Genomic DNA, 72,089 nt, shown 5'->3' on the forward strand with positions numbered 1-72,089 from the left:
CGGATGGACACTTGAGCCCAAACCCATGATGATTACTTTTTTTTTTTTTTATCATACCAAGATACCAACTGGCTTTTACTATAAGTGAGATTTGAATTCAAATTTTTTATTCGACCATAAAATTTTTTTTACCAATTGAGCTAACTACTCCTTTTAAATATCAATGTGAAAGAAGATGTCCTAATACCATGTGATGTCTCCCTGGGGGGCTTCGTTCTCCATTCACAACGTGTGGAGTATTAACTGTATTTGTACAAAAGACCCACAACTAAGTTCCACAACTTTGAGAGGAATACTCTTCAAATGGATTTACATTAGAATAAGTCTTGTGCCACATAAAGTGGTACAACAAATACCACAACTTGCATATATGGCGAGTTGTAATTGGTGGAGGGGTGGTGGTGGGTCTATGTGAGAACACCCCTCCACCAACTATAACTCGCCACATGGACAAGTTGTGGCATTTGTTGTGCCACTTTATGTGGCACTAGAGGAACTCTTTACATTAGAGTCAAATTTGAAGATGAAAATTTTCTTTTCGTTTCTCACAAAGTAACGTTTATTGTGTCTTCAAATTCTATGAACCAAAACTAGAGCAAAACAAGGCTCTCCAATGAAAAATGCCGCAAGCTTCACTACTATGACGTTTCGATGGTGAAACCGATCTGCTAGTTTTGGTATTGAATTGGTAGTAAGGATTTCAGGGGATAGATGAGTTTTGGGTTCTTTGTCGAGAAGCTGAGACAACATCCATGCCCATTTGATCTCAACAGTGACTACAACGCTTAGCAGAAGGTAATAGTGCAAAATTTTTCTTTTTTATTATCAAGTTTTTGTTTTTGTTTTTTTTTGTTTTTTTCACTAGTTTTTTTTGTAAAGATTATTTAACAACTGGCTTTGATTTGAATCAATTTCAAATTACCAGAAGTTGAAGAAGCAATCTCACCAAAAACTTTTTGAGGTATGAAATTGGACTCGTTGGTAGAGCTGAAGTTCAAATAGCTTTGTCTTTCTGTGAAGATGGAAAACATGAATTCAATGTGAATCAAGTATCATGGATATCACCGAAATGGAACCCACACGTTGTAATTTGTTCAAATTGAATGTTGCTATTCTCAACCTTAATGAAGGAAATGGTGTTGGTGTAGTAATTTAAGAGAGCGTAGGAGAGGTGTTTGCTGCTTTTTCTGAGAGAGTGTATTATTTGGCTGCAACAAAGTGCTTGCATATTTTTGGGCTGCTCTGCGCTGTTTGATGGAGTAGAGACATTGGTTTCAAACATTTAGATGTGGAATGTGAAGATGCTGGATTAGTGAATGCGTTGCCTAATGGGGAAATCTACTTCACTAAGGCGGGATTAGTTTAGGATGATATTACTTAGTCCATGTTAAACTTGTTATTAATTTCCTTTCAAGTATTGTAAAAAACTTGTGACTATGCAACTCTTGAGCTTGTAAAATTTGCTCATCTATAGTCAGAGCCTGAGTAGGAAATTGTATGAATGTCCTTTCTTTTAGTTACCCATTGTATAAAAAGATGTTTCTTCTCAAGAAAACAAATCTATTGTTTTCAACAAAAAAGAAAAAAGAAAAAAGAAAATCCGTACTCCAAATCTCTCTGGAAGTCTACAATTAGGGTCCGTTTGGATAGAACTTATTGTTGAAAACTGAAAACTAAAAACTGAAAACACTGTAGCAAAATAATTTTTTAATGGATAAAAAAACACTGTTCACTCTTTTTTTACTGTTTATATGCCTTGGTGCACTGTTCATGTCCCATGAACAGTGCACCAAGAGCTGGTCTTAAAAAAAAAAAAAAAACGCAAACGCAACAGGTAAACGGGGATCCAAACGGGCACTTAGTTCTAACTTGTATATGTGATAGATTAACAAGAAAAAACCAGGTTTCACAAATAATCCAAATCTGAAAATTTTTGCACAAAACAAGGGAAAAGCATGAACAAAACAACAGGTTTTTCTTCTTCGTTCAAGCACTACAAGCAAGGTTTATACATGGGAGTATATTCAATAGGAATTAGAGATTAAACTGTCATGATTCATGAAGTTCAATTCACATGGCTAAGCTCGAAACTCCAAATTATGACATTGTCATTAAATCATAAGGGTGCTTTCATACAAGTTTTCTTTATAGATATATTTTTTATGCCTTGAATCTAACATTGAGTTCGACAAGATTTTGAAGTAAAATTGAATTAGTAATATGCAAACAAGTGATGGTGAGACAACGACCAATAAGAGCCCATTTTTGTGATGGATTCCATCAGATGTAAGGAAATATATTATTTTGGATGCTCAGGTAGGGCATGCTATGGGAGTGTTTTACAATCTTGAGCTTCATGATCTTTCATGCATAGTATAGCACTTATGTCATAAGCCATAGATTCCATGGTAATTAAGCCAATTGTCCATACCACAAGTTGACAAAAAAAAAAAAACTTATAAACAATGAAGTCAAAATACTATTTGTTAGTATTGGTTATATTCAATTGGATAAATAAAAATATTAAAGGAGTCAATATTTATCTAAAGGATGGGAAACCATTAAAAAAGATAATATAGAAAGAGGAATGTAAGCCAACATTTCCTATAAGTAGGCCTATCTTTATTGCCTTCAAAACACAAAAACATTCCATATTACTTTTAAGCTTATCTTCAATGTTTTCAAAAAAAAAAAACAGTCCCTTTAACTTTCACTCATCCAATTATTAGTCCAAAATTGATAAATTCTCCTAGATTCTCGTTGTACATCTTCCAAGTCAAACTCATTTTTGTCAAAGATAAGTTGTCCAAAACCATTTGAGAAAGAATTACACACAATTAGAGATGAACATTTTCAATTATTATTAACAGAGTGGTAATTTTCCTAAAGTCCTAAGTAGGGAAAAGGCTTATCATACCTCGGATGTGACGAAGGCAATGATCTTTTTTAGGAATTGCCTTTTAGGTGGGGGGTGTTTGGTCGTCTTCCAACCAAAATTTTGGTTGGATTGGGTGTTCGAAGACAACGAGGATTTTGATTTTCCCCCACAACTACCAAATTTAATGCCACAATAAAGCTAGCCTTCTTTGACTTGCTCTACAAATTCACAATGTGACATATCTCTTTTCTTCCCCTTTTGTGTTTTCTTAAAACTCATCATAACAATGCAACAATTAATCCACAATAGAACTGAAGGAAACTTACTAGTTGTCTCTTATAATTTGTTTGTGGAAAATCTAGTTGGTTTTCACTTTTCACTAATGCAACTCACTGATACACTACATGACCCAAATATGGACCCTTTTTATTTGGATTGGGGAAGTCAGACTCATCCCATAGGTGGCTTGAACTCGAGCTCACTCCTTTCGGGAGAGATCCACTAAGCCAAAGACCTTAGGCCCCAAAGGGTTTTTTAATTTTTTTCCTAGTCCCAACGAAGTAAAGACAATAGAATCAAACTCCTCCCCGGACCGCACCTCCCCAATTCATTCTATTGCATAATTATTATAATCAGAACTCCAACTCCTTCCCCAAATTTTATCTCACATTCTTAATCATAAAGCTACTAGAACTAGTAAATTAATTGGCTTGTTTTAATATCTTACAAATTACAATTAGCCATCACACTGGCCATAGAAATCATTCATATTCGACAAACTTCAGTCTTAGAAATGCATCAATTTCTGAATTCAATAATGCGAGCCCAGTTAGAAAAGAGAGAGAAGAGGAGGGGGGGGGGGGGGGGGGAGAGAGAGAAAAGCCTGCCAATGATTAAAAAAAAAAACTAACAATACTTTCTCTACAGTGGTACTTGCGAAAAGATGGTTTCTGTTATGAACTGGAAAATTAAAAAGATAACTTAATCGATTTGCTATACCAAATGTTATGAACTGGAAAATTAAAAAGATAACTTAGTCAATTTAAGGTGACTAGCCTCCTGAACTTGAGAGGGATAATAAAGTTTTTGGTTTAATTTCTGCTTACTTCATTTATAATTCTTACGTACATAAATACTAGTGAGGAGATGAGCTTCATCACAACTAAGTCCTAAAACATAGGATCCAACACCTATTTAAATTTAAATACAAATTGAAATTAAATCCTAATCCTCATCCTAATTTACTGCAAAATTTTATTAGAATTCTATTCAAATTCAAACTTTTTCAACTACTTCAAGATTATTTACCATTTGGCCTTGAGACACAACAGTTTCTAGAAGCTGTGTTAAGAAAACTTCATTCTAATCACAAACTTTAACACATATATAAGCTTTAGAAAGGTGACTAATCACCTGCTTTAAGTTTCTTCTTTGTCAATTCTATCTGATTGACCGTTCACTGAAGATTTCCTCTCAAATATCCTCTCTCTTGCCTTGGCTGCCTGCAATGTTCACATAAGAATTCAAATTTAAAACTTGTTAGGTCTAACAGCAATAAAGATGGCACACTATATATTCAAAAAAAAATAATACTGAATTTTTTTTTTAAAATGGACGTTATAATTGACACCTTATTTTATGTTTCTAGAGCAATTTAAGTATATGAAGCAGAGAAATAATATGTCCATAACATTTACACAAAAAATCCTAAGTGGCAAGTTGTTACTGGTTGTTATTATTGGGGCAAAAAAATAATCTTAGTGTTAGGTTCAAATTTAAACCAATAACAACTAATCATCTGTGATTTGTTGCAAAAATGTTGTGGACGTAGCATCTCTCATATGAAGCATCCAATAGATTTATGATAATTCTAGAACCAACATACAGTTATCCAACAATATCATTTCCCATGAGAATGGGGTATTCTTCTTATAGATGGTAGTGATAAGGTTTCAACTGTATTAATGCCATACAACTTCTTGGCAATCAAACATATTAACATTTCCTGTAAACAAAATAAGCATTTGTCAAGAAATATGTACTAGGGCTACAAACCTGTTTTTTCCAATTTGTGAAACCTGTTATAAGAGAAAGAAGAGTTGATTGCACAATAGACCCAGAAATGATCCCAATCCAAAGGCCTTTCCCTCTTAAATGTAGAACAAAGCCAAGTACAGCTCCCACTGGGAGTCCAACCAGATAAAATGCCCCAAGGTTGACATAGGCACCGATGTGCTGCCATCCACTTCCTCGAGCAACGCCTGATGCAAGGAAATAGCTTCTAAGGATGTGCAATGTGCATAGGTAAAGCAGGTTCTGTAAAGAATTCAAGTGATACAACTTATATATACAGCCTCTGCAAAAAAATCACTAGTGAATGATTTATGTATCTACATAATCAAATTTTCAATAAATGATGTGATTTGTGACCACCTAATTTTACTATTTTCTTGGTTCCAATTCTTCCATAGACTTAAAATATGGCATTTGCAATCTCATCCTTACGGGGTCTTATCTCTAATACAATCTTTATTCTATCAAACACTATAATACTTGAAAGAAAGGTCAGGAACTAACCAGAAAGAACTGCTTGTAAGCTGTCCATTAATATTGAGAGACAAATCAAAGGAGCCATAACTGCGATATAATTCACAACCTGCTTCTCATTGCTGTATGCATATCCCAGAACATAGCGGCAAAAGAAGAGAGTCACAATCACAATAATTCCCTCTGTGATGGAAAGGAACATTGTAGCCCAAACAGTCACTCTAGCTGCTTGTGGGTTTCCAGCTCCCAGTTCATTTGAAATCCGAGTACTACAAAATAGTTGATGCTTTATTTTTAGTTATAGACACATACATAAATCTGTTCAAACTGTATGCATATGTGAAAGCACATATACCTTGCAGCAGCCCCAAATCCATAGGCTACAGTGAAGTGCAATGTAGAAATTGTAAGGCTGATAAACCACAAATAAGAAAAAATAAGCACATCTTATAAGTCCCAAACTTATCCAATGCATAGATACAGATATAAAAAAAATGTACCATATAGAGAGCACTGAAGTCTCCAGCTTTGCATTTGGCAGAAGGCCAGACAGCAAAGTAAGCAGCTCACATGACCACCATTTAAGACTGATAATTAGCATGAAATCAATTAACTTATGGAAGAAGAAATTAATTTATTGACAGAAATGGCTGAGAGAATTACCAAACCATTACAGCAGAAGGGATAGCAAGGCGATAGAATTCTGAGATACCAAGCAAAACATCTTTTGAAAAAGGGACACGTGTTTTCCCACATGCCGAAGAATAAATCGTAAAAAAGCTTAGTAATATCACGTTCAGCCAAGTTGATGAACCGAAGGCTATTGCTGCACCATGACTTCCTAATTTTAACTTATACACAAGAATCCAACATGCAGGTATGTGAAAAGATAGAATAACAATGGAGCTAAAGAGCATTGGAAGAGTCAAACTTTGTGACTGCAGGTAACGAGTAAGTGGCTTAAGTACTGCACCGCCAAATAGTGCAGGAATGAGCCACATTGAGTATTTGCAAGCTTCAAGGGATATTGTAGGGTCTTGGCCTAAGAGAATTAATATTTTGTCCATGAAGATCCATAGAACACAAACTGGGGGACAAACCAGAACGAGAGAAATGATTGCAGTGTAAGTATAGGTTCCAAGTTTTTGAAACTGCTCTGCTCCATAAGCTTGTCCACATAGAGTTTCCAACCCACCAGCCATTCCGGACTGCTTGAAACAAAAACAAAAACAAAAACAAAAACAAAAATCCAAATAGTAATATGTGATTAATAGTGTAATCTGTTCAATTTCCATTTTTGTCATCTGAAACTTGAAGTCATGCACATTTGTATGAGTCTAAAGCTATAAATTCAGTTCCACAAATTATTAGTTTCTCTATTCAAATGTTTTTCTTTCTTTTATTTTTGATTTAACCTTACTTAGTAAATAAGTAATTTCTTTTCCTAATGATTTTCAATCAAATATATCCACTTTCTGGTCAACTTCCGTGTAATTGGTATGCTAGAAAATTCATTTCTACTGAATAATGCTCCCAATAAACTCGATACAATAGTTCCAATTATTCCTCTGATTGGATCTATTTTAGTATTCATGTAGCAAGCAACTTACCTAAACACCTACCATAAGGGTCATCTTGTCTAGCGTCAGCAATTGTTTAATCAGTTGATTTTTAGAATTACAAAAACTGTGGCAGTATAACCATTAATTTAATAATGTTATTGACTACAAGCTCCATCTAATAGTATCAACGTCTTTTGAACAATTGTAAATAATATCGTCAAGCTACATATAAGGCGGGTGCAGAACTTGTATGCATATTATTTATGAAACTCTCTTTCTTTGAGGGGAAAAAAAAAAACTTGTGACTTCCACGTTCTTCTGAAATTTCATTTCTAATTTATCTTTTCAAATATTTCATTTAATTTTTTTCAAACAATTTGTAATAAATGAGTTTTTGATACAAAAAATTATACTTGTATCCCATGACGTTTTATCCACGATAAATGTGAATTAATACGCTAAAATTAATTATTGTTGCTTGATTAGTATATAAAATCAAGCAACAAAATCTTTTAGTAAGCAAAAAAAAAAAAAAAAGAAAAAAAAGAAAAAAAGGTAGATAAAAGGATAGTATTGCTAACCCAAAAATAATTCATTATGAAAATAAGAAAAAGTTTACCACAAAACAATGTTTATAATGTTTATACAGAAGCACAAAGCAATAAGTTGAAAACGTTTAAGTAAAGGCACTTGAAAATCCAAAAAGTAACACTTTAATCCATTATTTCAGTCCCTTAATTAAAACAGTCAAATACCAAAACTCAAATCTTTAAAAAGTGAAGCAATTAAGTTGACAAGTACAGCCAAATATTGAACTCTATCTAATCAAAGTGATGCATGTGTTAATGCTAAGGTTGATTTACCCCTCTCTCTATTCTCTTGAGTCGACGTGAAGATGGGTGAAAGACTTACAAGAAGACTAAAGCCGGTTACGTTGGTGAGAGAGGTGGCAATGGCAACGCCAGAGAGTGAAAGTTCACCAAGGTGTCCAACCATTATAATAGATACTACTTGCAAAAGATACTGCAGAATTGACACCACCACCATTGGTGCAGCTATAGAGGAAGCCTTCTTGAGCTCTTGCACAAATGCAAGCGGTATTATTACCCATCTTTTTTCTTCACTCTCTAGCATTTCTTTTTCACCCCTTCTAATGTTTGTCTCACAAGCTAGTCATTAACAAGTCAGCTTTTATAAAGAAAGAACGAGGACGTACGAGTACGACACTCACCGGTTGTAGGTTATTTTAATTGTTATTTTCTTTAAAAGCTATAATCATCATAAATGCTTAATACTAGAAGTCTAGAATATATAATTTCATATATATAAAAACACAATTTTAATAAATGTTTATTAATGACCATTATATTTATTGAATCTCATATTTTATAATAAAAAAAAAAGTCATATTATGTTAAATTTTCTAGTGCATTGCACAAGGTACCAACAAATAATAATATATAAAAAATTGATGAGTTTTGAATTTTCAAAGTTTAACATCAAACCTAATGTTAAATTTTCAGATGTGTCATTTTAGCCCTTAACCTTTTGGTATTGTGTCAAAATAGTCCATGTGGTTAAGTAGTGGAAGAAAAATGTTGATGTGGCAAATGGAGAGATTTCAAACTTATCTATATGTTGATTGGATGTCAACTATGATGACACATGGCATTTACATAGAAAAAAAAAGTTATCAAATCATTAATTCTAAAAAGATGTGAATGAAACACGAAGACCCAAGAGAAAAGGAGAGAGAAATCTTCCCCTAATTGATTTTTATCTCTGTTAGTATCTGAGCAACCACACTATCAAACTTTGCTTTCTCCAATTTCAATCTCCGGATCCCCTCACCCCCACCCCCCTTTATTTTGTCGAGTACAATGGATTAGGGATTTGATAAGTTTTTTTTATTTATTTATCTGTTGGTATCCAAGCAGCCTCACTATCGATCTTTTCCCTCTCCAGCTTCAATCTCCTCTTACCCCTCTTTATTTTTTCTGGTATAATGGATTAGGGATTTTATATGTCGGCATCCGAGCAACCACCCGGTCGATCTTTGCCCTCTCCAACTTCAGTCCCCCCCCCTCCCTCCCTCCCTCCCTCCCTCCCTCCCAAACCCCCACCCTTCTTTATTTTGTCAGGTATAATGGATTAGGGATTTGATAAGTTTTTTATTTTTATTTTATCTATACTACTATTTAAGAGGCTTCCCCTATTTGAATTCCTCATTTTTTAGTTCAAAAATGCCCCTACAGTCCTATGTTTAAGTAGAGGAAAAATTAAAGGACAATCCGGTAAAAATGCAATTTTAACTCCCACTAAAACATTGCCTAAAAAATAGGACCATTCTTCTATTAATTTTAAATTTATTTATTCACTTATAAATTAGATTTTTAAAATAAAAATTATATATAAAAAATAATTAAATACAGTTTTTTTTTTTTACAAAATAGGACTACTAAAAAAAAAGCCTCATCGCACGCACGAAGCGCGTGTGATGAGGCTAGTATTTTTTAAAGATTAAATGGCATGTGTCATTTGAGTTGGCATCCAATCACCATATAAATACTTTTTTATTCTCCATATTTACCATGTCAGTTTTTTCCATCCAAAATTTAATGAGAAGAACTACTTTGATACTATACTAAAAGGTTAGAGATTAAACTAACACATTTAAAACATTACTAACCATTTTGACATAATGGACAAATGTTAAGGACTAAAATGGTAACAATTTTTTTTTTTTTTGAGGGGAAAAATGGTAACAATCTGAAAATAAATTTTAACAACTTTTAATACATAGCTACATATTTTTTATTTTTTTTTTTATGACCTTACTTGAACAGGATCTATTCTATAAGATCGTATCTCTGTATCCTTGATCACAGAAGCTACATAATTTTTTTTTTTGGTTCTCCTATAATTTCTAAGTTAATTAAAAATCCTGATTTAGTTATAATTTAAATTCTTTCTCCTAATGGAATTCTTTTTACAATTGACTTATTAATTTTTTATTAGCAATTTATGAAGAGAATTACCACAAGTCACAACGAGCTCTTATCTTAGATTTTTTTTAAAGTATCTAAATATATGGAAGACAATTAACATTACCCTTAAATAAGAGAAATTAATCAATTAACATATGCAAACTCATCCTGATTACACTTTGTCAAAAAAAATAGATGAACTTATATAATCTTACCATCAATTCATAAATACTTTTATATAAGAACTCACTTCATATATATATATATATATATATATATATATATATATATATATATATATATATATATATATATAAGACGTCACAAAAAAATCATTATTGATAAACTATCAATTAAACCGATAAAAAAAATTTCTATATAAAAAAAAATATATTATGTCCACAACATTTTTACAACAATTTTACAACAAATCATAGGTGGTTAGTTGTTATTGGTTTAAATTTGAACCTAACACTAAGATTACTTTTTTGCCCCAACAATAATAACCAGTAACATCCTGCCACTTAAAATCTGTTATGAAAATGTTGTGAACATATCATTTCTAATTAAAAAAAAAAAAAAAAAGGTTTGAACCGATAAAAGAGTGGTCACAGTTAGTCTATGAAACACGCTGCTAGATGCTACTTGAGATAAAGACTTATCGAATACGGATCAAAAAAAAAAAAAAAAAGGACTTATCGAATATGTTCACAAAGATGTGTGAAACATGCTAGATGCCACTTGGGATAAAGACTAATCCTCAGATCGAATATGTTCACAATTTCAATACGGGCTATCGTACCAACTAGGAGATCATGCGTTTCATTGTTTTTATTATGTATTGGGATCAAAAGTCTTTCGAGTTTCAAGTCTTGGTGTCATGTGTTTCATGGCTTTTATTATGTACTGGTTGCCAATTTTACTTTTTGTCAACCGTTTTTTCTTTTTTAAACAATTTTTTAATACAAGTAGAACTGTGCTCATCCATAACCTGAATCTCAATAAGTCCAAGTAATGATAAACATTAAGAATATGTTTGGTAAACTGTAATAAACATTGTGTAATAATTATTCATATAATTTATTGATTCTTTAGTTTTGTTATGTTTATATTAAAGGGAATAATCATTTTGTATAAATAGCTATTATTCAAAATAAGAAATAAATATTTCTCTCTAAAAGAGCTATAATAACTATTCATTGGTAAATATAATAATTTTTTTTTTAAAAATATAATTGTACGAGTAAGATATTTCTTAAAATAAATTTTTATTTGTTATTGTAATGTTACAGCTTACAACTCACAACCATAATTATAAATAGGTTTAGTTAATCCATTTCAACACATTTTATCCTTAGTAATAAAGATTATAATTCATGTCGTAATATCTATTTAGTGTACCAAACGTGCCCTAAGGGCATATTTGGTAAACTATAACAAGTACTGCAATGTAATTTATTCTTATGGTTTAGTTATTTTGTAGTTTTGTTATGTTTTTTTTTTACAAAGAATAGTCATTCCTTATGAATAACTATTCTTTAAAATGAGGAATAACTATTTTTTAAAATGAGGAATAACTATTCATCTCTAAAATTGTTGTAATAGATATTTTTTAGTAAATGTAATAATTTCTAAAATAAATATATTTCCAAATAAAAAAAACTTTCCATATGCACATAATAATTATGAAAATAAAAAATAATTGTATAAGCAAGATAATTCCTAAAATAAATCTTAATTTTTATGTTGTATTTTTCTCTCCACGGGTCTCTCTAGAAAGTCTTGGACGATGAAAACCTTGACCCTTGTCTTTGACTAGGTCTTCTTTTTCCCCATTTAGATAGAAACCCAATTTTCTTTTTCTCTTCACACCTACTCTCCCATCTTTTCCATTTCCTTGTGCCTTATGTTAGGATGTGTGCCCTTAAATCATATTGTATAATGTTATGTATGACATTATGTATTACTTAATGTTGTATTTAATAAAGTTGTTTTATTATAATCTAAAATAATGGTAACATGAATATTGGACATTATCATATAGTCCATGAGATGCATAGTATGTGATTTATGTGAAAAGTCATAGAATTATGTAAACTCAGAATTATAGTTCGTAGTCGGTGATGAAATTGGGCATTTCATCTGCGAAGACTATAACGTATCAACTAAGATGATTTATCTTGATCATAGAAGTGGAGACTTCTAGTTGGTATGTTGATATATTTTAAGAGTTAAGACATATTGAACTGGACCATTGTGAGATTTATTATTCTCCTAACGACTGTCAAATGAATAATAAATTTCACGACTTCTATTTACATGAACTCTTAATCTTGAGAGGATAATGGACCTGATTATGAAATGTAGGTTGCTTTGATATATCTAGAGTGAGATCTAAAGACACGATTAAAACCTCAGTTTGTTGCGCAGCCCCATTTAATGTTGATGGAACATATATTCTCAAGATGAAATTCATAGTCTCTTAACGGAGATACAAAATATTCCCTTGAGATAAGTTTAATGGGTTTGGTTATTCAGAGTGTTAGGCCTAACCACTTTGGTAAGGAGTTACTAAAGTATATATTTATGAAATTGGATTTCATAAATATATAATGAATAACATAGAGGATTAAACCGGGTACTCAAGGATTAAGATGTAGTAATTTATAAAGTGACAGTCTACATTCATGACTTTGTATTACTACAAATATTTTATTAAGGGGTTGCATGTATAATAAAGTCTTGGGATATAATTTATAAATAAGGCCTAAAGTGCAACTATATTTATATAGTAGTATTAAATATAATTAATAGTAACTTTGAACTTGTCAAGAGTTGACAGAAAAGCTCAAGGCCCATTGGAGCTAGTGTCTTATTGGTCTCTTTTGGTCTCACTTCAAGCCACACACTAAAGCCTAATTGGAAAGTCCCAAAAGACTAGCCCAATTAGATAATCAGTTAGACAAGGGAAAAACATACAGAATTTTGTGTGTCTGTGTGTGTGTGTGTGTGTGTGTGTGTGTGACATCATTGAAAGATGGTGTGTATATGAGTGTGAGACACTCTCTAATTCTCCCTTTGAAAACTAATTGAGAGACCACACTTCTTGAGCGTAAAGTGGAATTGGAGTAAAGATTAAAAGTGTTCCCGAGTACTTCTGATATTTTGTTTTGAATTTCACCGCACCAATGTACGCTCTCTTGTTCTTGAATTCTAAAATTTGCATAGTACATGTTAACAATTGCGAATGAAGTACATCTGTTAATTTTTCGCTGCGTATGTTTTGTTTGCGATACAAACATGTATTTAACCAACACCTTACACATGGATGACCTCGCTGGGCAATGTGAACGCCTCTCCCTCAACACAAGGGAGAGCAATATAGTCACCCTCAGCCCCACTGTGGAAGACAACAGCAAAGTTCTTGTAGCCCATCTCTTTACAAAACGCATAGTAAACATGGAAGCGTTGTCACGTATGCTCCGGAGTATGTGGCGTTCAACCTCGAATTTTGAAATCCAAGACTTAGGCTCCAATATTGCTCTACTACTTTTTGAAAATGAAGCCGACTCCCTGAAGATTCTAGCACAAGGACCATGGTCCTTTGATAAATATTTGATAGGTTTATATAAACCTAAGGAGGATGAATCGGCGGATGATTCAACTTTCGACGATGCTTCTTTCTGGGTTTAGATACATATCATGCCTATTAGAAGGATGATCAAAGCCAATGCTGAAGCCATAGGGCAAACACTGGGCAGAGTGGAACATGTTGATACATCACCCAACGGGAATGTCAAGGACGCTATCTCGGGGTCAAAGTCTATATAGATATCAACCAACCACTTTGCAGGGGACGAATGGTCAACATTGGCGATTCACAACCTCAATGAGTGTCTTTTCAGTACGAACACCTACCTATCTTCTGCTACTGGTGTGGCCTACTCAATCATGATGGGAAAGATTGTACACTATGGACAGGTAGTGGTGGTACCCTGAACAGAGACAACCAACAACACGAACCTTGGCTACGTGCCGCACTGACCAACATCCAACAACCACACATCATAAACAGTAAAACCATGCCAACCACCATCCCTACTCATGGCCCACCTTGTGGCCCCCGCCCAAAACCTTCCCCTCCCACAGCCCCAACCACCACACCCCCACCATCGGCATCGTCGGCCAATCCTGCACCACCACACAGCCCACTATGGGCATAGTCATAAATTCCCCCACAATCTTAGCAACGGACCCTCAATCAATGCCAACGGTTACGGATATATTGGTTGACACAAATCTCTTCAATGCGCATTTAACGGACATTAACAAAAGTTTAAATTTACTTCCCTCTATATCTCAGCCAACTACCTCACACAAAGATAACCTCGATTTAGGGGTCCCACCTCTTAATGAGATCCCTGACTTCCCTCCTCCTACTAATACCCAATCTTTTCCCTCCCTAAAAACCAATGCCAACTACCATACTGTCACCTCAACAAATCCCTTGATCACAACACGTGGTACATGGAAAAGACTTGAGCATGCCAAGCATGTGATGGACACTAGTGACACTACATCCAAGCTTGTTGCCAAATTTTGTCTAAAGTTTAATTATGTTGGACCTAAAAAAATTTAGTGTGGTCACAAAGTTTTATTAAGAACATAATAATCATATTTTTTTAAAAATTTATACTTAATAATTATTATTTTTTCTTGTGGGTTCCAGCTAGCTCAACTGGTAAAGTCTCTAATAGTTGAATAAGAGATCTGGGGTTCAATCCCCGCCCTACTCCAAAAACTGATTGGTGTCTTGGTCTGATGATAAAGAGCTATCATCGGGAGCAGACGCAATAGGTTGAAACTTTCTCTCAAAAAAGAAATTATTATTTTTTTCAAGTCAGTGTGGTCCTATGACCACCTTGGACTCTATGTAGAGCCACCCCTGCTATACCACTAGAATTTATAAACACATGCTTCGAACGAGCTTGTTGGCTACATACTTGGTTGACACGTGGGAAAAATGGGTAAGAAAATAATTAAACTTTTTTTTTCTTCCCCAAAAATTTATGAGCACCTTTCTCTTAAAAGATTTAAAAAAAAAAAGTTATTTTAGTGTTTTTAGTATAAAAATTAAAGTGTTTAAAATTCTTAACTTTTGTATGAAAATTTCCTTTTGGGCATTATAAAATCTTTTATGAAAGAATGATATCTAATTATAATTTATAATGTTAAGAAGCTATTTATAAAAAATTTAATATAATTAAGAATTTAAAAAAATTAAATCAATAATTTTTATATGGTTTTGATTTACTCCTTTTATAGAAATAATGAAATGTATAACTCCAAAGTCAGCTAGTCCTATAAGCCAAATCAAGTAGAAGTAGGATTCCTTTAAGTCGGCTAAAGACAAAGTGGGGCACTTCAAGTTGAAGGTTGAAAGTTGAAACCATGTACTTATTCAGCTACATAACCACTATCAGGATTATTTTTACAAAAACACCGGAATATGTTGGGTGACAGTATCACCACTGTTATGACTTATCCAAGAAATCTTTGAGAATAGAACAATTCCAAAGGAATGGGCTGCTACGAAAATTGTCCTGATTCCAAAAATTGGCCACTTGGAAACTTTAACCCAATTTCATCCTATTAGTTTATGTAAAACTTTTTAAAAATTGGGTGTAGAGACCTTATATTGCTGAATTGATAAATCCCTATCTAGTAGGGTTTGTTCCAGGTAGTAGAACGATTGATAATATTATTAGAGCAAAACTTAAGTACAGTACTTTATATACTATTTCTTATGTTCTTTTTTTTAGATTTTAACCATGCAAGTAATGAAATAAATAATGGTAAAGTAGCATAACTAACCTCGAGTGGGTAAATTGAGGGTAACGTTAAAATGCTACAAAGAGAATTTTTTTTGGAGAGAAAATTGAAATACCTTCAAGGACTACATTAGAGATAAGAACAAATTTAATTCTGTCTTTTTGTTTCATTTGGTTCAATATTTCAAAACTTTTCTAATTAAAAAATAAATGTTCTTTGTTTCCTTTGGTTCAATGTTTTCAAGACTTTCCCTTCCTCACACATACACATAAAACTCTTTGCAACTCAACTCACCATTTTCATAGTTTACACTTCTACTCTGTTATATATACCTACCCATAGCTCTTCATTCCATCCCATGTCAAATACACATACAAAAAAGGATCTCATTTACCTTCAATCTTTCAACGAAACCTACCTAGCTAACTCTAACATTTTTGTCCCACCTAATCCTAAGCCGTATGAGTTGGCTACAACTAGGGAAGGAGGCTTGCATTTTATATTTAGTGACAGCGGCAATTACAATTTTGATGTTAAGGTCAGAAGTTGTGAATTTGTGGGTTTTATAAAGGTTTTGATTGATTGGGATTGTTTAGGATGTTGGTGTAGAAAAGCCATAAGTGTATTTTGTTTTAAATTTAAGGAGAAAGAAAAAAAAAAACACATTATATATCAACTTTTATTCTATAATATTTCTCTCAGGGGTTTTTTTCTCTCTCATTACTTGAACTGAATAATTATAATGGATATGTGAGTACAATTTATAATTGTTGCATCTTATGATGAACTCATTACTAACAAAACTCTATAACAATTGTGTTATAATATATGTACAACATTCTCTAAAACCATCTTACATAACTTTCTTAAGGAAAAAAAAATCTTACATAAAATATTACAACGTTATCTGTTAATCGCATAGGCAACTTACTAATATATATATATATATATAAACTGAAGCGTAGCATTTATTGTAACATTTATTTCTATAGCATTTTCCTATAATTTTTCATAACATTTACTCATTTTTTAAAGATAAATGATATGTCCACAACATTTTCACAACATTTAAATATTTACACTTTCTCTTACCTCTCTCTATCTCTTACCTTTTCATCTCCCCACTACCCTCTATCATAACATCACTTTTCATCTCCCCACTACCCTTTACCTTGATATCACTTTTCATCTTTCCCTTCATCTTCTTTTTTTTGTCCATTCTTATTCACACCCTCTTACTATAAATTTGTCACTCTCTTCCATTCTTTACATACTTTTCCCTCACAAAAAAAAAGGCTCTCTCTCTCTCAAATTTTTGGTGAATTTTTTATTTTTCTTGCATCTCTGCTTTAGGTTGATAAATTGTTGTGTTCTCAACTTTATATTGAGCTGATGTGATTTAGTTTTGTGATTTTTAAGTTTTTTTCTCTTTTTAATTGTTAATTTTATTACATATGTTTTTTCTTTAAATTCTTAGTTTGGGTTGCTTTGGATTCACCTATTTAGTTATTCTATATATGTTATTTTTGTACAACATGACATTTGTTCTATGAAGTTCCTTTTAGACTTGATACGTCATCTTTTCATTTTATTATTAGTTTTCTCTCCTCATGTGCAGTGATCAACTTCTAACAAAAACTATTCTATTTATATATTTAGAAATTTATTTCTTCTCAATTCCAACAGCTTAAATTTTGTATGGGCCATAAGGAACAAAGGGGTCCATTGCATTCATGCGCTCCTCATATCGTGATAAATCTGAGTAGTTGAATAGTATTGTTGCTTAATTTACTACTACTACATATTTTTCCCTGAAAGCTACATACTATTGATCGTAACACCAAATGAATATTTCAAAGTTCATTTGCATGATTACTTTGTTGTGTGGTGAGTTAAAATATTGTTGAGTAATGACGTACATTAGATTGTATGTGTAGCCTCTTGACTTGTAAAGGGTAAGTATTGATTTATGCTATGTTTTTGTTATTGGTATTCTTTAGAGCTATAATGGTTGATAGATCTAATGAGGCTCCATTAATTTATGCGAGGCTTCAATCTCACCCAAATGACAAGCAATAAAACAAGATAATTTATGTTCAGCTTTCAAGTTTATTCTTTTTATAATAAAAAAAATGCTTAGCTTTCCGGTAACCACAAATTCATTTTGTCAACTGAACATCATAAAGTAATTTTAATTTAGTTATATAATTAGGGTTTATCATTTTTCATGTAGCAAAATATATATATATATTCAAGTTAACATCAATAGCACCGCTACAATTAACCATTTAAATTCAGCCATATCCTCCATATCATTAAATTATTAATATTTTCTCTCATTTTTTTTAATTTTTAAAAATTAGACATATAATCTTTTAATTAAATACAAATAATAAAAATTTCCTTATAAAATCATACTCATTTTTATTAACATTTACACTTTCTCCAATATTTCTCATTTCTTTCACATTCCATCTCCCCACTTACCTCTACCTTAATATCACTCTTTATCTTTTCCTTTATCTTTATTTATTTTGTTTCTTCTTCTTCGTATCCTCCTATTATAAATTTTTCATTATCTTTTTTATTCTATATTTCTATGCATAATTTTCCCTCATAAAAAAGGTTATTTCTTTCTCTCAATTTTTTGGTGGATTTTTTAATTTTTCTTGCATCTTTACTTTAGGTTATTAATTTTTTTTTTTTTTTAAGAACTCTATTTTGAATTGATGCAATTTAGTTTTGTGTTTTAAGTTTTTTTCTTTTTTCTTTTTGTTCTCTTTGATTGTTAAATGTTATCATATTGCATTATAAAGAATATAATATTATTCTATTACATAGCATGATTTGGATAATTTTATCATAGAAAAATTTTATATGATAAAAAAAAAATTAAAAAAATTTACATAAGTTACACAGACAATAGTAAAACAATCATATATATTTATGAGATAACTCTAAAAAAAATTATCACGCACAATACGGGGGTCTACGACTAGTATATCTAAAAGTTAAAGCATAACATTTATTGTTGTTAAACTCCTATTGAGCCATATCAACGGCCACGTCATCCACTTATTTTCTATCTTTTTTTTTTCTCTTTCTAAACTTTTATTCTCCCTATTCTAAAAATAAAAAATAAAACTCTTCTTCTCCCTATTTGTTTACATTTACTGTTACATTTCCTTTAACATTTCCCCTTCCTCTTTCCCTCTTTATAGGGCTGTCTAGAGACTCAGCCAACCCAACCCACCCACCGCCGCCGACCGAACCAACTTCTCCGACAGTCGACGATGGGTTTGTTCCTCCAAAACCCGAGTTTGGCAGGTCGGATGTCGATTTTCCTTCTCCTAAATCCGATCAACCCGATCCGACCAACCCACAAAATTTTCAGCGATATTTGGTAGATCTAGCAAGATCTAGACCATTTTCGTTAAGATCTCGGTGAGATTTTGCCGGATCTAGCCGAGATCTTGCCAAAAATGGCCTAGATTAGGCTGGATCTAGTGTGACCTCAAAGATTTTGCCCATTTTTTCTCTATTTTCATGTTGAGTTCTCACCATTTTCCAAATCTTCGACCCCGACCAACCCGTCCACCGCCTGTTTAAGTTCCAACCCACCCGATCCGATCATCCTCTCGATCGGTGGCGGGTTGAGATTTTGTCCACCTAATCTAGTTGGGTCAAATGCGGATTGAGCACAAACCCGATCCGACCTGACTCGTGGACAAGCCTACCTCTTTATTTCCCCACTGCTCTCTACTTTACTATTACACTTCCTTCATCATTTTTTCTTTCTTATATTTTGACTCTTTTACTCTCCGTTTTATTTTGTATAAATTTATATAAATTTCTCCCACTCAATCTATATTTTCCCCTACAAAAAATTGTGAGTACTCTCTCTCTCTCTCTCTCTCTTGAATTTTTGTTCTTTCTTATAATTTTGATTAAGGTTGATGGTTTTTTTTTTTAAATATGTGCTTTGGTAATGTGTGTTTTTTAATTTCCCATTACAAAGTCTTCTCTCTCTCTTTTATATAGCATGAATTGAATTTTTATATGAGCTAATACTTGTCTTTTTGGAAATAGGAATTTGAGTTTATGTCAAAACACAATCTACATGGCTATGAATTTGAATATGCCTACCAATTTTTTGAGTAATAAGTTATTATAAAGCCTATCTTTTATTCCTTTTGTTTTATTTTAATTTTAGTTAAGATAACATTGTAATTTTGTGATGAATTTTTATAATTATGATAATCTCATTATTCCTAAAGAGATAAGAAATTTGAATAATAAACTTAAAACTTATAAAATTTAGTTGTATATCAAATATAACATACTACAATAGAAGTGAGAAAAATATAGTTCACCTTAAAAAAATATTAATCGAACATACAAAATATATTTGTACTTTGTACATATGAAAAGATTAATATATATATATATATATATGTTAGGAATGCTATAAGCATATGGATAATAATTGTTGTATTGAGATTTAGTTGTTAGTTACAATTCCAAGCATGTTAATCACATTTAACACATGTTGGAATTATTAATGCACATGAGGAATAATAGAATCAATAGGATAAGGTCAAGTGGGCCAATAAGATTAGTGCTAGTCTCCTATAAATACATGATTGTAATTCAACATTAGATATCAATGAAGAATAAACCAATTTCTAAGTGCATTAGTGCATCTCCCTCTCTCTTTCTCTCTCTCTCTCTCTCTCTCTCTTTTAATCTCTCTATTTCTCTATGGAGGGTGACTACCTCGAATTAAGTCAATTTCCCTACAATTCCCATCAATTCCCCTATAATTACCATCCATCTCCATTAGGAACCACCGGGTTCCTAACAATTGGTATCAAAGCCATTGATCCAAAGACGAGCAATTGTGAGCAAAGGAAACTTTTGAAAGAAATACAACAATTGTTGAACAAAGCCTTAGAAGAAGTCAAGGATATTTCAAAGAAGATAAAGGCCTTGGATGAATCTAATATGGCAATGAAGGAAGAACTTTCAAGAGTGCAAGAGGATCTTGAGAATATGTTCGAAGAAGAGATACAACTTCTTGAATGTACAAGCGACAAGTTAAAGCTTCATGAATCAACTGAACTTACCCATAATTTTGAAGATCCATGTGATAATCTTTATTGTTCTTTAAGCAAAAGTCCTGAGAAGCTCAAAGAACAAACAATGGTTCTTGAGAATAGTAAACTGACTCCATTTAGTGAACAAAGAAAATTGAATAATAGTTCCTTCGTGGGTTTTAATTTTGGTATAACTCCAACATTCTTTGTCAATGTGGATCACTTAGAGATCAAAATCACACCAGGTGCTTGTGGTCCATTGCATGGGAAGGAGATTTGTCCAAAGGTGAGAAATTCTGAACTTTGTAACATAGTTGGTACTATAGAAATGTTTTGGATTGATATGTACTTCCCATTCACCAACCATTCATTTGAAAACCCCTTGGCATTGAGAATGATGTGTGGGTATGAAGTTTCTGAGAAGTTGGCTTTTGTAATTACAAAATTGAGTGGTGAATTTGTTTCAAAGGACAAGGAAATATTGGCTATGTGGAAAGGTATAATATGTTTCAAGTTCCTTGGTGCTTTGACTATGGTCTATCAAAAAAAGAAGATGATGTATACTATGGACAACAAAGAATGATAGAGTTCGGTCTTATTGGTCTAGAGGGACACACTCTCATATGTGATGGTGTACTAGTAAACTTTCTTGTTGGGATTGTTGTGCATGGCTTCAATCATCCAACAAATCAAAGGTCAAGGTTCTGCTTGGAGTATTCATTTGCTAGTCTAATTCGGTTTGCTGGTCTAATTCGAAATGAAACCTGTTTACTCAAATATTGGGCTGTGATTAATTGCTTTGGAGTTGTTGGCGTGTTCAACGGTGTAGATGCCTTAAGGTATTGGTGTAGTGGCCGATCACCCCTCATAAAGATTACAACAACACCTTGTGGGCAAGGTGTTTTCAAGGGGAGGAAAATATTAGGAATGCTATAAGCATATGGATAATAATTGTTGTATTGAGATTTAGTTAGTTAGTTACAATTCCAAGCATGTTAATCACATTTAGCACATGTTGGAATTATTAATGCACATGGGGAATAATAGAATCAATAGGATAAGGTCTTATGGGCCAATAAGATTAGAACTAGTCTCCTATAAATACAGGATTGTAATTCAACATTAGATATCAATGAAGAATAAACCAATTTCTAAGTGCATTAGTGAATCTCCCTCCCTCTCTCTCTCTCTCTTGTAATCCCTCTATTTCTCTATGGAGGGTGACTACCTCGAATTAAGTCAATTTCCTTACAATTCTCATCAATTCCCCTATAATTCTCATCCATCTCCATTAGGAACCACCAGGTTCCTAACAATAATGTTAGGAATGCTATAAGCATGTGGATAATAATTGTTGTATTGAGATTTAGTTAGTTAGTTAGTTAGTTGCAATTCCAAGCATGTTAATCACATTTAGCACATATTGGAATTACTAAAACACATGGTTAATCACATTTAGCACATGTTGGAATTATTAACGTACATGGGGAATAATAAAACCAATAAGATGAGGCCATGTGGGCCAATGAGATTAAAGCTAGTCTCCTATAAATACATGATTGTAATCCAATATGAGATATCAATTGAAGAATAAACCAACTTTTTAGTGCATTAGTGCATCTCTCTCTCTCTCTCTCTTAATCTCTCTCTTTCTCTATGAAGGGCGACTACTTCGAATTAAGTCAATTTCCCTACAATTCTCATCAATCCCCCTACAATTCATACTCATCCCCATTAGGAACCTCTCTAGGTTCCTAACATTTGGTATCAGAGCCGTTGATCGTGAAGTGAGCAATTGTGACCAAAGAAAACTTTTGAAAGAAATACAGCAAATGTTGAACAAAGCCTTAGAAGAACTCAAGGATATTTCCAAGAAGATGAAGTCCTTGGCTAAATCTAACATGGCCACGAAGGAAGAACTTTCAAGAGTGCAAGAGGATCTTGAGAACATATCCGAAGAAGAGTTACAATCTCTTGATTCAATGAAACTCGAAAAACAAATCAAGTTCCAAGAATCTACTACTGTTGTTGCAAGCCAGGATGTTGATTTCTGTATCAAAGTGGATGATGATATACATGTACATGCTGCCATTGAAGTTCAGTCAAAAGAACCAACAAAGAAGGTGATGATGATCTTCCAAGAACCAATTCTTGATGCACCAATGGAGGCTTCCATTCAAGCCATTCAAGAGTCTATGATTCAAGAATTGGCAATCCAAGTGTCGATGATCCAAGAATCCAAGATACAAGCACCAAGAATTTTAATGGTTCTAGAATCAAATGAGGTCTTGAGGATACAAGAATATTTCAAGGTTCAAAGAAGCAATGAGACTTTGAAGATTGAAGAACCATTGAAGGCTCAAGAATTCAAGTAAAGTTTGAAGATCTACAAAGAAGAAACCTTCATGTGCACAGGACCGCTTGTTAAAGAGAAATGCATGAATATGGTGATCAAAATGTCACTAAGATATTGGTCCGTTGGAAGATCTCCTTTAATGAAGATGTTATTTCCCAACACCTTGTGAGCAAGGTGTTTTCAAGGGGAGGGAAATGTTAGGAATGCTATAAGCATGTGGATAATAATTGTTGTATTGAGATTTAGTTAGTTAGTTATTTACAATTCCAAGCATGTTAATCATATTTAGCACATATTGAAATTATTAAAATACATGGCTAATTACATTTAGCACATGTTGAAATTATTAATGTACATGGGGAATAATAGAACCAATAGGATGAGGCCATGTGGGCCAATGAGATTAGAGCTAGTCTCCTATAAATACATGATTGTAATCCAATATGAGATATCAAATGAAGAATAAACCAACTTCTTAGTGCATTAGTGCATCTCTCTCTCTCTCTCTCTTAATCTCTCTCTTTCTCTATGGAGGGTAACTACCTCGAATTAAGTTAATTTTCCTACAATTCCCATCAATCCCTCTACAATTCATACACATCTCCATTAGGAACCTCTCTAGGTTCCTAACAAAATACTTGTAGAATTTAAAAAATAAAAATACTTAAATTAATTGTTACTTTTTATATATTACACTCCATTACAAAATATTTATATATTCTCACACATCGCGTGGATCTGCGACTAGTAATATATAATTTCTGAAGACATTTGAATATTAATTGACATTCTAATATTTTGCCACATAACTTTTGGTAATCCCACAATTTTATTCATCATTTTTTATTAATTAATTTATTATGCCAAAATGAGAGTTTTAAACCGACTACTACTCACTGAACTAAAGAGTATTAAACTAGCTAAAACTTAGGAACATGGAGAGTTTTAAAGAAAACCAAAGGCATTTGACTATTAGTTGTCCTTCTAATATTTTGTCACATAAGCTTAGATAGTCTCATAATTTTACATATCATTTTTTATTAATTTATTTATTATGTCAAAATGAGAGTTTTAAACCGACTACTACTTAGCAAATTGAAGAGTTTTACCACATAAGTTTTGGTAGTCCCACAGTTTTACGCATAATTTGTTATTAATTTATTTATTATGTCAAAATGAGATTTTTAAACTAATTACTACTTAGAAAACTGAAAGGTTTTAAATCAATTGTCACTTAGTAACATGGAGAGTTTTAAACCCAATTGACCTACTACTGTATGTATAGAGCACCACACCAAAACTTGTACATGAATTTCTCTTTGCAATTACTTTTGTTTTTCATATTTTTTTTTCTTTAATATTCAGTATTTGTCTAACCTTTTTCATATTTTTACTTTTATTGCCCATGTGTTTGTATAATATTTTATTAAAAACCAAACTTCTAGACATCATGCCTGATTCTAGAGTTTCTACGGATGGAATAAATGCTAAAAGAAAGCTACCGATAATTGATGCCACCGAAGTATCTTGATTTCTTTATTCTCTTGTTTGATGTCTTAGTTTTGTTAGATGAATACTTTGTGCAGTAGAATGTTATTTTTGTATCATTCTATTTGCTTCTTTTTTTTTTTTTTCCTCCCCTAAAAGCCTCGGTGGAACTTAAAAAATTTACTTTTGTCATTAAATGGTTGTATTTTGTTGTTTCATGCTTCATAAAAGTTTAAACATGGTATAAACATAAATAGTATGCCTTTGTCCATCTTATAAGAAAGATACAATTTTTTTTTTTTTCAAATGTGTATATCTTTGTTTTATATTATAAAGATTGAATGGTGAAGATATTTAAGTCATTAACTATCTGGTGTGCATCGCAAGATTTTAGCAACTGGTTCTATTGAAAAAGACAATCCTCCAATTACGAGCAATAATACCTGTTTAATTGAAAAGAATAAATTTGAAGAGATGCAACTTGAACTTGCACTGGCTAAAATTTCAATAACTGCTGACTGCTCATTAAAAGAACGAAAATCAGGGAATATTATTTCCACTCACACAGAAATATGGTAAAATTAGAAGCAATAAGACCTGTTTAATTGACCACTACCAACTCCCTAACAAGTATTTCCCCCAGCACATGTATATGCAAGTTCAAAATTATGTACAGAACCCATTATCATATACATCTCCTTGCTCCAATGTCAACATGTTCCAATTGTATGCACGATGCTATATGAGGTCTGCGTCAATTTATGATCAAAATAGAAGTACATGGCTACTTGCAGAAATTTTACATTATTGAACTCTTAAGGCACACAAATCAACAACGTTCTGGGCAGCCAGCAATGCACAGATTGAGGGTAAAAAAAGCAACTATGGCCTACATCAGTTCTTGTGTTGTAGCCTCCCACTTTCCGAACCAGCATAAGGATCAATTATAACATTTATGACAGCTGGTTTCCGTGCAGAGAAGGATTCCAAAAGTGCAGACTTGAGTTCTTCAGGTGTCCCAACAAGATAACCTTTGCCTCCAAAAGCTTCAATTAGAGTATGATATGCTGCACCAGGGACAAAAGAAGTGGGTGCAGGATCATGTTTGTGAGGCCCATCAATTTCTTCAGGGCTCCTCCGGTCACCACCATAGACACCACCATTGTTAAATACAATTACAACCACAGGCAACTGGTATCGAACCAATGTCTGGAAAAGTCAAGAAAAGCATACACCAGATGAAATTTTTTATATCAAGCAGATAATAAGTAATTAAAAAGACAGCAGATGCAATTGTGGTAGAGATAACAATAGAAATGAAAACTTCAGTGAAGAATGAAGATAAATGAACAATAGAATTGTAAACAATCCAAAGAGATATTTAAAGATTTCCTATTTATGCAAAGAACAAAATTAAAGTAACAATAACAATTGAACCTGAAAATCGCCTCTATAAAGTGAAGTTAAAAAAAAAAACTGCAGATGGAGGCAAAACACTGCAAATCAAAGCATGTCAATTAAGCTGGTAAATAAGTTGAACCAAAGGGAGGTGGCATCCAATGAAATAAATAACCTAGAAAAGATATGCTGTTAAGTTTTCCTTCTAAACGCCTATTTTTTGCCCTTCCAACTGAAAAAAAAAAAAAAAAAAAAAAGGGTACCAAAACCTCTTTTCAGTACTTGGGACCAAGGATAGTCAAATCTTCTAATAGAATATAGATCAACAAATTATACAGCTAACTCCTTCCTCAAACAAGTATGGAGCCTAGTCAAGAAGGCAGGAGAAGACTTCACAACAAAAAAGGCCTCAAAATCTAATGACCACCGATTTAGGAAGCAAACCAAGTCGAAGATTTAAAATGTCCACCTAAATTTCAAGACTGAAAGTATCTAGGCGAGGAACCAAAGCTATGCATTGCAGACATCTACAGATCTCCCTGAGGAAGTAGGCATTCATGGGCTTATCTGTGATGCTGATGCCTAATAACTTCTGGAAAATTCAGCAATATCCTCAGACCGGTCCATCCCTGCCAAGGTGGCAGATATTAGATCAGCCATCCTTTCTTTTGATTTTTGCAGCATTTTCCATGTAATCAGGTCAGTGAATAAAGCTGCCCACAGGTTGGAACATCCTGTAATAGAGTGGTGAACATCCCCATCTACAAGACTCCAACTTCCCAGCCTCAGTCCTGTGGGCTGAGGAGGAAGATGGGGCTGTCCCCTCTTCCTTATCATTTCAATAAACAACCTAACTGAATTGAAACCTTCTTCCTATAATTAAAAAAATTTAATCAGCCTTCTAAGATCTTCAACCACAGAGGATCCGAAATGTTGAATCTAAAAGAGAGAATACCAAACAGATCAACTATGCCAGTAAATATGTCCAGTTCAACTTTTTCGATGCCTTTTCTTATCTCAGACTAAATAATTTCACCACATCCTTCTTGGCAATGAAAATGGATGAAGGCACAAAATCTGCTACCAGAACATACACAAAAACTTATGGTGAAAATAGGATAAGAGAAGTTTAAAATGGAAAGGCCTTTAGAATCTGATAACTATGATCATTACCTCCCTATTACTCATAAACTCATACCCACTGGTTTGTTCAAATGTCTCCTAAACATCAAATTCCAACAATAAGAAGCAAGACTTGATTTTTAATGTGAGCCACCAAAGCCATATACCATCTGAATCAGTGAATAGATATAGGATACTGTCCTCACAGAAACCCTCACCAACCTCAAAGGAAATCCCCCTCCTATGGATAAGCCAAAAAAAAGAAAATACTCTGTTGCTGTCTAAACCATTACAATTCCCATATTATGAATTTGTGTTAGTACCTTACGCCCCAGAAGACTCTATATTCCCTACTTTTTTCTTTTTTCTTTTTTTATGGAAAGGCCTTAGCAAATAATAATTTTCCCCTAATTAACAAAACAGAAATGGAACAATAACTAGTTTCTCATAATAATTTGCCACAGCCACTGGAGTTGAAAACACAAGAAAATAGGTAAATTTATTGTAATACTTCAAAGTTTAGTGATATTACCACCCATGAATCAAACTTAGGGTATGTTTGGTAACTGTTTTTTCTCCCTATTTTTTGTTTTCAAAAACAATTTTTTATTTTTGAAACTAAAAATCTTGTTTGGCAACCTAAAATTGACAAAAAACAAAAACTGTTTTCAAAACTCAAGGAAATTGAAAACATGCAAAATGATGTTTTTAGTTTCTAATTCTCAAAAGTCAATGAAAATACGCATTTAATTTAATGAATCTGTCTCATTTAATGAGTTAGCATTAAAGTTCAATTCTAGAAACAACATATTTAGTATTTTCTATTTTTTTTTCTTCAAAAAACTATTTTTTTTAATTTCAACTAATCAAACATGTTTTTGATTTCAAAAATACAAGAAAATTGTTTTTTCTTTGTATCCCCAAAAACAAGTTTTAGAAAATAGAAAACAAAAACCGTTACCAAACATAACCTTATTCTCCCAATATCTGGGATGGTTTTCAAAACTTTCAAGTTTTTAAATGCTCTATATACATAGTAGGTTATCACTCTTCCTCCTTGAATTACTCCCTTGTAGAAGACTACAATAAATAAACAGTATCAAAATGATTTATTCAGATGACAAAACACTAAAATCATGCTAATACAAAGGAACCCTTACCAGTAACTTTTTAAACCAAGACATCTGCACATGTCATATCAGAATTAACTAGGTGATGCATCCAAGATCCAAAAGATTCCTACTGGATCCAATACTTTAGGGGATCTGAGGAAGCTCTAAAGAAAGACCAAGCAGTTATGTCTGTTTTGGCCAGATTAAAACTGTGATAAGAGCTCTTAATAGTTTCAAAATAGTTAAACAGTTCACTTGTCTACTTGAATACATGCATCCCCTTTTTGGTTGGCAATCTAACTAAAGCATGCTTCTTAACAGCCAATTCAAATGATATTTGGTTACCATTTCCAAATGATAATTAACATGCAATCTCCATTTACATAATGTCATTGGGTTTGGTTCCCCTCCCGTTTAGCAGCCTCCAGTTATCTCCCATTTTAAATAGGATGACTGGCACATAGCATATAGGCAATCCAACGGTTATAAACAAAAACCAATCAGACGCAAATTTTTGCACTCTCTCCGTTTGTCTCATTCTCTCTCTCATCATTTCTTCTCTTCAGCCCCTCCCATTCTTAACTCAGAAAATCAAGTCTTCGTTGTTTTTCTATAAGACCAATAAGAAGTTTTGCACCATAATCATGATATTTGTTGGTGGGATCCCATTTTCTTCTTCCTCATCTTTTTTTCTCTTGTGTTCTCTTCACTGTCTCCTTTTTTTCTTTTTTCCTTAGAACTTTTTCTGTCTTGTCTATTTCACTCTTTTCCTGCAATTTTTCAAATACCCATTTGCTTAATGGTTGAACATTAACCCCAACCACTGTTTTTTTTTTCCCACTCCTTAATTTGTTTGCTGGCCAAGAATGATGGGAAAAGAAAAGAAAAGAAATGATTGTGTAAATAACTGTTTTCCTCAATTAGGACCAAAGTTTAAATTTTATAGAATAAAAACAATAAGCTGCCATGGGAATTTTAGGCCCAGCCCCTTCAAAGCATAATCCAAACATGGATTCCTACTAGCATAATTAAATGATTATCATTCCCTTTAATCGATTTGGTTGAGTATCTGATACCTTAAATCTTGGGTCAAGCCATAAAGGTGAAGTTCTAAGAGCATAGTGATCTTGTTAAGGCTTTTGAAGGCAAGGTGCTGACGGAGGCAAAGAAAAGGAGAAACGAGAAACTGATGGAGAGAGAAACAAATTAGGAAGGAAAATCTGTGTAGGGGTAGAAGAGTGAAAAAGGAAGACTTGATTTTCGGAGTTGGGAGTTGGGTCGGCGAACTGGGAGGTGTAGAGCAGTAGAAGAGAAGAAATGATGAGAGAGAAAGAATGAGACAAACGGAGAAAGTGAGAGAATTTGGTTTGACTTTTAAAAAAAAAAAATTATAACTGTTGGATTGCCTATATACCATGTGTCAGTCATCCTATTTAAAATGGGAGATAACTGGAGGCTGCTAAACAGGAGGGGAGCTGAACCTTATTTCATTAAGGATCAAGACAAAAAGCAACTAATGTTGGCAGCCAAGTAGTATGATTGTAGTTCCACTATTTAGCCAATCAAGAGGCTTTATAATCATTCATGACAACCACATCAGCCTATCATACACCACAGGTACACAGCCAACAACTTATGGTCAGAAGGCACCAAATGGTCTCCAGACCATTACAGTGCCCACATGATGGTCAACCAGCTTAAGTGACCAAATATAACGAAACAGCACACAATTATACAGGAATATTGAACCAGCCAAGGGCATACTACTTCAGAGCAGCCCCTTGTGGCTAAGATGTGAAAGGGAAACAAGAAAGGCCCGCTGACATATGATTGTAAACAGGCAGCTGAATTGAGAAGTGAACAACCAAAACTGGAGAGGCTCAAGTTAGTATTTAGTACTTGCATGAAAAAAAAAGTCCTTGTGTTACTAGCACAAATGACACGAATGCAATAAATCAATGTCATATGATTATACACACAGATACAGGCACCTCCAAACCTTGGACGCTCCAAAATCCCCAGCATGTCCATGTCCGATTCAGACACACCAGGGACAAGAGCATGTGTGTTTTCAGTGTGTCAGGAAGAAAAATTATAAGTTTTTTATACAATAAAAAAAATGCTTTGATTTTAGATATGTTTTTTAAGATTTTGATGGTTGTTATTTTCTTTTTCAAACTTAAAATAAACATTTTATATATATATATATATATATATATATATATATATATATATATATATATATATTGATAAGTAAGAAGTTTATTGATATCAAAAAAGGAACACCCTAGTACACAAGGAGTGTACAAGGGGTTAGTCAATTCAAGAACAAAAATTACAATTATTATGTTTATATATAAAACTAATTGTTGTATCGCCACTGTGTCGTGGCCTAATTTTTCAAGAATTCTAGTATCGTCATGTATTGTGTCATGCTGTGTTGCGTCATGTCTGTGTCCGTGTCGATGTTTGTTACACAGGCACAAATACAAGTTCCATACTACAGCAGTTTCACTAACAGACTGTATAGACAACAGTAAACACCAATTACAACTATTTTTATGAGGGCTGAAAACAGCATTGCACCAAATGAAACATATCGCAAGTAGAGGGATCCCTTGTTGTTAAAAAGAAATGAAGTAATTGGCATCAATTCTTCTTAAAGAAATCCTTGTTCCCTCGATAAAGTGGGGTTTTTTTGTTTTTTTTGTTGTATAGGTCATTTTCAAAACAAAAATGAATGCACTTGATGTAATGCTTCAGACTAATCAGTCACATGTAAAGCATATGGTGAGTAAGACAGTACATTTGTATTTTATTCTCATCAAAATGAAACTCTGGAAGAAAACAAGGTAAGGAAACATAATCTAGAGGATGATTTGAGAGGAAAAGTAAAAGAAGAACATGGAATGCCTTCATGGGAGATTAGTTATACATCATTTTACTAGAAAGATGGGAGCAGTAGGTACCAAAGTGCAAAGAGAACATGCAGTGCAGATTCTAAAACCAAATATTGGGGAAGCTAAATATTGAACAAATGAAGGCAGAAGCTCACAAATGCAAGCAATAAATAAATAAATTCATGGTACGCCCTTCATTTCAGTATCAGTTTGGTGGTCAGAAGAAATATGAACTCATCCAAGTCAAAACCATCTCATTTCGACGAAATGTTTCTCTGTTTGAAGATTTAGTCCCCTTATATTACTGTCTCATGCAGGCCGAGGGTTCCAATTCTTGAGTAAAAAACAAGATTTCTATGCATACTCATCAACTCAATCCACAAATTTCTCTACATACCAACACAACAGCCTAAAATTTGTCACTGATGGAAAGCCAGAAAACATCTAGTGTGATAAAATTACCACTTGTCCCAAAAGCTTAACAACTCTGCCTTAATAAGTGAGACTAACTAGTCGAATATTAAAAATTTTAAATGAGAGCAAAGTGGAGATTGTGTTTGTGTTTGTGTTGGAACTCAAGATACCATGATAATGCTTAACCTCATAGGAAAGAATGAATTATAATCACTTACTATTAGTATGCTATCATCAATGACGTTTCTTTCATTATGCTTGTTAATTAGAATGCAGCCCATTAATCACACAACACAAAGAAAAGAAGACATAAATTTTCACAAAGCATATATAGAAAGAGGGAGAAGCATTACCTCGACTTCCATAGCACTAAAGCCGAATCCAGAATCCCCTTCAACCGCAACCACCAGCCTCTCTGGCGACGCCACTGCAGCCGCAATGCAATAACCAAGACCAATCCCCATAGTCCCCCAAGTCCCAGCATCCAACCTAGTCCGGGGCTCCGTCTGAACCAACACTGCCCTCCCAACATCCATCGTATTGGCCCCTTCAGAAACCACCACCGGAGCAGGACTCCCCTCCGCCAATATGGCATCCCTTATAATCCTCAACGGAGTATAGAAATTAAACGGCACCACATCCTTCGCCAATTGCGCCTCCAATCTCACCACATTGTCCTTCACTTTCTTCTTCAATTCCTCAACCCAGGGATGAGATTTCCCCAAACAAAAAGGCTCGTCCTTAATAGCTTTGTTCACACTCTCCAATACACATTTGGCATCTCCAACTATACCAGCACCCACATTCACACTCTTTTTCCTCAACTCTATCTCTTCCTCGCTTATATCCACTAAGATAAACACCACGTCCTTCGACCACTTCGGTGCCTCACCGAAATGCAACAACCAATTCAACCTCGCACCGATCACAAACGCCACATCGCATTTCCCAATCGCTAACGATCTCGCCGCCGTGGCTGCGAGCTCGTGCGTATCGGAGATTAACCCCTTCCCCATCGGAGTCGGAAGGAATGGAATTCCGGTGCTCTCCACGAGCTTCTTCAATTCATTCTCTGCTCGAGAATACGCCGCGCCTTTTCCGAACACAATCAACGGCCTCTTCGCGTTTCGGAGCAACGACACCGTTTTTTCGATATCCGAAGCGTGAGTTCCGGGAGTGGTGTTTATGAAGAGAGCTTCGGCTGCCGATAAGAGTTTCTCGGCTTCTGCAATTGTGACTGTTTGATGTAATAGGTCCGATGGGATATCCAGATAGCACCCGCCGGGTCGACCCGAGGTGGACCAGCGGAGGACTTGAGCGACGGCGTTAGGGATCTCAGACACGTGTTTCGCTTTGATTGAGAATTTCGAGAAAGGCTTAACGGCTTCGATCTGATCGAGTTCTTGAAAATCGCCTCGTCCGACGTCGTTTTGGTCGCAAGAGCCAGAGATGAGAACCATAGGCCAAGTATTGATCATAGCGTTGGAGAGGCCGGCGAGGCCGTGGACGCAGCCGGGGCCGGAGACCGTGAGGAGCACGCCGGGCCGGTGAGTAAGGTATCCGTAGGCGGAGGCGGCGTATCCGGCGGACTGTTCGTTGTGGAAAGCGATGAAACGGATTCCCAGAGAGACGGCGCGGTTGGCGAATGAGGTTACGGGAATTCCGACCACGCCGAACATGTGCTCCACGCCAAACTGGGCGAGGGACTTGGCTGCTAACAGGTTTCCATCCATGGTTTGCCTTTGCTCTGCTTCTGCCATTGAAGAAAGATTAGCTCAACAACTTTTATTTTGCTACTGTTCTGTTTTGTATTATTGTATGTATTGTGTGCATTGGCAACGGTGCGTTATGGGGGTATTTATAAGTAGAGCTCACTGTGAATTTTGTCACTAAAATAAAGAAATATTATGTCCCCAATCCACTAAAATATTATAGTCCTCCTATTTGCTAACTGAGAGAGATCCAAGTAATTTTGAAGACGGGAGTCAAATTTATGGTAAAGGTTTGTCAGTCAAACATTTGGTGGTTGAACTCCTACCCTATCTATCCTTCCTCACTTTGGATTCATTTCTACTTCCTCATTTTTATGGTAAAAAAAAAAAAATTTTAAGAAAATCATAATAAAATTTTGATAATTACAAATTTATAGCATTTAAAATCAATTCTCAATTTTCATTATAAAAAAAAATCAATTCCTACTTTATTTTATTTTATTTTTTTGATAACATCAATTCTTAATTCTTATTTGGTTTATTACCAAACAAATATTTTCTGAAATTATGGCCAAACTTTTTTTTAATTTTTATAATATTATTCAATGATTTTGGGAGAAGGGATTAGAAGAATTTGAACATAAAGATCTCTATTAGAAACATTAAAAATTGTAATTGAACTACAAGTTTTTTAGCTACTTAAATGTATTTTGACATGTTGCCGATATACAAATATTAAAATTGTACTAGTTAGTATATATATTTAAATTTTAATGATGGAGTAATATTTGAACTTTTATTTTATTTTTTACAGTAAAATGGTAGGACTTTTATTTAATTATAAATGACTTGTATCAAAAAAATATTTACTTGTGAATGTTAACATTTTAAAAATCCTCTAAAAAGTCTAGATAGTCTCAATTTATTATTTTATGCGTGTGTACTTCTTCAATTAATTTTTAAGAAAGTATTTTAAAAGATATGGTATAATTTATTGAAATATATATGTGGGGGTCAAAAATACAAACCAAAAGGAACAGTGCTATAGCTCTTGATCAACGCAATTAATTTTTAAGAAAAGGTAAAAGAAATCCACAATGGGAAGATTAAGGCAATTTGATTGAGAAAAACTAATTGTCGAGGTACAATGTATGAATCAAAGATGAATACAAATTCTTGCTCTCCAAACACAGGTTTTTGCTCTCTTTTTCTTTCTCTATCTCATCTTTCCTGATTTTTCTGGATCCCTCATTTTGTTGGCTATCTCCTCATTTTATCCTCCCCCTCCCCTCCCCCCTCCCCCCTTCTTCTATTAAGTTGTGTATCTCTTAACTAGATTTATGGAGATATTTGTTCCATCAAACACCTATCCTACAAGTTATTGATCATGAAGGTAGACTTTTGGGGTATTTCTATTGTTTAGGCTAGTCATTCAACATTTAATGAGGCTGACATTAGATAGGAACACCTAATTAATACGAAGGTGACTGTTACAATGGGCTTTGGGTCGTCTTCTTTGCATTTCTCGGCAATGGGGACCAAAGTTACGTCCTTGGTGAATTTTTTGATTTCTTCTTAGTTAGGTTATTATATCTCGAGATAAATATATTCCTCATATTACCTTAGCAGCCGGTCCAGATGGGCGATCTTCTCTTTGGTTTGGGCTTTTCTACATTGGGATTTGGGCTTAGTTCTTATTTCAAGAGTGTCTCTTCGGTCTTTCTTCTTCGGCCTTCAGTCGAAGGGGCAGCTATATATATATATGTGTGTGTGTGTGTGTGTGTGTGTGTGTGTGTGTGTGTGTGTGTGTATCACTTTAAAGCAAGTAATTTTTTTATATAAAATCAAAGCAAGTAATTATTAACAAGCTTCTTGGGTTTACTCTTATTAGAATTATTTTGGAATGGGGAGTGTAGCGTGGGTAAGCAAACCCTTTATTCAAGTATTTGCTTTTAGTCTCTTATTTACGAAAGCTCGCGACTCTAATAGAAACAAACGGTAAGCTCTCTGCTCTATTTGCTTGCAATGTTATACTTACCGCCCGACCATAGTGATGTTAATTGTGATTACATCCATAAGTAGCTTGGCCCATCTTTATTCCATTTCATATATGTCTGAGGATCCGCATAGAGCATTTGGATCATACCATGTTGATAATGGACTTGACGGAGCCTTAGGTGGCACTAAAGTAATGTTTCTAAGTGTATTAATCTTAACCATGTTTACTAACGAGTCACGAAAGAATATTGGAGATTATAATACTTAAAAATAAAATAATTATCATCATAATAAATATCTTTTCCATAAAATGCTAATATACAATAGAAATTTTCAAATTTTAGTTGGAAAATAATGTGTGTTTATTATATTATTAAATATCATTTTTATTTTTAAATAAGGACAACAGTACATAAATATTAAATAGTTGACATGAATATTTTATTTTATTTTGGAAAATATATATAGAAGCGATAATTCATAGTTTATTAAAACATCTTCAAAAATATTGCTATACTTTCACCCAAATTTGAAGCCTAATCATTTGTTGGAAATATAAAAAAGTGTCACTTGAATTATAAGACTTTTTAAAATTTTGATACATATTTACTTATTTTTCACAGAAATTTCTATTTCTTTATCCTATTTAAATACATTTTTTTATTTTATTCCATTTGAGAAAGAGAAGAAGAAAAAGATAAATGAATATTATATTGAGTTAGCATAAAGTTATATTGGGTCGAGCAACTGAGAAAAGAGTATGTTGAAGATGAAATTTATGATTTTAATCTCTAAAACTCGTTTGAAGAGCATGTTGGAAATGCTCTAAGCGCTGGTACATAATTTTAAGATGATCGTGCATTTTCTTTTCTATATTTAAATTGTTAAAAAAATTATGACTGACTATGAAATATGAATCTTTTTTTTTTATTGGTCTAAATTATTTGGCCATAGTAACATGAATATCCTTTATTATATTAATTATTGATAAGGAATGTGTTTCATTTGGTCCTATTGGTTCCAATTATTGCAGCAAAGGAGATGATTGAGTAGTGAATTCTGAGAGAGCTGGGGGAGGTGACGGCGTCGATGAAAAAAAAAAAAAAAAAAGTAGGAAAACCAAAAGAGGAAGCCAATTTTTTATCGAACTTGTGAGTTTGGCGTTGCCACTTGCCACCAGTAGAGTAGGTAGCAATAGCAGACAACCAGTCCTTTCTGTGTCTGTCTGCCACCCAATGTCTACAGTTATAGTAAAAAAAATTTAGAATAATTTGTTGTGGGCAGCTCCGATACGGAAGCTAGTATCGTGTACGACACTTTCTGGTACCTATTTTCTGGGTCTTTTTTGTTTTGTCTAAGTTATTTAACTCAACTTTATATTTTGGGCCTTGTATGGCGTGCCTTATCGGATATTCAATATAAAGAGTTTTCTTTATAAAAAAATAAAATAAAATCTAAAGAGCTTTTATAAAAGAAGTGTTACAATGTTACTATCCACAAATTTGCAATGCCTAAAGCATGTCTTGCAAGTAAATATGCTCGCTTATTGCCATTTTGACCAACATGGGCGAAGTCTACACAATGAAAACTATGGGCAACAACTACAGAACTATAGACCAGAGTAGCAACTGATAAAGGAGAAGGAGATAAGTCCCTTATGGCATTAACGAGAGTCAAAGAATCACTCTCAAGTGTGAAGTCCTGTATAGACATATCCTTGGCAAATTGAAAATTCAGCTCAGCAGCCTTTGCTTCAGCTTCAATGGCGCTCAGGGGAGCTTCTATCTTTTTACTACATGCACCAATCAACTGTCCCGCTGCATCCCTTATCAAAATCCCAACACCTGCCATTTTTTGCTCTTTGAAAACAGCACTACCCGCGTTGATTTTGTAGCAGGTTGGAGAGGGAGGCGTCCACACCATTGCCTCAGCTGGCTGCTTCGGATACACCGTAACCTCCATACATGCTTGAAACTCACTTAAGTACTCCAACGCCCCTTGCTCTTTGATCGATTTTACCTAACACTAACAACTTGCCACTTAAAAATTATTATTAAAATATATTGACATAGCTTTTCTCTTTTTATATTCACATTCAAGGAAAAATTACTAGTTTCTATATTGCCAAAATACTTGTAGCTTAGGCTGTGTTTGGTAATATGTAAAATATTTTCTAAGTGTAAAATATTTTTACCTGAAAATGTTTTACAAAAATGAAAATATTTTCAGTTGTTTGTCTACATTTTGGAAAATATGCCGTAAAATTATTTTCAGTGTTTGGTTTTGTATGTAAAAACCTATTTCCTTCGACCCAACCACCACAATCACCACCACAAACCTAGCCACCACCAACCACCGCATAACCAATTAACTTGAAAAAATCATAATCAAAATCAAAACTCATTAATCTCAAAATCAAAATCAAAACCCATCTACCAAACCCACAAATCTCCCAAGCAACCAATCCACCAAAACCCACCCCCAATCGGCCACCATCAATGCTAGAACTCAATGAGAGCAAATTGGTAAGGGAGGAAGGGAGGACAAAAGGGTAGAGAGAGAGAGAGAGAAGTAAGATCGATATGGGAGGAAGAGCGAGAAAGAAGGATGGAGAGAGGGGAAGAGGGCTTCGTATTTGACCTTGATTGGCGGTGATAGGCACGGCCAATGATGACAATGGATCGAAGCACGAGTTCAGGTGTCAATGGTGCTCTCTCCCTCGTCGATGACCTTTGTCTCCAGTGGCCAGTGCTCTCTCTCTCTCTCTCTCTCTCTCTCTCTCTCTCTCTCTCTCTCTCTCTCTCTCTCTCTCTCTCTCTCTCTCTCTCTCTCTCTCTCTCTCTCTCTCTCTCTCTCGGGGTTTTGGTAGACCATAGAAATGGTTTGAAGGTAAATCTGAAGTGTAAGCAATTTTACACTTCAAGTCCACCTATTTTACGGTCAAAGATCCTAATTTTCGAGTTGACTATATTTTCAGTTCAAACCAAACACTGACCATTATGTAAAATATTTTTCCAATTTTCATTACACTGAAACAAACATAGTCTTAATTTTTTGTTTTTTAAATCCTTGTAAATTAACTTTTTGGCACTTTTTGGTCATTCCAACAAAAGCAATCCAAGTTCAAATTTTCCTACCTCTAACTATCGAATTATAAAAATATATATATATATATTAGTTAAAAATTATAATTGGGTCAAGTATTTTCTAACTAAAATAGTCTTTTATGATTTGATTCATAAATTATTAGGAAACATTATTTCAGTTTCTAAATAAAAAGGATAATTTATTTTAGATTAAACATTAAAATTAAAATGACAACATATGGTTTACTTTATATTTAATTTTATGGACAAACGGATCTAGAATTGCTTAAATCTCTCATTTGAAATCAATTACATGGTTGTATTGGCCGATGCACCAAAAAGAGTATTACCATTCTCAATGAAAATTAAATTCAACATTGTGTTTCATTGGCTCGTAGTCAATACAATTACATTGTTGTATTTAATTCAAAAGCATAGGGTGTTGCAATTAAATTTGTACCTAAATCTTATCAAAACTTTACCTAATTTTCAAGAATTTCAATCAAGATATTTGTAACTCATTGGCATTAATTGATCTCCATTAAGAGGAGAGAAGAAAAAAAGATTTAAATCTCCCTTCCCTTAAGAAAGTTAAAATATATTTTTTTTTTGTTATCTTCTATCAAAACTTTGAAAGTTAACTAGTGTTATGTCTATGTGATGCACGGCTTAATAAAAAAGTATATATAAATCAAAGAATTTATTTCAATAATATAATTAAATTACTTATCTAAAAAATTAAATTAAAAACTTTGAACTTATAAAGGAGATTTGAACAAAAATAAAAATGTAATATGCACATATAAATATAACACAATATATAATGGATTTCATGGATTTAAAATTGCCTTTATGACTCATAAGCAAAACCTTAAAAATACACACACACACACAACACAAAAATGATGGAGAGAAATACATACTTGCAATAGTGTGGATGGTAGGTTTGATAAAGCATTACAATATGGATTTCACAAATTATGAGAGAAAGAGAATTATTGGTAATGGGGGAGAGAATTGATTATAATAAGTAGTGTTTCTAATTTATATCAAAAAAGAGAAAGATAAAGAAGAAGCCATAAAAAAGAAGAAGAATACACTGAATAAAAACTCTCTCCATATGTATTAGAAATCCTAACTCAATTAGGATTCAAAAGTCATCATCTAATAGATAATATCAAAATAATAATAATTATTATAATAATTTTTCAATTCACGAAAATGACACCCATAATTCTAACTTGATAATTTCAGAGGGTCCTAGCCGTGAATGTCTCTTTCTAGTTGGTATGTCTTTATCGGAAAAAGACTTGAGTTATTAGAAATGCAAAAAATCGGATAATGAATTTATGTTTTTTTAATATATAAATAAACAAATGAATTTATGGGGTTACCAAGTAGACTTGGATGTGTATGTATATTCCAATATGTATGTAATTCCTTCTATTCACGTAAAAAGGAAAAGAAAAAAAAAGTAACTGTGTTTGAAGAGGAAAAACCACAATAAAGATTGGTTTATCTCAATAATCAAATTGATATAAGTTATAACTCTTCAACTCATGCACATGTCTAACTCTTCCTAACTATGAATGTTGTTTTTTTTTTTTGGATTTTTTAATCCAAAGAAAAAAAAAAGTAACCGTGTATGACTGTGAAGTGGGAAAAAAATAGTTAAAAAAATTAATAATAAAATGATTAAAATTTGGATTGTAATCAAGTTAAGATTTTTATCAACTTAGAAATTATATAAGAAGAAGATAAGATAAAAAAAATTGCCTATTTTCTTAAAAATCTAAAAAAAATTCTACAATTTGGTGAAACCATTTAGCACAATCACGGCTTTTAAGCCCAATTTTTATTATATAATATATGATAAGATATAATAAACACTATATAATAAAAATTACATTCTAGATATCTCACTTACACCAAATGGCTCAATATATGTATGTTTTACATGTTATAAATTTAATGTTTTTTTTTTCATGTGGCTAATTAATTGTTAAAACAATTAATTTATTTTATTGAAACTGTATTCAAGTTTAAAGCAACTCATTGATTATTTAAAATGTTTTTTTTAATTTACATATAAATTTTAATTAATATGTGCACAATGCATGGAAAAGATGTATTAGTAGTAATTTCTATATATTATATATAAAATCGAAACCTCTGAAACTCTCACAATTTTCCACATCAGTACAATATTTAAATAAAATTATCATTTATTTTAAATAGAATTATTTTTGTTTAGTCCAAAGTTAAAAAGGAATGAAATTCTCTCTCTCGAACAAGTCTAACTTAAACTCAAACTCATCATTATCATTTTTTTAAAACAAAATTATTTTTGTTTAATCAAAATTAAACAAAAAGCGAAACTCTATTTCTCTAATAAGTCCAACTCAAACTCAAACGTTGATAATCTATCTAAAAACAAAAATTTTGATAGGACTTAAAAAAATAAAATCAAAAATAAGAGACTCATGATGAAAATAGGACTAAAAAAAAGGACTCCCATTGAAAAAAGAAAAGAAAAAAAAAGACTCACATTAGATTAAGAAAAAGAGAGAAAGAAAGAGAGACTCCTATTAGGATTCTCTCTTCTCTTGGAAAATACTTGTTTTGTATCTCATACAAACACACAGCGGAAGCAACAAAAATAGATCTATTTCATTCATGATTGATAACATGCACTATGTAAATTTCAGAATTTAAGAACAAGATAGCGTACCTTGGTGTGGTGAAATTAAAATAAAAAAAAAAGATTAGAAGTACTTGAGAACACTTTTAATCTTCACTCAAATTCCATTTTACGCCCAAGAAATGTGGTCTCTCAATCAGTTTCTAAGAAAGAATAATCGAGTGGTTTCACTCACACATACACACTATTTGACAATGATGTCACTCTTTCTCTTATAAAAAATTTGTATGTTTCTCCCTTTATAACAAACTAATTATCTAATTGGGCTGGCTTATTGAGCCTTTCCAATTGGGCTTTAGTGTGTGGCTTGGAGTGGGATCAAAAGAAACCAATAAGACACTAGCTCCAATGGGCCTTGGGCTTTTCTGTCAACTTTTTACAAGTCCAAAGTTACCATGAATTATATTTAATATCATTATATAAATATAATTGCACTCTAAGCCTTATAAATAAATTATATCTCAAGACTTTATTATACATGCAACCTCTTTCATATAATGTTCGTAGTAATACAAAGTCATGAATGTAGATTGCCACTTTGAAGATTACTACATCTTAATCCTTGAATACCCGGTTTAATCCTTTAAATTATTCATCATATATTTATGAAATCCAATTTCATAAATATATACTTTAGTAACTCCTTACTAAAGTGATTAGGCCTAGCACTCTGAATAACCAAACCCATTAAACTTATCTCAAGAGAATATTTTATATCTCCGTTGAGAGATTATGAATTCCATCTTGAGAATATATGTTCCATCAACACTAAATGTGCCTGCCCAACATACTGAGATTTTGATCGTGACTTAAGATCTCACTCCTAATATATCAAAGTAACATACACCTCATGATCAGGTCCATTATTTTCTCAAGATTAAGAGTTTATGCAAATAGAAGTCGTGAGGTTTATTATTCATTTGACAATCGTTAGGAGAATAATAAATCTCATAGCGGTCCAGTTCAATATGTCTTAACTCTTAAAACATATCAATATACCAACTAGAAGTCTCTACTTCCATGATCAAGACAAATCATCATAGTTGATATGTTATAGCCTTCACAGATAAAATGCCCAATTTCATCACCGACTACGAACTATAATTCTGAGTTTACAAAGAACTTGTGATTTATATTTTCTGTGACTTTTCACATAAATCACATACTATGTATCTCATGGATTATATGATAATGTCCAAATATTCATGTTACCATTATTTTAGATAATAATAAAACAATTTTATTAATCATAACATTAAGTCATATATAATGTCATACATGCATGGACGAAGATATTCATGGACATTGCCCCCCCCCTAATTTTTTTATTATAAATAATATAATTATATAACTATATATTTAGGTACTAATTTTAGCAATTTTGTTCAATAAAATTACATTTTGTCCCCCTTATTGATCATTATAGGAAAAATGCTACAGTTACAAACTTTTTTACAACATTTTTACAGACTATTGAGGTAGCAAATTTTTATTTGTTTGCATCTGGGTCCACTACTTACATCATTTTTTTACTTATTAATAACCACCAATCACAACAAAAATTTGTAGATCTAGTGTTTTCCTCTTTTTAAAGTCCATAAAAAAATTTATAGATCTAACATCCAAAAATAAATATATATACAAGCCCAAAATATTAGCTCAACAACAAAAATTACCAATAGGCAATAGCAAAGCTAAAACAAAATTGAGACTAATCAACCAATTTTACCAAAAACAAACAACTTAGCCCTTTAAAAAACTTTAAACAAAATAATTTTGTCCTCACCAACAAAAGACACACTCTACACACACATAAAAAAAATAATTAGAAAAAACATTTGCCGGCTAAGCAATAGAGCCAAAAGCTGAAGCCACTGCATATAACTAACAATAAAACCGCCCCCCTTAACAGCAAGTTTTGGCTTTGTCCCTGCATACATGGCATTATACAATAGGATTTAAGGGCACACATCATAACATCTTCACTCTTCAAAGTCCTAACAATTACTACCTTAAAACCCTAAACTTAACTTCACTTTAGGATTCAAAAAAAAAAGAAAAAGAAAAAAGAGAGACTCACGTAACAAAAAAGAAGAAGTTAGGATTAAAATAAAAAAAGAGAGAGAAGGACTCCTGTTAGGAGTCTCTTTTCCCTCCTCAAAACCTTAGCAATTACCACCTTAAAACCCTAAACTTAACTTTACCTTAGGATTAAAAAAAAAAAAAAGGAAAAGAGACTAATGTAAAAAATAAAAATAAAAATAAGAACACAAGCAATCTGATTTAACTTTCTTCTTTGATTAATGAATTTTATGTTGAATTTGTTTATATTGTTATTAATAATGAGATTTCAATTCAACATATGTGGATATTTGTTTATATTTTTATTAATGAATTTTATCTTTTATGTCGAACTTAAACTCAAACTCAAACATCGGTAATCTATATAAAAACAAAATTTTTGATAGGACTCAAAAAAGAAAAAAAAGAGACTCACGTTGAAAATAGGACTAAAAAAAAAAAAAGACTCACATTGAAAAAAAAAAGACTAACATTATGAAAGCTCTGATTTGTTCTAAAAACACATGAGCTTATTTAGACTCCAAATTTTAAAACAACGGCTTAATTGCTTTTACTCTTACTTAATCAAAGTGCAAAATAAGAGTAAATGTGCGCAATGAACCGATACTACTCTATTACATAAATATGAACAACAAACAATAAATATAAATCACAAGAGTAAGGGAAAAGAGATGCAAACACGAGATAATACCAAAACGTATTATCGAAGAGGAAACCGAAAAATTCAGCGAAAAACCTCTCCGTGACCCTCCAAGTCAAAATCGATCTACTAGTGAATAAGTTAAAGTACACGAATAATAAAAGACCCTCCAAGCCTAGTCTACCCAATGTATTTGAGCCCTCCAACCTCCTGCTACCAATGGACTTCTCGGAGTTTTTTCTTCACAGGCTTTTCGGATCTCGCAATACGCCTGATTGCATCCGCCAAGCCTCACCGGCTTCTTTTGGCAAATCCCCAAAGCTTCCCAAGCTCCAAAACATTCTCTATTCTCTGAAAATGTGTGAGTTGTGTTTGAGTACAAATCTCTTCTCAATGTATGATGATGGGAGAGGGAATGAGAAGAGGCTACAATGATTTCTCACTAAGGATGAGTAGCTTTCTCTCTAAAAGATGGGTGTGTTGTGTTGTAGAAACCCTATCTAGGGTTTTTCTCTCTAAATAGCTTCTCATACTATTGTGGGTAATGAAGGTATAAAGTCACACTTAAAATCCTCTAGGCAAAGAGTTTCGCGGGTACCTCGCGAGATGGCCTGTCTCGCGAAGCACTCGTAAAATGTAGCTTGACACTTGACTCTTCATCTTCTAGCATGTGCTTCTTATGTGCTCTTTTCGCAGGAACCATTACTCGCGAGCTTCTGGCGAGCTAGTCGCGAAACTGTACTGATTCTTCATTTCATGCTTGATTCTTTACCAACTAAATACTAAACCCAATACAATAAAAACCCACAAAATATAAGAAAAAAAAAATGCAAATACAACACTTTTTGTCATGGAATAAAGCCAACATAAAATATAGTTGTAAATCACAACTTTACACATTAGATTAAGAAAAAGAGAGAAAGAGAGAGAGACTCTTGTTAGGACTCTCTCTCCCCTCCTCAAAGTCCTAATAATTACCACTTCAAAACCCTAAACTGAACTTCATTTTAGGATTAAAAAAAAAGAAGAAGAAGAAGAAGAGAGACTCATGTAACCAAAAAAAAAAAAGGATAAAGAAAAAAAAAAGAGAGAAGGATTTCCGTTAAGAGTCTCTTTTCCCTTCTCAAAATTTTAGCAATTACCACCTTAAAACCCTAAACTTAAATTCACTTTAGGATTTAAAAAAAGAAAAAGAAAAAAAAGTAAGCAATCTGATTTTACTTTCTTCTTTGATTAATGAATTTTATGTTGAATTTGTATATATTGTAATTATTAATAAAATTTCAATTTAACATATGTGAATATTTGTTTATATTGTTATTAATGAATTTTATCTTTTATGTCGAATTTTTTATTTGCTTTCATATGAGCCTAAGATTTTCTTTCTATCTTATTCTTTTGTTATGTTTAGAATTTATTTTCTTTTGAGTATTGGGATTAATCTTCATATTTTTATTGACATTGTTTTCGTGGGTTTGGTTTTTGAGTTGAAATTTTCTACTCATTTTTTTTTTTTTTATATTATACATGGCAGATAAAGCATCTCTATTTCTTTGGAAAAAATCAAAGTTGCAACCTATGTCTTTTAGCCTAGGGAATGGTATATTTTTATTTGATATGTGATATATAAATCTGTTAAATTTGGTTTGGTTTTGAAGTAGAATTTGAGAATTCTATAAATTTTGAAATTTTTAGTTTTGGGTTTTTTGGTATTTGCATATCAATAGGTTGATCTTAATTCTTCACCTTAAATGCTTTTTATTTAGATTCATGTGATTTTTTTTTTTGTTATTAAAAGCTATGTTTTTTGGTTGATTAATTATTTATTTGGATTAATTTCAATTAATTATTTGTTTGGATTCAACATAAAAGATAATGGAATTAGGTATTATAATTTTGATATTGCTCTATATTTTGAATTGTCTATATTGTTATTACTACGAGAAAGTCATATTGCTACTCAAATTTGAAACTTGGTGTGTCTTTCTCATATCATGGTTTTTGTTTATATATTTGCAGTTTATATTAGTTTTGAGTGTGTGTGTGTGTGTATCAAGGAAGTCAATACCGTACCGGAGGCTGTACCGGTTTGGCCACCGGTACGATATATTTCGGATACCGGTCAATACCGGTGTACCGTTTCAGGTTTACCGCTATTTTATATATATATATATATATATATATATATATATATATATATATTATATACACACACCCAAATCTCTAGAACCATGTTTATAAGCATATAATATTTCACTTATATTATAGTAAATATAAAATTTTATCATAAAACATTACCTCAATTCAGAACAAATTATTCATAGTTTTAGACTTTAGTATCAATTAAAAGGAAAAAAAAACACAATATAAAAAATAGAAAACTTGGTTGTTTATTGCATACTAAGAAAACAAATAATACTAATAAGTTAATGTAAATAAGTTACCATTATGTACTTACAAAAATTCAAAAATTACAAAACTAAAAAAAAAAAAAGCTTTTTTTTGTACCGGCCGGTATTGCCCGAAATTGGCCGGTATGGCCGGTATGCGATCGGTACAAAATAGAAGTGTACTGGTACCGATGCATTGGCCGGTACGGCCGGTACTGGTACGGTATCGACCACCCTGGTGTATATATAACTATTGAGAGTTTTGCTTTATTAATTTAAGAATTGTAAATTATTTTGTAGGTTTTGATAACTATGCACTTGCAACTCAATAACGTTCAATGTTAAACATCATTTCTAAACTATGGAAAAGTATAGAAGTTAAATATTTCTTCATTTTTTTAGAGCCAATAACTTTTCCGTGCATTGCACGGGTTAGCAACTAGTAATTATATAAAAAGAAACACTTTGATTTTTCATAGACTTCTTCTAATGTTGCCATATAAGATTTTAACAACTCACGTTTTTCCTCGTCCTTACTCTAATGTGTGTGCATATATATATATATATATATATATATATTTATATAAAATTTGGTTTTTAGAGTTATAAATTTCTAAACTAGTTTCTCAAAAACAAAAATTATGCTAAACTATATTAGTTTAAACTAAGCCATGGCTGTGCCAAATGTGTTAAATGGCGTTTGACCACATTCCCCTTGTAGGGAGTGCATACCCGCCTTTATTAATTAATTGAAAAAATAATATAATTTTTCTATAATTTGAGATGGTTTCAAGTTAATCCTGAATTCAATATAAATTATTTTATAATCAAATCATGGAAATTTAAAATAATTTCAATTCACAATCCCATGTAAACCGACAACATAGGGTTGGGGTTAATGGAAATTGAGGTGCGTGCAAATATAGTGAGACAAATGAGATGATGGTTCCTCTCCCTCAGGGATCATAGCTACATCACTTGCGCTACTTGTGCTAGTGGAACTTATGTCTGGGGGTGTTTGTGGAATGTATTGGAGTCTTCATTAATTATTGGTGTTTTTTTAAAGTGTGATTGGTTACCTTTCTTTTGAAAAATTGGTTTGTCTTGTGTTTAGAATAATAAAAAAAGGGAGTCTGGAATTTGGTTACATGTAAAGAAAGTGTTAAACACCAAACTCTGCCCAACCGCAATCGATCCCTTAAAAATGTTATTCACGTCATCTTATTTATTATAACTTATATATATATATATATTTTGAGAATCTATTTATTATAACTATTAGTTTGTAATCCCATGTATATGCATGGATATATTTAAAAATATATAATAAGATGCATAATATAATTCTTATATATATCATTTAAATACTATTGATAGTCATTTTTATATTTTGTTAACTCTTTAAATTTTTTTAAAGATATTATTAGGCATAAAATGTAAATTGTCTATTTATTATTATTTTTATTATTATTATTGTGAAACACTTTTTTTTACGATTCATTTATTTTAGACTATTTGGTTTTTGTATTTAATAACTCACTTGGATGAATATTTATGATGAGGTTCCACATTTGATTTTAAAATTAAGAAATAAAACTTTTTAAGAATAAATAATGTAGGACATATGACGCAAAATTGAAACTTTAATTTGGAATCTTAATTTGAGTTTATCTAAGTTTCACCTATTATTATATAGATATGGTACGAAGTACGATGCATATTTGGCATTGTTAATTTCATTTGTTGTCGAGTTTAGACAAAAATTTTGGAGTCGAATTGTTATTATCAAATTATTAATAGACGTTACGTCATTTGCTCTTATAAATGGCAACTTTTTTTTTTTTGAGAAACAATAAATGGCAACGTTTTTTTTTTTTTTTTGAGAAATATAAATGGCAACATTGATTCATGGAGAAATTACCATGGCTCTGCCATATACCAAGAAGCAATGGTTTCATTATTTCTAATTTCTAAAATTAACTCAATTGAATAAAAGGCCAACCAATTGTATAATTGTATTCCTATTGTTGTCTACCCAAAATAGTCCTCATACTTTTCTATATATGCTTTGCAATGGCTTTATATATAGTGTTTGACTGATTAAATAATCAAAGCAGATTTATACTTTTATTGTAAGAATAGATTCTGAATTTTCATATATATGAATTTGTGATACTGATTTTATTTAGTAAGAGAAAGGGTGATACGCAAATTTTTACTGATCTTAATTTTTACGGATGAATAAATTCAGTATAATCAATTTTATATGATGTTGATTTGTGTAGTCGATAAATTCATCAGGCACAGCACAGGTGGAGCATCAGTATATACCAGCTTGAGCTTAAAACTAATATACTTGATTTTAATCCTTTCTCTCAGTAAAAAGACAAAATTAATGTTCGTCCATATTTTGGCATTCGAAAGGTGTTCTGTGTTTCTATATGCGTTTGCCTAAATACTACAGCAAAAATTGTTACCTATATATTATGTTTGTCTTTGATTTTTTGTTATTTTTCTTGGTGAAAATCTATGGTTATGTAATTATTCTAAAGGAGAAATTTACATTTGACAATAAACATATTTTTGTTATATCATTCAAATTCAAATTGGTCTTACTTAAAAGTGATAATACCTTATATATAAGCCAAAATGGTAAATTTCTTTCTCATCTTATTCATCTTATTAATAATCTTGCCTAATGAACTTTTATCTCTATAGTTCAAATAGTATTATGTCATTTTTATCATCTTTCACAATCTTTTCTTTTATTGGTATCTTTTTCTTTATTATCTCCAATATTTATTATTCCTTCTTGTTCTTATATTTCAATAACGTTTTCTTTATATTTATTCTTTGCATCTAGGTTTCTTGGATTTATAACAATTTTTTTTTAAAAAATGTGGAACTTGAATCATGGATGTTTCTACTAGAAACATTAAGAGAAATCAACTAATTGAGTTACAAAGTTTTTGGCAGTACAATATTTTAGTACTTTATTGACAATATCTAAAAGAAATTTGCAAATGTGAAAGTATAGTGTACAGGCCAAATTTTGGAAGAGAGACAGAAAAGAAGAGAAAAAAAAAATGGATATGTTATTTGGAAAATGCTGGACGCCTAGAACTATTACAAATTTCTTGTTAGAAAGTTTACAATTGATGTGAAAATAAATGTGATTGACGGCGTCCTACAATTCAATGAATGAATATTTGAATAATATTTTTTGTGAATAGTAACACATCAATTTGTAAGTTATATTATACAATATAATTTGTAGTATCCCTAACATTTGTTATGTTCTTTTATTGGGTTTAACCAACTCACTCAAAAATTTTATGTTTAAAACAAGTCCAACAACTTATTAGATGCAATTCAAAACCCAAAGTAAAAAAAAAAAAAATTGAGAAATAATTATAACATGTTGCTAACTTTGTAGCTTGAACCCTTTCTCCCCTAGACCCCCAATTACTTTATATATGGAAAGATGTCAATTCAGTTACAAGGCCTTTGGCGCAAAAAAAAAAAAAAAAAAACATTACATATCTATGATTCTATATATCTATATATCGTTCACATCTCTGTATCATATGATGCATTAGCATGATATTGATCAATATATGCCTTCAATCTTTTTTTCACTTAATTTGATACGTATCGTACATGTTCTTTATCGATTTATATAAGCATTAACAAGATTACGTGTTGATCAAAAGCGTTCAAACAAAGTGATAAATATTATTTGTTGATCAAAACCAAGTATTAGAATTAAATTAAGCACTTGACTTTTCTGATAACGACGGAGAGAATAGATGGAGGGGTCAGAATTTGAGATTTTATTAACGAAGTTTGTGACTGGGGAAGGTTAAGACTTAAGACTTTATGCATGTACAAAGCAACGTCAATATTGCCCTTAGATGTAGCAAAATTTGTTTTTGAACTCCACGGTCCCCTCCACTATCAAAACAACAAGCAGTCCAATTTGATTTTTGCTTTGTGGCCACGTTATCTTCATATGCGTATTATGAAAAGGACTAATAAGCTGCTGCTTCTTATTATTCTTAGTTTTTACTACTAGCAAACCCACGTGTAAGGGTGTCAAATGAGTAGGTTTGGGTGGGCATAATTGAGTTGGTACATAAAATTCATTTACCCATTTATTGCCCATTTAGCTAATTAAGTTTGCATCTATTTCGGCTTTTAGAAGCCAAAACGCACTTTTTGAGGCAAAATATATAAAATAAGTGTTTGGTAATAGTTCCAAAAAGTGCTTTTCCAAAAAAGTTGCATTTTGAAATGCAAAGAGTGAAATATTATTGTGTGGACAACCAGGGGCTAAATTTAACCCAAACCCTATCCAATTATTATGGGTAAACCCACACCCACCCAATTACCCAATAATCAAAATTACCAAAATGCCACTAAAACTTGAAAATGACCAAAGTACTAATAATATCCTTTAAATTTACAAAAATACCCCCTAAACCTATATAGGACCAAATATGCTATAAAAAACCACTAAAAATGACCAAAATATCCCAAAACCTAAAAAATGACCAAAATATACCCGAAACCAAAAAATTGACCAAAATACCTCCGAAACCTAAAAAATAACTGAAATACCCTCGAAACTAAAAAAATGACCAAAATACCCCGAAACCTCAAAATTACCAAAATATTCCCTAAATCTAAAAAAAATGTCCGAAATACTCCCTGAAACCTTAAAAAAATGACCAAAATACCCCGAAAAACCAAAAAATTGACCAAAATACCCTTGAAATCTAAAAAATGACCAAAATACCCCCAAAAAGTAAAACTTGACAAAAATACCCGCTAAACCTAAAAATTGATCAAAATACTCTTGAAATCTAAAAATGACCAAAATATCCCCAAAACCTAAAAAATGACTAAAATACCCCCAAACCTAAAAATTGATCAAAATACTCATGAAACAGAAAAAATGACCAAATACCCCCGAAACCTAAAAATTACAAAATACGTCCTAAACCTAAAAAATGACTAAGATACCCCCAAAACCTAAAAATGACCAAAATACCCCCCGAAACCCAAAAAAAAGACCAAAATACCCTCAAAACCAAAAAATTGACCAAAATACCATTGAAATCTAAAAAATGACCAAAATACCCCTAAAAAGTTAAAATTAACCAAAATACCCGCTAAACCTAAAACTTGATCAAAATACTCCTGAAATCTAAAAATAACCAAAATATCCCCGAAACCTAGAAAATGATTGAAATACCCCCAAACCTAAAAATTGATCAAAATACTTCTGAAACCTAAAAAATGACCAAAATATCCCCAAAACCTAAAAATTAAGATACCCCCAAAACCTACAAATTGACCAAAATACCCCCTAAACCTAAAAATGACCAAAATACCCCTTAAACCTAAAAATCACCAAAATACCCCCGAAACCGAAATACCACCTAAACCTAAACAATGAATGAAATACCTCCAAAACCTAAAAATGACCAAAATCGCCCCTAAAACTAAAAAATGACCAAAATACTCCATAAACATAAAAAATAACCAAAATACCCCCTAAACCTAAAAATGACTAAAATAGCCCTAAAACCTAAAGAATGACCGAAATATCCCCAAAACCTAAAAAATGACTAAAAGACCTCCGAAACCTAGAAAATAAATAAAAAATTTATTTTAGATTTTAGGGGTATTTTGGTAATTTTTTAGGCTTAGGGGGGATTTTGGAAATTTTTAGATTTTAGGGGTATTGTGGTTATTTTTTAGGTTTTGGTGGGCATTTTACTCATTTTTAGATTTCGGGGTTTGTTTTGGTCAATTTTTAGGCTTCGAGGCTATTTTGGTCATTTTTTAGGTTTTGGAGGTATTTTAGTCATCTTTTAGGTTTATGGGGGGGGGGGTATTTTGGTAATTTTATATCTCGGGGATATTTTGGTCATGTTTTAAGTTTCGGGGGTATTTTGATAATTTACTAGGTTTAGGGGGTATTTGGGTAATTTTTAAGTTTCAGGAGTATTTTGATCAATTTTTAGGTTTCGAGGGTATTTTGGTCAATTTTAGGTTTCAGGGGGTATTTTGGTCAATTTTTAGGTTTAGCAGGTATTTCGGACAATTTTTAGGTTTAGGGGGTATTTTAGTCATTTTTAGGCTTAGGAGGTATTTTGGTCTTTTTTAAGTTTCGGGGGTATTTTGGTCATTTTTAAGTTTAGGGGGTATTTTGGTCAATTTTTTAGATTTCGGGGATATTTTGGTCTTTTTTAGGTTTACGGGGTATTTTGGTCAATTTAAGGTTTAGGGATATTTTGGTCATTTTTTTAGGTTTAGGGGGTATTTTGGTCATTTTTAGTGGTTTTAGGGAAATTTAGAGTTGGTTGATTTGTAGAAATGATACTTGGATCATAATTAGGTATTTAGTTAAAATCCAATAAACATTAATGTTAATTGGGTCTTGGGGGGGTGATAGGTTGAAGGGTATATATCTAGTAACTGTTGGGCCAGAGGCCCCATCTGAGTACATTATGTAGTCCGAGGACGGACAAATATTTTCCCAAGAACCCGTGTTAATAAACAAAGAAGTAGGATCTGATCATGTTTGTTCAAAGAAGGTGGTCCGAGGAGGTATACTTCCTCGGCTGAGCAAAACTGAGGTTAGAAGGGGCGGTCTCCCACTCAGAAGCAACGCTCTAGATGATTCTGTAGGTAAAGATATATATTGTGAGAGTAGAGGATGAGGAAAGACTATGAAATATCTAGAGAGAAAGCTGTTACCACCACATTGAATGCTCTGTAGCTAACTCTCTGGCTGCATTAATGAGGAAGTGATACTTGAGCAGCAAGGTTCATCCTTACAGCTATTTCCAAAGACTCTAGGAAGGTGCTGATGGGGCAAGTATCTAGGCCAGCAATCTGATCCATACGTGGAGGGTAGAGAAAGGAGTAAGGATGGTATAAAAGGGAGAGGAGACTCCTAAAATGAGGGATCGGAAAAGAAAGAGAGAAAAACACTGTAAACTAAGGAACAATATTTGGAATTTGTTATTAAGTGAGAGAGACATATAAAGAAGAGCTAGCCTCCTCGGATTGAGTCTGAGGACGATTTACCCTATATAAACTTATTTCTATTGTGATCTTGGCCTATTATAATTGCTTTACAAACTCATTAGAACTTAGATTTCCAACCCACTCTCTACAAATTCATTGTATTGGGCTTTTTGGGCCTATTCCCTCACTATTTTGGGCTTAGGTACAAATTGTGTCCTTACAATTGGTGTTGTCTGTGGGAAAGCCTTATGTTTTAGTGAGTTTAACTTCTAAGTTATGGTAGGATTAGGTCCACACCAGGTAGAGTCTATGGGGTCCTAGCGTCAAGATCACTTTCTCAATCTTGAACGAAGTAGGGACCGGGAGGGAAGTGTGCACACCACCCATCCTAGCTGGAGTCAGTCACGAGGTGGGAGTGGAGTCAGTCACGAGGTGGGAGCAGAGTCTCTCATGAGGAAAATGCTAGAGCCATGCAGTTGGAAATTGATCATTTAAGGAGAAAATTGTGTCACGAACGACGGAAGCAAACTCCTTCCATTTTTGACTCTTCTTCTGATGATAGGGGGGATAGCAGTTACAGGCTCAAGTCAAGGACTCCCCCTAGTGAGTCTTTCTCGTATGAAGCAGACAATCCTCATGGCCGTAGAAACAAATCTTCATCTTGCAGGGGCCTGGGAAATGACGCTATGAGCAAAGCGTTAAACTAGATTTCTTAATCACCCATTGAAGGAGGAAAACTTCCTCGGCATTTCACTCAGCAAACATTCATCATGTACAATGGCCGAACAGGCCCTGTAGAGCATGTAAGCCACTTCAATCAGAGGATGGCTATGCACTCCAATAATGAGGCTTTGATGTGCAAGGTATTCCCATCCAGTTTAGGGCCTGTGGCAATGAGGTGGTTTGACAGCCTAGGAGCGAGTTCTATTGATTCCTTTAAGGATCTCACCAGGGCATTTGGATCTCGCTTTATTACGTGCAGTAGGTTTCCTCAGCCCTTTGATTCCCTGTTGTTTATGACTATGTGAGAAGGGGAGACCTTAAAGACATTCAGACAGGTACTGGGAGATGTTTAATGAAATTGATAGACTTGATGATGTGGCTATAAGGACTTTTAAGGTCGGCTTGCCCGCTGAGCATGGTCTGAGAAAATCATTGACTGGAAAACCGGTTAGTAATGTATTTCAACTCATGGACTGTATTGACAAGTATAAGTGAGTTGAAGAGGACTAGCAGTTGGGCAAAGGCAAAGCGAAGGTGGTCTCTTAGGATAGGAGGGACTTCAAGTTGGATAAATACAACAATAATCATCCTCGGCAGGATTATTTGGGGTAGTCTGGGGCTGCTACTGCACGATAAGTGGTTAATATGTTGTTTCGAGAACTAGTGTATCAAATCTTAGAAAAAATCAAGAATGAAGTATTTTTTCAATGGCCCAATAAAATGGGAGGAGATCCCACCAAGCGCAACCAGAGCCTTCATTGTCAATACCACTAGAAGCGGGGACATACTACCGAGGATGGAACCACTTGGAGCAGCTAGTCCGAAGTGGTAAGTTACAGCAATTCCTTTATCATCCCAATGGCAGAGAGGTTAGGCAGGGTCAGGATCTCCGAGGGATGCTTCTTCAAAATCACCTCTGGGTACAATCAATGTTATTCTTGCTACCCCGGGAAGGGTTGGTTCTTACCACTCTAGGGTACTATCCGTAACCTAGCCGCCTGCGGGGGCATCCTACCATGAGCCCAAGAGGAGTAAGATGAAATGCCCTAGTAGGCTTAAAATCCTCACGTAAACCCATCATGAAATGCATAAATTGACGGCGATCCCGATATTTAGCAAAAAGCTCAATGTCCTTAGGATACATTAGTGGAGGATTTGCGCAGAGAGTTGTTCCCAAATAGAAGAAATTTGAGAATAATAATAAGAAATAGACTGACCTTTCTCTTGGTGCATTTGAAAAAGCTTTGATTCAATGTGGAACTCCAGGCTTGAATTATTAGTGCAATTGTAGCGACTGGATAGAAATAACCAAGCAGCCTCAGCGATACCAAGACAATGAAGAAGACTATGGATGGAAGGTATAGATGTATTGATAAACCAAGACAATATCTTACTCTGAATTCTCTCATTCTTTTAGACGTGGTTCATAATTATCCTCTGTTATAACATAAGTCTTGGAAGAATCGACATTAGTTGTGGCTTTGGACTGAGGTATTGGTACTAGCTTGGGAATTGAACCAGTTACATACCTTCATAGTATGCGACCCTTGAGAAAAATAGTCATGTTTTGAGACCATGCATGATAGCTAGTAGGACCATCCAAGATAATGGTGATACGACGCATAATGTCTCATTTGTTTTGTTGAGCCATAATGAAGAAAATGACCAAAAAGAGGGATTTAGAGACCTCAAACAAAAAAATGAAGTCCAAAATCAGAATCTACGTGAAAAACTGAGCAAGATAGGAGCTGTTGAAAATTATAGAGTTTTTGGTAAAAAGTCAATGCTTGGTCAACAGTCAATGCTCAAAGTCAATGGTCAATGACGGTGGGTCCACAAAAGACATGTGCTGATGTTGGATGCTGATGCAGGCTAATGATGTCACTGGAGACGAGAAATGTTGACGTAGAGTGATGACGTCAGCCGTACCCTATGGTTGACGTGGCATTATGTGGACTGGTTTTCGCTCGTGGAGCACGTGGATTGTGTGGTGGCACAGATCCAGCGAGTAGGAAGTTCTAGTGGAGTGTAGAGGTGCGTGTTCGACTCACAGAGAACTTTTGGCGGCACGTGTGGGCGCTTGAGGAGCCGTCTCAAGATTTTTCTGGCTGGGTTTTGCTCGAGATAGTATGATCTAGCAATTCGTGGTCATGGTTCAACGATTTGATGGGAGAACCGACTGGATCCGAGGGTTGCAGTGGTTGTGGCTTGACAACAATAACTCTCTTCTAACAATGGTTACTAGATGAAGGCGAGGGTAGCGGAAAAACACCGGAGATGACCACAGGTACTAGAAAGTTAGAGTAATGACCCTGATACCATGTTAAAGAATATAAAGTGATAGAGAGAAAGACTGAATAGTCTGTATATTGATGTATATTTTGTGTAAATAACACTGTACAATAGAGAGATTATATAGTTTAAGTATGTGTGATGTATAAGTAATATGAGTATACTACAAGTACCATATACTGGGCTAAGTCCAATGGGCTAGGCTAGACTAAGCTATATACTAACAATAAACATTGAGAATAGAAAATATGTAGACATTTATCAGAATAAAGAGGTAGATATGATATTGAGAATCCAAGTCACAATTATGTTGTTGCAGCAAGTCCATGCTTGAACTACAAGAGGCTGCTTTGCCATTGAAGGAGTAAGAATGGCAGTTCCATCCACAAAACAAAGTTTGTTCTTGACCTTGAGTGCTCTCTCCATAGATTGTGCCCAAGTTGGATAATTATCTCCTCCAACGAGAGGCTGCGATATGATAATCGCACTTGGATTTTCAGCATGATGCAAGAAGAATAGATAAGATTTGTCGATTGTACTTATGGAAGCAGAAGTATTGACTAGTGCGGAAGCCATTAAAGGAAAGCTTCAAGGTTTGGTAATGGAGTTTTAGGGATTGGAAACACAAAGAAAAGCTAAGTGGAATTTATCTCTGATACCATAACAAAGTCTTGATTGAATGAATATTGTATTAAATATTGATTTTACAACTAGAGCCACACACACACACACACACAGATATACATACACACACACACACACACATATATATATACACAAAGACACACACACACACACACACACACACACATATATATATATACATACATATATAAAGATACATATATACATATATGTATACTTAAAGGGACTTATTCAGACCACTGTCCGGAAGCTTGTTTCAGACCATAAAGGGACTTATTCAACCTACAAACAAGCTCCCCCTTACCATGAAAACTAGGGGGAAGAGCCATGTATACTTCTTCCTTGAGATCACCATGAAGGAATGCGTTAGTCACATCCAATTGACATAAATACCACCCTTTGACAGAAGCAACAACTCATAGACATTTAACTGAAACCATCTTTGCAACAAGAGAAAAAGTTTCCATGTAATCTAGAAATACACAAGGACTAGCCCTTGTAGGGATATCCTAAAATAAAAACGAAAAGGGTTTTTTTTTTTTTGGCTAAAAAAAAGCCTCATCGCATGCACATAGCGTGTGTGATGTGGCGAGTTTAGTATTAAGCAAGTTGAAATAGATTGTATCACATTCATGTCAACCCAACATGACTTGTTTATTAAGCGTGTCAAGTGGGTTGGGCCAGGTCAACCTATCTTATTAACAAGTTAGGGTAAGGCTGAAAGATCATGACATGATTATTAAATGGGTTGGGTTAGGGTTGAACCATTTAGTAAAATATCCCTACCTTGACACAACACAAACCCAAAATACTAACCCGAATTGACACCCCTATTCAAAACCTTGTTCGTTTTTAAATAGACTTGGTAAATGGGTTGGGCTGATAGGGTCGTGCGCAAGGACTAGCCCTGGGGGCAAATTTTGGTCTATTGGAAGCTACGGTTGAAACATAATATAAACAACCAAAAACCTTAAGATGATTGTAGGAGGGAAGTTTGTTGAAAAGCATTTCAAAAGGAGATTTTTGATGAAGCAAGGGGGAGGGAAGTTTGTTTATAAGATGAATAGCAATACGTATACATTCACCCCAATAAGCTAGAGGGATGTGGGATTGAATCTTTAGAGCTCTAGCTATTGCCAAAATATGTTGATGCTTCCTTTCAACAACAAAATTTTGTTGTGGAGTGCAAGCACAACTTTTTTGGTGAACAATGCCATGAGCACTAAAGAAATCAATCATGTTAAATTCAAAAGCACTATCAGATCTAAGGGCCTTTAAAATAATACCAAATTGAGTTTTGATCATATTATAAAATGAAATAATGAGTGATCTAATTTCAGACTTGGTTTTCATTAAGAATGCCCAAGTAGACCTAGTTGCATCATCAACAATGGTTAGAAAATACTTGTATCCATCATGAGCAGGAACAAAATATGGTCAAAAGGGTTGGAACAAATATTATTATTGAATGGAAAGGATAGAATTTTCTGCTTTGCCAAAGGACAAACAGTACATACATCTTTGCAATTTGCAGAAAAAGAGAAAGTACATCTTTTAAAGGTAATAACCTCTTGAAAGAAGGGTGTCCTAACCTAAAATGCCATAGAGAAGACATGTCTTGGACAGAAACTTGTGCAGAAATAGTTTCAGAATGGGTAGATCTGAATTGAGAAAGATAATCTTTTTTTTTGATAAGTAACGAAAATTTTATTAAAAAATGAAGAACAGCCAACCCGAGTACATTGGGAATGTACTATGGGGGCATAAATCAATAACCAAGATTACAACGATCAAGTAAAACAGAAAGGGAAGAACAAGAAGAATGACAAAAAACCACACTCCAATCGAGGAGAGTGTGTAGGAATAAAGACTTAATCTCTAGTATAGTGCGTTCACAGCCCTCGAAGCATCTCTCATTCCTTTCGCGCCAAATACACCATAACAAGCAATGAGAAAGATAATCTTGAAGGGATGATGTTGAAATTGCTGAAGCAGATGTGATATTCTGCAGCAAATAGAGTCCATTGCTGACTTCACCCTTCCCAATTGTCCACCAATGGATAAGGTCCCAAATGAAGCAAAAATGGGACAAGAAAACAAGACAATATGGAAGTTTTTGAGTCAACTTGCTAACAGAAAGGAGATTAAAAGAGAAGGAAGGTACACATAGCACATGGTGAAGGGTCAAATTGGTGAAAACGTGAACTGAGCCAACATGAGTAACCTGAGCAGATTCTCCATTTGGTAGTTCAACAACACATTGAGAGATAGAAGTAAAAGAATGCATTAAAGTCACAGAGCAAAATATATGATCACTTGCACCTGTGTCTATGACCCAAGTCTTATGTCCAAAAGCAGTTTTATTTACAATTTTAGCAGCAAATATTGAGTGCTTTAGATCAAAAACAGAGACCTAGGCATGAAATGGTTACCTGCCAAAGGAGTAGGTTGTTGTAATGGAAAAGACACATTATTAGCCATTCCAATGGGAGTGGAAGCAACCTCCTGGCCACCAATCATGGCAAGAATCTTTTGGTATTGCTCTGGTGTGAATGGGGAGTGTGTTGTGCTACCAAATTGGGGCTGAGTGCCAACTGTGCTAGTGAATTGAGGCTGAGAAACAAGTTGATTACCAACTGTGCCATTGAATTGTGGCTGAGAAACAAGTTGCTGTGACTGAAGTCCAAACTGGTTTGAGGAGCCAATCTGATTAGGACCAATATCAACACATGACACTTGATTTGCAACAGGATTTCTGGATTTGGCTTTATATCCAGGTGGATAGCCATGGATCTTGTAGCACTTATCCACTGTGTGTCCAATCAAGCCACAGTAACTGCATGTTGGTCTTTCTTTGCCTTTTTTGTAGTTCTTTGTTCCAGTAGCTGCACCTGAATTCACAGCTTTAGCAGCAAGAGCTGTGGACTCAACAAAAGATCCATGAGATTGTCCAATTGACCTTTGTCTCTCTTCTTGAATTAACAAAGAATAGACTTCTTTGAGAGGAGGCAGGGGATCCATGAGTAAAGCCTGACCTCTAGCCTGGCTAAAAGACTCATTAAGCCCCATTAACAATTGCATCACTGAATCTCTATGTTGAAGATCAGCTATTTTGCCATTGACATTACATGTGCACTTTCCACAAGAACAACATGGAAAAGGGCTGTAATTCTAAGTTGCATATCTCCAAAGATTATAATAAGCATTTCTTATCGCAATTCAGCACTGGATGTTTGGAATAATCTTCGAGAGAGGTTTTCACAAGGGAATGGACCTCGAGTTTTTCAACTGCAGAAAGATCTTTCTGGTATTGTAGTTTTTGTATCGTAGGCCTTATACTACAGGTTGTTTTACTCTTGTATTAATTAGTAGAGTTAGTCTCACGTGTCTAGCACACGTGCTTGTTAGTTATGCCAGCTGCTAGAGTCAGTTAGAGTAGTTTAGTTAGTTATTTTGTTTCTTTAACTTTCTTCTTGTTTTCTTCTTTCTTCGTATCTACCTCTTTATTCTTATAATATTGTCTCTATACTATGAACAGTCATAAATTGTAGTGCGAATGCAAGAAATGTATGATGTAAGAGTGTGTGTCTGGTAAAAAGGGTAGAATTAGATGCCATGTGTTTGCAAAGTGCAAAGTCATCACAGAAACCAAGAGGAAGATTTACATACTACGAAAAAATGAACAAAGAAAGATGGAATTTAAAGTTGGGACAAGGCCTAGTTGATCAAGTCGGCCTGATTAGCTACTATAACTATAAATGTGTAGTGGCATATATATATATGCTAGAGATGTCATGGACTAATTCTAATTTGGCTCATTCACCGAGTGTCAAATGAGAAAACAAAACATAAATTTAAAATCTACCCTAAAGGAGAATGAGAGTACGCTTTGGTAATTGGAAATTGATTATAAAAAAAAAAAATCAGTAGTGGTGGTGGAGGTCAATAGTTAGCGGTGTTGACACGGTTCAAATGCTGATGTGGCAATAAGATAGATTCCTGATGATGTGGTAGCTTGTGTGCATAATGACATGACTTCTGATTAACATGGAAAGATTAGATGGTGACACGTGTCATAATTTGAATAGAGCATGCATGTGATGCGTATAGGAGTGCATCACATAGGCTCTACGCTGAATCCTGACACAGGGTAGTGCATGGGGGCATGTGATAGTGACTTTGGGTAACTGCGATACCATGTTGAAACCTTGGTACCCCTTCTGCTATAATGGTTTGGTAATTTTTCCTGTCAAGACTACAATTTTCTTTGGCATGAAAAGACCATATTAGTAATGTAAACAAAAATTGCAATAAACAGTGCACCAATTTTTTCATAGAGAGTAAAATGGAAAACTACCAAACCATTATAGCAGAAGGGGTGGCAAAGTGGAAGAACTCCTTAATCCTCTATCATCAAATCGTAACTAAAAATGCGTAAAAAATGTTTATATATGCGCATAGTCTAGGACTAGTACTGCAACAAATACAATATAAAAAACAGTGGATCCAACTGTGCTTGGGCCTATTTGGACATAATCTAACATCCTGAATTCATTACTGCGACCAGAAAGCAATTGTGTAGCCAAATATGTGGGCAGGCGAATTTGTTCGTTGAATTTGTGCCTAGTTATTTTGGCTATCTCAATGGCTATGGTGCTTTTGAGTTTCTTGTTTTAATTCTAAGGTATCAAGATTGGGTTGACCTAACCAACATAATCAAAGCTTATATCAAGCAGATAAGCTAAGTACTAGACCAAAATGTTGTCATGGGTGCGTAGCACAGTTACCTCAAATCATCACCATCTGTGTTTCACTGATACATTTGCTTACTATGCATCTCAATTCTTATTAAGTTATAAATCAAGATTAAACTCACATGATGATTGACCAAAATTTGATATTCACAGTTAGGAATGGCTGGTGCATTGGAAACTTTGTGGTCAAACTTTTGGAGCAAAACAATATCATAAACTTGGAACCTATACTCTCTGTGCTATAATCTCTCTCACTTTGGTTTGTCTCCCAATAGCTCTACTCTAGATGTTCATGGACAACCTTCTAAAATTTATTGCAAACAATTAGAAGTGTGAGTTAGAGAATGTATTATGTATGGAATCGAAGGTTGTTGTACTAAAAACTACTTCATTGATTTAGTTAAATTTTGTGGTTATTGCGGGCAACCAAGGAGAGAGAGAGAATATTTGAGGGGAAAATTTTAGCTGATAATGGATTGGCAATTGGCATAAAGAAGTAAATGATGCTACACCATTCTGAATTCCATCTTAGCTGACCTAGCTGAGAAAATTTTCCATTGTTCGCGCTCAAGCTTTGTTCAAATTTCGCTGTTAGAGAGACACAGATGGGGTTTTGGAGGAGTAATTGGTGGCTACAATCCCATTTAGTTAGGCGTTTAAATTATTGATGCCAATGTTTATACAACAAGAAATTTTTCATCATAATATGGGTTAGAACTTAGAACCATGTATCATTAGTGCTATTCAAGTCTCAAATCTGAAAATGAATGCATATTTTATTGGACAAAGTTTGGCTTTAAACATGTTTTAAAAGGTTTGGGCTTCAATCACCCTTAGGAAGAAGAGATTAGTAGTTGTCATGTCCAATGTACGTAGCTCATTTATCTCAACTAACCAAGTGTGTCATATTCATCACACATAACGAGTCACATGTCATTTTCCGATGGGTGGTTGGAATGAAAGGCTCCAAACATGTTTGAAACTAAACAATGTTTCTTTTTTATTCCAAAATGAATGCATTTCTAAAACCTGACCATAACATAAGTTTCACAGCCTTGGAAATTGCTTGAAGTTTCTTCAAATGATTGGAGTGGACGTGGAGGGCATTTTATCGAACGATTAACACGCACAATACAAAGCAGAAAGATATAGACAACAAAATAAGACAAAAAATATGAAGTTTATAAAAATAAATTAATGCATTGTCAATTCTGCCTACAAAAAATGTAAACTCCTGGTTTTCATAATTAAATAGCAATGAAATAAGAGGTTGCAAATATTGCACAATGTAATTGAAGTCATTTGTTTACCTTCTCAAAGAACACCAAACAAAAATTGAAGTCAAGTGCATTAACATGGTGTGCATGCCAAGATGGAGGAGGACGATATGGTGCGTTAGAAAGGTGGTAGTAGGAGAGATGTGTTATAGAGGCTGGACCAAAACTTAGGTATATTTTTAATTATAGCAGTATATATACTAGGTTTCTCATTTAAATTTGTTTTTTTTGAAATAAAAAAATTCTCAATTAAATTTAAGTATATGTTAGCACTGACCCAAAAATTGCAAAAACTAAAGAAGTATGATATTTTCCAAGGGAAATAAAATAATAATAATAATAATAATTATTATTATTATTATTATTATTGATGAAGACAAATTCGTCAATTGTCAAGTTCGTCTAGACGGAGCGAGACCAAATGACTCTAGATTCCTACACAAGACCAAAAATGGGGTTTCTCTTGGGAAGGTCATCGGCGTGGTGATAGCTAATGAGCCTCCGATGGCAAAATCAAGTACTGAGAGATGAAATGACAAGGAACTGATAATGTTATGATATGTGTGTGTACCTTTGTTTGAGGTCTGATGTAGTTTATATAGTTACTTGCTTTTCTTGTTGTTGGAGGTCTTCAATGGGAGCCTTAATGGCTTGGGTAACACTTCTGGTGGTTTAATGTGGTGCTTTTAATATCCGTCCAATGGTCATGCTAGCTTTATTCGTTTGTTTAGTAATGGAAGGTGTATTAAATGCGTATTTATGGCTCGTTGATCATCCAAAGGCCTTTCTGGATGATGGTATTTTCTTGGTTCATCATTTGCCCTCTATTCTGTGATCATTAAGTCCTTGTATAGGAATATGATAAGTCATTTCATACTGGCTGTGACCTTTGAGATCCCGTTCCTTTCGCATTTAATGAGATGTGACGGCGCTGCTTGTGACGTGGCCACGTGTCATGCGTTGGTTGGCTGGATGTGGGCACTCCTCTTGACAAGGATTTTAGTTTTCCCGCGCCTTAGTTTTTTGGAGGCATTTATAAGCCTATTTGCTTCTTCTTCATCTTCTTCCTTACGCCATTTTTCCTGCAAATCTTTTTTGCAACTTTCTTCTTCTTCGAGCTAGAGCTTCCTAGGACCTCTTTTCTCCAAGTACGATCCTTTTTAAACCCTTTTTACTTTCTTTTCAATGTGTTGAGCTTTCTAAAGTTAGGAATCTTTGTCCCTCAGTTTCTTTATTTTTTCCTCGCTTAGGGGCTTTTCACAAAACTTCTAGTGGCCATCGCCCCCACGTTGGTCCTTTTGTTTCTAGGGATAGTGCATTTAGGTCGGTTTTGACTGATTTGTATCCATTGTTGCACTAATCCTTGAATTGATATTGTTTTTTTGTGTGAAATGTCTATGAGAGAGAGAGAGAGAGAGAAAGAGAGAGAGAGAGATAGAGAGAGATTCGTTGTTAGGTCAACTGAACTGGAGATGGGTTTTTCATCTAGCGATAAACTTATAGGAATGGAGGTAGACATTACTGCTTTGAAAACCTCGTCCTCGAAACCCTCTTCCACCAAACTTTCATCCACTAAACCTAAGACCTTCCATGCCCTTGAGGAGTCGTGTGGCTTAGACGAAGAGACACTCTTTAGGTTTATGGATAGGTTTTAGTTCCCAGGTGGGAATAAGATTTGGCTTCCTCGTGAGAATGAAATAGCTTGTGCCTTTGCCCACAGCGAGGTCTATTTCTACGAGGTTGCATTTTTCAGTGGTCTTAGATTCCCCGTCCACCCGTTCGTAATAGAGCTCCTCCACCATCTCAATATTGCTTTGGGGAAACTTATGCCGAACTCATGGCGGACCGTCATCAGTTGCATGACGATTTGGTTGATTGCAAATGACGAAGATATGATAAGGATGAACGAACTTTTACATTTGTATTGTCTAAAAGAATCTAAGCAATTCGAGTATTATGAACTCATAACTTGGGATAGGAAAGCTAGGCTTATAGTTGATTTCCCTTCGTCATTGCAACATTGGAATTCTAGGTACTTCTTCGTCTTCGGTAGTGGTTGGGAGACTCCATCTGATGATTTTTGGGGCGATGTTCCTAAGTTGCTGCATAGGTGGGAGGTTCCAAAACTTGGTGCGTAGCCTTTGCCAAAAACTCTTAAATTTCCATTATCATTGTTTGTCATGACTCTGATCTTCTTCTATGTGTTTGTTTTGCAGTTATAGTCCATCCAAGGTTGAAGAGCAAATATAAAGGACGAGTTAACACAGCTTTTGATTACGCGAGGACTATCGATGATTTTGACGAGCTCATCGATCCTCGTATCCTACATCCTCACTTCCTAGGACTTGAGCCTTCTCCTTTTGTCTTAAGGGCCTTGTTGAGAGAAGAAAGAAGTACATTTTTTATTTTTATTTTTATGCTGATCGCACCTTATGTTGTTGCTTCAGAGATGGCAACCAAGTTTAGTCAGGAAATGTATGCTTGAATGAAAGTTAGGAAGAACGAACCTCTTTTTAGCATCGGCTAGAAAAGGCCATGAGTGGTTGAGAAACAAGTCATCGAGTAGGCTTCATTTACTCTTGTTCTTCAAGAGCCTAAAGATGCCTCCCCAACGGTCTCCCTTGAAGAAATCACTCCTCATCAAAAGAAGCATAAGAGTGGTGATAAAGGAAAGGGTAAAGTTAGGGCTAGCGTTTGGGAGGATGCTACCACAGCCTTGGGGAGGGCACACAACGTCGTCATTCCTGACGACCTTAAAGAGCTTTCTAGGATTCCTTCTCACGAAATAATGAATCATCACATCCATAAGTTCGTCCAGGTATCCCTTGTTCATTTTGTATGTTTCCTTTCCTTAAAATGATTTACCTTTATCCTTACACTTATGAGTGCCAGGTGTTGGGGGAGACGATCCATATTACCACGGAGTATCTTACCAATGAAGAGTGGTTATGGCCGGCTCTAAGGTGGAGCCGCTCGAGGTTGAAAGTTCCAAATTGAGGAAAGACATCATTTCAGCAATTGAAGAAGGGAACACTGCCAAGGAGAAAGTTAAGGCCTTGACTGAAGAGCTCAGGGTTGAGAAATTGCTGACGGTGTAGAAAGATGAGCAACTCCAATTAGCCAGTCAAAAGATCAAATTTGTAGGAGCCAAAGTTGTGTAAGCTTTTTAGCTTACTGAAGAGTACAACAGTGTTCTGTTCATCAAGTATTTCAAGGGCTTCAAACTTCTTAGGAGGTATTTGACGAAGAACAATCCAGGGTTGACTTGGAGGGCCTGGAATTTGATGCAGTAGACAAAGAAATAGAAGCACATGAAGCCACTGAGGCCGCTGCTACTGCTAATGCTGAGAGCAATGTACCCGAGGCTGAGGATGATGCCCCTGTTGCATGATATTTTTGCATAAGTTCCTTTATTTTTTATGGTGTCCTGCTTGTTTTTAGGCTTTTATTTTCAAACATCCACCTTACAGAACTTTTGGGTTTATTTTGAACAATATTTCCTCTATATGCTGAAGTTAATTTCTTCTTCATCCTCTGCTTTTTTGATCATTGAATGCATACCTTTATATGTGTTGGCTTTTTATCCTTTTGTATTGCATGGATGCCCATAAGATTCTGCATATTGGATTTTGCATTTGCTTTTGGTTTGTCAGATGACCTGCACCCTCCTTGAGAGGACTTTTGTTGACTTGCATTCTCTCAAGAGAATTTAAGCCACTTTTGTTCATCCAATAGTGCAAAATTTGCTTCAAGAAAATTCAGATCATTTGAATATTTGTTTAATTTTTGTCTTTAGGGGGATTTGCAATAGTCTAGTTTGTCGTATGATTCACATTTTCCTTAATAGGATTTCCATCATTTGGGTGTTTCATGTGAGTTATATCCTCTTAGATGATGATTTTATCATTGGCCTCGTCAGGGCGATTTATATCCTTTTTTTTAAAGGATTTTTATCATTGGCTTCATAAAGGTGATTTATATCATTTTTGGCTAATGATTTTTATTACTAGCCTCGTCAAGGTGATTTATATCCGGTAAGTATTTTTATTATTGGCCTTCTAGGTGATTTATATCTGTTAAGGATTTTTATCACTAGCCTCATCAAGATGATTTATATCCTCTTTGGTTAAGGATTTCTATCACTAGCCTTGTCAAGGTGATTTATATCCTCTTTGGTTAAGGATTTTTATCACTGGTTGGTTCTTCTTTTTAACACTCATTTGAACACATTTGTGAAGATTGTGATTGAATAATTCTTTTATTAAGCTGCTTTAAAACATAAGTAAAAACGGTCAATGACTACAAAACTTGATGTATACTGATGATACCTCTTGAGGTGTTCAATGTTCCACGGATGAGGTAGTTTGCTTCCATCCATGGATTCCAGATGGTAGCTTCCTTGTCTTGAGTAATGGATGATCTTGTAGGGGCCTTCCCAAGTTGGATCTTTGGTCGTTGGTGTGACTTTTCGTAGGACGAGGTCTCCTATGTTGAATCTTCTGAGCTTCACTCTCTTTTGCTATTCTTTGGGAGCCTTAGTTTTTTACTTCACCTAGGCAATCCAAGTTCACCTTCAGTTGATCGTTATTGCCTTCTTTGTCAAAAATCTATCTTTTCATGTTGGTGACCCCTACTTCGACAGGGATTACTACTTCAATGTCGTATGTGACTGTGAACGGTGTTCCTCATGTTGGGGTTTTAACTGTGGTTCAGTAGGCCCATTAGACATTTGGTAGTTCGTTAGGCCATGCACCCTTTGCTCTCTCTAGTCGAACTTTGATGATCTTCAACAATGTTCGATTAGCTACCTCTGTTTGTCCGTTGGCTTGAGGGTGTTTTAGTGAAGAGAATTGGTTCTTGATACTGAGGCTCGAGTAGAGTGACCTAAATCCTTAGCTGTCAAATTGGTGGCCATTATTTGAGATGATCGTCCCTAGTATGCCGAACTTGGAAACTTTGTTCTTCCATACAAAGTTATATATTCTGGCTTTTGTGATGGTTTCTAGGGCCTCTGCTTCTACCCATTTTATGAAATAGTCGATTGCTACAAGTAAGAATTTTACCTGCTTTTTACCTTGGGCAATGGACCCACTATGTCGATTCCCCATTGTGCAAACAGCCATGGTGATGTTATGTTTGTCATCTTCTCCCTAAGAACTCATTGGACGTTTCCATACCTCTGGCATTTATCACATCTCCTAACTAACTCCTTTGCTTCTTTCCACATCGTAGGTAAAAATCTAACCAGCCCCAATGATCTTCCCCACTAAAGACCTTTTTCCCTAGTGATTTCCACATATACCTTCATGAACTTCTCTAAGGATATATTTGGCTTTGTCTAGCTCAATTGTTAACACCCTATTTTGCAACCCGCATTTAACCTCACATGAAGGGTAAAAGAGTAATTTTTCCTTGAAAATATGCATCTTGATTCTGGTCATTAGGACCTTAATCTATTTCATCAAAAATGATCTTGATTTTGTAACGATCAAATCGACTGGTCATAAGCCCTAATCGAACCATCAAATTGAAAGTGATCATCAAATTAAGGTTTAATGGGTGAGATGCACTATCACAAATTGAGTTCAACTATATGTGATTATGAACAATTGATTCCAATTGGTTATAATTATAATCAATTAGAGATTAGTGACGTGTCATAATTTGATCGGCTAGGATTACATTTTATGGTAAGGTTGCACACACTTAATTAATTAAAATAGTTAAACATTAATTATTCAATGAGTAATTTGTGCAATTATCTTTTAATTAGGGTAAATTTGGAACTAATTAAGTCTGAAATGGGAGTGATTGGAACCTATTAATGTTAATTGGAAACTAATTTGGGACCTATTAATGTTAAATGTGCTGTAATTGTTTTCTAACAAATGACTTCTGCCCACCATTTCATTGATATCTCTCAGAGTATTTTGAATTTGTGAATGAGGTTAATTTTCGAAGAAACTAGACACACAGGGCTTTAATTTGAGCATAAGATCAAGACAATTTCGATCAATATTGAGTAAGATATGGTTTTTTGAAGTTGGCTCTACAGGTTGTTACAGTAGTTATAGAAAACCGAATTTTGCTTGCTCCTCACTCCCACCAATCTCTACATTTAATGCACTCGATTTCCCCAAAGGCTAAAATAAGGTCTAGGTTCATGATTCTTTGTCAACCCTCATTAAATGACGTTCTATCTATATTTTCTCCATCACTACTATATAAACCCCCCTTTCCTGCATTCCAGGACAAAAACCCCCTCTCTTCTCCTCTCTTGAGTTCTGGAAGTAGAGTAGTCGTGTCATATCTTGGTCTTTTTGAGACTCAAGTTATTGAGTGAGACTCACTCTTCCTCTCCTAACTCTTTTTTTTCTCCACCCGTAAGACCTCCGCCAAGAGTCTCCTCCCCCTCCGCCAAGAGTCTCCTCCTCCACCGTATGGATCTTGCATAAAGGTATAATCCATTTCTCTAACTTGTTTTTTATGTTGCCATGATGATAATTTAATATTAAAGCTTGATAGTAGTTATTTAAATTTTCTTGAATATGTTTGAATGTTCTTAAATGTTCTTAGGTATTCTTCACATGTTCTTAGGTGTTCTTTACATGTTCTTGGTTGTTCATCACATGTTCATGCATAACACTAGTTTTGATCTTAGATCCACATCAAAAATATGAAATAGGTGTTCGTTTCATATTTCTTTCAAATTCTTGAATCTTGGATATCACCATCCACATACATTCACTAGAATTTATTTTTCAATCCAAAATGCAATACTTAATAAATTGAATTAGGGTTTATCACATGCACACACATTAAATTCAACATGTAAATTGATTGACATATTGGATGATATGATATGAAAGTTAGCCACCATAGTCTAGAAGACCGGTTTACCGGGCAAGGTGGGTGCCTAATACCTTCTCACTTTGTAACATAGCCTCCGAGCTTAGATCAAGGGTTAATAGATCAAATGCTTATCCATGTAATTTTCGATTTCTAGACTGTAACTAGGAAACAAAGCTATGTACTTTATCTTAGATTGTATCTAAAACCAAAGTCATGTAATTTCCTATGATTAATGTAAATTCAATTTCAAATTAATAAAATGAGGAATTTTTCAATTTTGGTTTTCTTATTTTTTTCCAATAATTAAATAAGTGGCGACTCTATTGTAAAACCCTTAATCTAAAGGGGAAAATATAATCAGTCGAACCTCCATTTTGAGAGGCAATAACACGACTCCACTCATTAATGTGGGTTTGACCCAACATCCAAAAAAGGGTCGGGGGCGTAGTCTCTCACATCAATGCATCTTAAGTAGGGCAATGAAAAGCCCCTTTTGTAGAGCATGCTATTTAGGATTGTGAACCTAGTAGCTTGCTTCTTAATCTTTCTTGCCTTGCTTGAATTTGATGGCAATTGTCCGTCTTTGAGGCATGATAGGATTGGGGTTGTCCAATTGGTGTTACCTTGTATTGAAAACGTGTAGAACTCTTCGATGCTAGGGGACTTTTTTATTTCTAGCATCAGATCTGGCAAGCTTGTTCTATCTTCTGATGATGCATATCTAGCCACTTTATCTGCATCTGAATTCTGACTTTGTGGGACTTGTATGAAGTTTGCCTGCTCCAACTCCACAATTATTTGGTTCATCAGCTTTAAGTACCTTTGCATCTTGCTTTCTTTGGCTTTGTATTCACCATTGATTTGCCTCTTACCAGCTTTGAATCACTTTTCAAAAGTACATTTCTAGCTCTTAGGTATTTTGCCACTCTGAGCCCCGTTAGTATCACCTCGTACTCTGCTTCGTTATTGGTGGTAGGGAATTGGAGTTGTACTCTATATTTTAGGATGTCTCTCTTCGGAGAAGTAAAGACGACTCCAACTCCGCCCATCTTTTGTATTGATGATCAACCCATGTGAACCGTCCATAGTGTTAATTTATTCTTCATATTCTCATCTTCTAGTAAAGTAAACTCAACAATAAAATCAACTAATACCCGAGCTTTTATCGCTATTCGTGGTTTGTACTCAATGTTGAATTGGCTTACTTCAATAGCCTACTGTACCATTCTTCTTGCTGCTTCTAGTTTGTTTATTGGTTATTACCTTCTTGATTGGTTGGTCCATCATGACTAGAATCAGATTTGCTTGAAAATATGGACGCAATTTCTGAGAAGCGACAATCAAGGCAAATGTGATCTTCTCCATGCGTTGGTATTTTGCCTTTGTTCCTTGGAAAGCTTGGCTGACGTAGTATACTGGGCATTGAACTTTAGACTCCTCTCGAATCAATGCAACACTTACAACTGTAGCTGATACTGCTAGATACAAGAATAATTCCTCCTTGTCTTTGGATAGACTCAAAAGTGGTGGGTTACTCAAATAATATTTTAACTCCTAGAATGCTGTTTCACAATTGTCTGTCCAGGCGAAAGCCTGCTTGAGAGTCTTGAAGAAGGCAGACACTTGTTTGTTGCCTTAGAGACGACCTTGTTAAGGGTCGTGACTCTTCCTATTAGTTTTTGTATTTTCTTGAAGGTTTTGAGTTGTGACACCTCCAGCATAGCCTTCACCTTTTCTAGGTTGGTTTCAATTCCTCATTGCGACACCATGAAGCCAAGGAACTTCCTGGAGGAAACTTTGAATGCGCTTTTCGTCGGATTTAACTTCATCTTGTATTGCCTTAGTGTTTCAAAAGTTTCCTTAAGGTTGTCCAGATGGCTTCCTTCTTCTTTACTCTTAATAAGCATATCGTCCACATAAACCTCCATGTTCCTTCCAATCTGCTTGCTGAACATCTAGTTCACCTGATTGGTGATGAATGTTGTCTTCTCCTGATCCTCATCCGACATCTAGATTTGGTTGTAACTTGAGAATGTGTCCATGAAAGTCAAGAGCTTGTGTCTTGCTGTTGAGTCAACGAGATGGTTAATTCTTGGTAATGGGAAGCTGTCCTTCAGGTAGGCACTATTCAAGTAATCTATACATATTCTCCATTTTCATTTGCCTTTTTCACCATGACAACATTGACCAACCAGACTAGTTAA

General features: G+C 34.1%; 3 protein-coding genes across 6 annotated transcripts; all 3 read right to left on the reverse strand.

The window, feature by feature from the left end:
- Positions 1 to 3,998: 3,998 nt before the first annotated feature.
- LOC142608246 (protein DETOXIFICATION 7-like) lies at positions 3,999 to 8,145 on the reverse strand. 4 transcript variants are annotated; one of them, XM_075779987.1, is made up of 7 exons: positions 7,900 to 8,145; positions 6,089 to 6,633; positions 5,926 to 6,012; positions 5,781 to 5,837; positions 5,456 to 5,694; positions 4,934 to 5,139; positions 3,999 to 4,380 (listed from the first exon to the last, which is right to left on the reverse strand). In XM_075779987.1, exons 1-7 carry the CDS (start codon positions 8,119 to 8,121, stop codon positions 4,297 to 4,299), a joined length of 1,440 nt encoding a protein of 479 aa, XP_075636102.1. In that variant the 5' UTR covers positions 8,122 to 8,145; the 3' UTR covers positions 3,999 to 4,296. The 4 variants fall into 4 exon arrangements, with proteins under 4 accessions (XP_075636102.1, XP_075636110.1, XP_075636119.1 ...); XM_075779995.1 differs by having other exon boundaries at positions 7,851 to 7,991; XM_075780004.1 differs by lacking the exon at positions 3,999 to 4,380 and having other exon boundaries at positions 4,934 to 5,194.
- A 17,103-nt stretch (positions 8,146 to 25,248) lies between these two features.
- LOC142621565 (2-hydroxyacyl-CoA lyase) lies at positions 25,249 to 33,638 on the reverse strand. The gene is made up of 2 exons (XM_075794852.1): positions 32,046 to 33,638; positions 25,249 to 25,955 (listed from the first exon to the last, which is right to left on the reverse strand). Exons 1-2 carry the CDS (start codon positions 33,450 to 33,452, stop codon positions 25,641 to 25,643), a joined length of 1,722 nt encoding a protein of 573 aa, XP_075650967.1. The 5' UTR covers positions 33,453 to 33,638; the 3' UTR covers positions 25,249 to 25,640.
- A 3,243-nt stretch (positions 33,639 to 36,881) lies between these two features.
- LOC142628188 (uncharacterized) lies at positions 36,882 to 37,364 on the reverse strand. Its single transcript, XM_075802230.1, has one exon. It carries the CDS (start codon positions 37,362 to 37,364, stop codon positions 36,882 to 36,884), a length of 483 nt encoding a protein of 160 aa, XP_075658345.1.
- Positions 37,365 to 72,089: the final 34,725 nt, after the last annotated feature.

The sequence above is a fragment of the Castanea sativa genome, chromosome 1 (assembly GCF_040712315.1).
Source record: "Castanea sativa cultivar Marrone di Chiusa Pesio chromosome 1, ASM4071231v1".
Classification (NCBI taxonomy): domain Eukaryota; kingdom Viridiplantae; phylum Streptophyta; class Magnoliopsida; order Fagales; family Fagaceae; genus Castanea; species Castanea sativa.

Coding starts and splice junctions, on each gene's coding strand:
- LOC142608246 (XM_075779987.1), bottom strand. CDS start 8,121: ATGCTAGAGAGTGAAGAAAAAAGATGGGTAATAATACCGCTTGCATTT. Junction 6,634..7,899: donor TAACCGGCTTTAGTCTTCTT/GTAAGTCTTTCA, acceptor TGTTTCAAGCAG/TCCGGAATGGCTGGTGGGTT. Junction 6,013..6,088: donor CCTTCTGCTGTAATGGTTTG/GTAATTCTCTCA, acceptor GCTAATTATCAG/TCTTAAATGGTGGTCATGTG.
- LOC142621565 (XM_075794852.1), bottom strand. CDS start 33,452: ATGGCAGAAGCAGAGCAAAGGCAAACCATGGATGGAAACCTGTTAGCA. Junction 25,956..32,045: donor TTAGTGCTATGGAAGTCGAG/GTAATGCTTCTC, acceptor TGACTTTTCCAG/ACATTGGTTCGATACCAGTT.
- LOC142628188 (XM_075802230.1), bottom strand. CDS start 37,364: ATGGAGGTTACGGTGTATCCGAAGCAGCCAGCTGAGGCAATGGTGTGG.